This window comes from Aegilops tauschii, chromosome 3, assembly GCF_002575655.3.
Source record: "Aegilops tauschii subsp. strangulata cultivar AL8/78 chromosome 3, Aet v6.0, whole genome shotgun sequence".
Classification (NCBI taxonomy): Eukaryota; Viridiplantae; Streptophyta; class Magnoliopsida; order Poales; family Poaceae; genus Aegilops; species Aegilops tauschii.
In genome coordinates this window covers 367034682-367106770 of record NC_053037.3, presented here as the reverse complement: position 1 = coordinate 367106770, position 72089 = coordinate 367034682, and the positions used below count along the sequence as shown (strand labels likewise).

At 44.6% G+C, this 72089-nt stretch overlaps 3 protein-coding genes across 3 annotated transcripts; 2 read left to right on the top strand and 1 right to left on the bottom strand.

The window, feature by feature from the left end:
* Positions 1–24084: 24084 nt before the first annotated feature.
* Positions 24085–25411, top strand: LOC109785311 (uncharacterized). The gene is made up of 2 exons (XM_020343908.4): positions 24085–24275; positions 24798–25411. The coding sequence occupies exons 1-2, from the start codon at positions 24117–24119 to the stop codon at positions 25371–25373; spliced, it is 735 nt and encodes a 244-aa protein (XP_020199497.3). The 5' UTR covers positions 24085–24116; the 3' UTR covers positions 25374–25411.
* A 1653-nt stretch (positions 25412–27064) lies between these two features.
* On the bottom strand, positions 27065–30315 carry LOC123497616 (uncharacterized). Its single transcript, XM_073495939.1, has 2 exons — positions 27752–30315; positions 27065–27631 (listed from the first exon to the last, which is right to left on the bottom strand). The coding sequence occupies exon 1, from the start codon at positions 29606–29608 to the stop codon at positions 28001–28003; it is 1608 nt and encodes a 535-aa protein (XP_073352040.1). The 5' UTR covers positions 29609–30315; the 3' UTR covers positions 27065–27631; positions 27752–28000.
* Positions 30316–41248: 10933 nt separating this feature from the next.
* On the top strand, positions 41249–44455 carry LOC109785309 (E3 ubiquitin-protein ligase At4g11680). The gene is made up of 3 exons (XM_020343906.4): positions 41249–41737; positions 41834–42188; positions 42654–44455. Exons 1-3 carry the CDS (start codon positions 41319–41321, stop codon positions 42795–42797), a joined length of 918 nt encoding a protein of 305 aa, XP_020199495.1. The 5' UTR covers positions 41249–41318; the 3' UTR covers positions 42798–44455.
* The last annotated feature ends 27634 nt before the right edge of the window (positions 44456–72089 follow it).

Genomic DNA, 72089 nt, shown 5'->3' with positions numbered 1-72089 from the left:
ACCCCCCACCGGGAACTGTTCATCCAAACCCCCCAGCAACGCTCACTGTTCGTCCAGAGGCAGCATCGATCGGCTTCAGTTAGCAGCAGTAGCGAAGGAATCGCTCGATCGGGTTCAGTTAACAGCCATCGATCGACCGCTCGGGTTCAGTACCGCGTAGCCTGCAGTGCAATCGCTCGGGTTCAGTTAGAGCCCAACGCCTCGCTCGGGTTCAGTTAGATCCCAATGCACCCACGCGCGTGCGTGTACGAGAGAAACGCGCATCGCTCGGCCTCGACCACCCACCGTAACCGGGAACACCCCGATATTTTCCTCGCCCTCGCTTCTACCATGGTTTTTTCCGTCATGGACAGCCCAAAGAATGTCATGCAGCAGCGTCTTCGGCCCGCCTAGGACGAAAAGCCCATTTTCTGTCATGATTTTTTGTCATAGAAGTAGGAGCCCACCACATCTATGATGATACCGGGTTTTGTCACAATTATCGTCATAGAAGTGTCATAAGTATGACAGAAAAAAAATTCATTCGGCCCAAAATGTCACGGATGTGTCTTTTTTTTGTAGTGCGAGCTGAACGTGTGTAGAACTTGGAGTTGTCGTACGTTCGGTGCTTGATCGGTTGGATCTAGAAGAAGTTCGACTACATCAACCGCATTGTCAAACGCTTCCGATTTAGGTGTACGAGGGTACGTGGACACACTCTCCCCCTCTCGTTGCTATGCATCTCCTAGATAGATCTTGTGTGAGCGTAGGAATTTTTCTGAAATTGCATACTACGTTTCCCAACAGTGGTATCAGAGCCAGGTCTATGCATAGATGATATGCACGAGTAGAACACAAAGAGTTGTGGGCGGTGATCGTCATACTGCTTACCACCAATGTCTTATTTTGATCGGCGGTATTGTTGGATGAAGCGGCCCGGACCAACCTTACATGACCACGTTCATGAGACTGGTTCCACCGACAAACATGCAATTAGTTTTGCATAAAGGTGGCTGGCGGGTGTCTGTTTCTCCAACTTTAGTTGAATCGAATTTGACCGCGGTCGGTCCTTGTTGAAGGTTAAAACAACAAACTTGATAAATCACCGTTGTGGTTTTGATGTGTAGGTGAGAACGGTTCTTGCTAGAAGCCCGTAGCAGCCACGTAAAACTTGCAACAACAAAGTAGAGGACGTCTAACTTGTTTTTGCAGGGAATGTTGTGATGTGATATGGTCAAGACATGATGTGATATACGTTATTGTATGAGATGATCTTGTTTTGTAAAAGTTACTGGCAACCGGCAGGAGCCTTATGGTTGTCTCTTTATTGTATGCAATGCAAACGCCATGTAATTGCTTTACTTTATCACTATGCGTTAGCGATAGTTGTAGAAGCAATAGTTGGTGAGATGACCATGACGCTACGATGGAGATCAAGGTGTCAAGCCAGTGACGATGGAGATCATGACGATGCTTTGGAGATGGAGATCAAAAGCACAAGATGATGATGGCCATATCATGTCACATATTTTGATTGCATGTGATGTTTATCTTTTTATGCATCTTGTTTTGCTTACTACAGCGGTAGCATTATAAGATTATCCCTTAACTAAATTTCAAGGTATAAGTGGTCTCCCTGAGTATGCACCGTTGCGACAGTTCGTCGTGTTGAGACACCACGTGATGATCGGGTGTGATAGACTCTACGTTCACATACAACGTGTGCAAGACAGTTTTGCACATGCGGAATACTCAGGTTAAACTTGACGAGCCTGGCATGTACAGACATGGCCTCGTAACACTGGAGACCGAAAGGTCGAACATGAATCATATAGTAGATATGATCAACATAGAGATGTTCACCATTGATTACTACTCCATCTCACGTGATGATCGGACATGGTTTAGTTGATTTGGATCACGTATCATTTAGATGACTTGAGGGATGTCTATCTAAGTGGGAGTTCTTAAGTAATTTGATTAATTGAACTTAATTTATCATGAACTTAGTCCTGATAGTATTTGCAAACTATGTTTTAGATCAATAGCTCGTGTTGTAGCTCCCTATGTTTTTGATATGTTCCTAGAAAACAAAGTTGAAAGATGATAGTAGCAATGATGCGGACTAGGTCCGTGATCTGAGGATTATCCTCATTGCTGCACAGAAGAATTATGTCCTTGATGCACCGCTAGATGACAGACCTATTGCAGGAGCAGATGCAGATGTTATGAACGTTTGATAAGCTCGGTATGATGACTACTTAATAGTTTAGTGCACCATGCTTTACGGCTTAGAATCGGGGCTTCAAAGACGTTTTGAACGACACGAAGCATATGAGATGTTCCAATAGCTGAAATTGGTATTTCAGACTCATGCCTGTGTCAAGAGGTATTAGACCTCTGACAAGTACTTTGCCTACAAGATGGAGGAGAATAGCTCAGCTAGTGAGCATGTGCTCAGAATGTCTGGGCACTACAATCACTTGAATCAAGTGGGACTTAATCTTCCAGATAAGATAGTGATTGACAGAGTTCTCTAGTCACTATCACCAAGCTATTAGAACTTCGTGATGAACTATAATGTGCAAGGGATAATGAAGGAGATTCCCGAGCTCTTCGCGTTGCTGAAATCGGCAAAGTTAGAAATCAAGAAAGAACATCAAGTGTTGATGGTTAACAAGACCACTAGTTTCAAGAAAAAGGGCAAAGGAAAAGAAAGGGAACTTCAAGAAGAATGACAAGCAAGTTGCCACTCCCGTGAAGAAGCCCAAAGCCAGACCTAAGCCTGAAACTGAGTGCTTCTACTACAAAGGGAATGGTCACTGGAAGCGGAACTACCCCGAATACTTGGCGGATAAGAAGGATGGCAAAGTGAACAGAGGTATATTTGATATACATGTTCATAGTAACCCCTGGGTATTTGATACCGGTTCAGTTGCTAAGATTAGTAACTCGAAATAGGAGTTGCAAAATGAATATAGAGTAGTTAAGGGCGAGGTGATGATGTGTGTTGGAAGTGATTCCAAGGTTGATAAGATCACCATCGGACACTCCCTCTACCTTCGGGATTAGTGTTGGACCTAAATAAATGTTATTTGGTGTTTGTGTTGAGCATGAATATGATCTGATCATGTTTATTGCGATACAGTTATTCATTTAAGTCAGAGAATAATCGTTGTTCTGTTTACATGAATAAAACCTTCTATGGTCATACACCCAATGTAAATGGTTTATTGAATCTCAACCGTAGTAATACACTTATTCATAATATTGATGCCAAAAGATGCAAAGTTGATAATGATAGTGCAACATATTTGTGGCACTGCCGTTTAGGTCATATTGGTGTAAAGCACATGAAGAAACTCCATACAGATGGACTTTTGGAATCACTTGATTACGAATCATTTGATACTTGTGAACCATGCCTCATGGGCAAGATGACTAAAACTCCGTTCTCCGGAACAATGGAGCGAGCCAATGACTTATTGGAAATAATACATACCGATGTATGCGGTCCGATGACTGTTGAGGCACGTGGCATGTATGGTTATTTTCTGACCTTCACACATGATTTAAGCAGATATGGGTATATCTACTTACTGAAACACAAGTCTGAAACATTTGAAAAGTTCAAAGAATTTCAGAGTGAAGTGGAGAATCATCGTAACAAGAAGATAAAGTTTCTAAGATCAGATCACGGAGGCGAATATTTGAGTTACGAGTTTGGCCTTCATGTAAAACAATGTGGAATAGTTTCACAACTCACGCCACCTGGAACACCACAGCGTAATGGTGTGTCCGAACGATGTAACCATACTTTATTAGATATGGTGCAATCTATGATGTCTCTTGCCGATTTACCTTTATCGTTTTGGGGTTCTGCATTAGAGACAGCTGCATTCACGTTAAATAGGGCACCGTCTAAATCCGTTGAGACGACACTCTATGAACTGTGGTTTGGCAAGAAACCTAAGATGCCATTTCTTAAAGTTTGGGGTTGCGACACTTATGTCAAAAGGCTTCAGCCTGATAAGCTCAAACCCAAACCAGAGAAGTGCGTCTTCATAGGATACCCTAAGGAAACAATTGGCTACACCTTCTACCACAGATCCGAAGGCAAGATCTTTGTTGCCAAGAATGGAAACATTCTAGAGAAGGAGTTTCTCTCTAAAGTAGTGAGTGGGAGGAAAGTAGAACTTGATGAGGTAATTGTACCTTCTCTCGAATTGGAAAGTAGCTCATCACAGAAAACCATTCCCGTGATGCCTACACCAACTAGAGAGGAAGCTAATGATCATGATCATGAAACTTCAGATCAAGTTATTACCGAACCTCATAGGTCAACCAGAGCATGTTTCGCACCAGAGTGGTACGGTAATCCTGTTCTGGAAGTCATGTTACTAGACCATGATGAACCTATGAACTATGAAGAAGCTATGATGAGCCCAGATTCCGATAAATGGCTTGAGGCCATGAAATCTGAGATAGAATCCATGTATGAGAACAAAGTATGGACTTTGGTTGACTTGCCCGATGATCGGCGAGCCATAGAGAATAAATGGATCTTCAAGAAGAAGACTGACGCTGATGGTAATGTTACTATCTACAAAGCTCGACTTGTCGCAAAAGGTTTTCGACAAGTTCAAGGAGTTGACTACGATGAGACTTTCTCACCCGTAGCGATGCTTAAGTATGTCCGAATCATGTTAGCAATTGCCGCGTTTTATGAAATCTGGCAAATGGATGTCAAAACTGCATTCCTTAATTGATATCTAAAAGAAGAGTTGTATATGATGCAACCAGAAGGTTTTTTCAATCCTAAAGGTGCTAACAAAGTGTGCAAACTCCAGCGATCCATCTATGGACTGGTGCAAGCATCTCGGAGTTGGAATATACGCTTTGATGTGGTGATCAAAGCATATGGTTTTATACAGACTTATGGTGAAGCCTGTATTTACAAGAAAGTGAGTGGGAGCTCTGTAGCATTTCTGATATTATATGTGGATGACATATTGTTGATCGGGAATGATATAGAATTTCTGGATAGCATAAAAGGATACTTGAATAAGATTTTTCAATGGAAGACCTCAGTGAAGCTGCTTATATATTGAGCATCAAGATCTATAGAGATAGATCAAGACGCTTGATAGGACTTTCACAAAGCACATACCTTGGCAAGGTTTTGAAGGAGTTCAAAATGGATCAGTCAAAGAAGGAGTTCTTGCCTGAGTTGTAAGGTATGAAGTTGAGTAAGACTCAAAGCCCGACCATGGCAGAAAAATAAAGAGAGAATGAAAGTCATTCCTATGCCTCAGCCATAGGTTCTATAAAGCATGCCATGCTGTGTACTAGACCAAATGTGTGCCTTGCCACATGTCTGGCAAGGGGGTACAATAGTGATCCAAGAGTAGATCACTAGACATCGGTCAAAAATTATCCTTCGAGGAATAAGGAAATGTTTCTTGATTATGGAGGTGATTAAGAGTTCATCGTAAAGGGTTACGTCAATGCAAGCTTTGACACCGATCTAGATGACTCTAAGTCTCAATCTGGATACATATTCAAAGTGGGAGCAATTAGCTAGAGTAGCTCCATGCAGAGCATTGTAGAGCAAAATACATACAGATCTGAATGTGGCAGACCCGTTGACTAAACTTATCTCACAAGCAAAACATGATCACACCTTAGTACTCTTTGGGTGTTAATCACATAGCGATGTGAACTAGATTATTGACTCTAGTAAACCCATTGGGTGTTGGTCACATGGCGATGTAAACTATGGGTGTTAATCACATAAAGATGTGAACTATTGGTGTTAAATCACATGGCGATGTGAACTAGATTATTGACTCTAGTGCAAGTGGGAGATTGAAGTAAATATGCCCTAGAGGCAATAATAAAGTTGTTATTTTATATTTCCTTATATCATGATAAATGTTTATTATTCATGCTAGAATTGTATTAACCGGAAACTTGATACATGTGTCGATACATAGACAAAACACCGTGTCCCTAGTAAGCCTCTACTAGACTAGCTCGTTAATCAAAGATGGTTGAGTTTCCTAACCATAGACATGTGTTGTCATTTGATGAAGGGGGTCACATCATTAGGAGAATGATGTGATGGACAAGACCCATCCGTTAGCTTAGCATATTGATCATTCAGTTTTATTGCTACTGCTTTCTTCATGTCAAATACATATTCCTTTGACTATGAGATTATGCAACTCCCGGACACCGGAGGAATACCATGTGTGCTATCAAACGTCACAACATAATTGGGTGATTATAAAGATGCTCTACAGGTATCTCCGAAGGTGTTTGTTGGGTTAGCATAGATCGAGATTAGGATTTGTCACTCCGAGTATCGGAGAGGTATCTTTGGGCCCTCACGGTAATGCACAAAGAAGCCTTGCAAGCAAAGTGCCTAATGAGTTAGTTACAAGATGATGTATTACGGAACGAGTAAAGAGACTTGCCGATAACGAGATTGAACTAGGTATGAAGATACCGACGATCGAATATCGGGCAAGTAACATACCGATGACGAAGGGAATAGCGTATGTTGTCATAACGGTTCAACCGATAAAGGTCTTCGTAGAATATGTAGGAGCCAATATGAGCATCCAGGTTCCGCTATTGGTTATTGACCAGATAGGTGTCTCGGTCATGTCTACATAGTTCTCGAACCCATAGGGTCCGCACGCTTAACGTTCAATGACGATATAGTATTATATGAGTTTTGTGATTTGGTGACCGATTGTTGTTCGGAGTCCCGGATGAGATCACAGACATGATGAGGAGTCTCGAAATGGTCGAGAGGTAAATATTGATATATAGGACGATGGTATTAGGACACTGGAAGTGTTTCGGAGGGTATCGGGTACTTTTCCGGTCACCGGAAGGTGTTTCGGGTACCCCCGGCAATCCTATGGGCCATATGGGCCTTGTGAAGGAACAAACCAACCCACAAGGGTCTTGTGCGCCCTATAAGTCTATAGGAGGAGGAGAAGGAAAGGGGAAGGGAAAGGAAAGTGTGGATTAGGATTCCCACTTCCTTCCCTCACCCCCCTCTTTACTTCCCCTACATGCATACATGGAAAGGGGCGCAGGGCTAGGCAGGGCCCCTAAGGGGCGGCGGCCAACCCTAGGGCACTCCTGGCTGACTCTCCCCCTCTCCCACCTATATATATGTGGGGAGGGGGCGCCAAGAACACACAGCAACAATTGTTAGCCGTGTGCGGCGCCCCCCTCCACAGTTTACGCCTCCGGTCATATCTTCGGAGTGCTTAGGCGAAGCCCTGCGCGGTCACTTCACCATCACCGTCACTACGCCGTCGTGCTGACGGAACTCATCATCTTCCTCGACACCTTTGCTAGATCAAGAGGACGAGGGACGTCATCGAGCTGAACGTGTGCAGAACTCGAAGGTGTCGTACGTTCGTTGCTTGATTGGTCGGATCTAGAAGAAGTTCGACTACATCAACCGTGTTGTCAAACGCTTCCGCTTTTGGTGTACGAGGGTACGTGGACACACTCTCCCCCTCTCGTTGCTATGCATCTCCTAGATAGATCTTGCGAGAATTTTTTTGAAATTGCATGCTGTGTTTTCCAACACCTCTTCGATCAATAACCAATAGCGGAACCTGGATGCTCATATTGGCTCCAACATATTCTACGAAGATCTTTATTGGTCGAACCGTTATGACAACATACGCTATTCCCTTCTACATCGGTATGTTACTTTCCCGAGATTCGATCATCGGTATCTTCATACCTAGTTCAATCTCGTTACCGGCATGTCTCTTTACCCGTTCCATAATACATCATCTTGTAACTTACTCATTAGTCACTTTGCTTGCAAGGCTTCTTATGATGCGCATTACCGAGAGGGCCCAGAGATACCTCTCCGGTACTCGGAGTGACAAATCCTAATCTCGATCTATGCCAACCCAACAAACACCTTCGGAGATACCTGTAGAGCATCTTATAATCACCCAGTTACGTTGTGATATTTGATAGCACACAAGGTATTCCTCCGGTGTCCGGGAGTTGCATAATCTCATAGTCAAAGGAATATGTATTTGACATGAAGAAAGCAGTAGCAATAAAACAGAACGATCAATATGCTAAGCTAACGGATGGGTCTTGTCCATCACATCATTCTCCTAATGATGTGATCCCATTCATCAAATGACAACACATGTCTATGGTTAGGAAACTTTACCATCTTTGATTAACGAGCTAGTCTAGTAGAGGCTTACTAGGGACACGGTGTTTTGTCTATGTATCCACACATGTATCAAGTTTTCGGTTAATACAGTTCTAGCATGAATAATAAAAATTTATCATGATATAAGGAAATATAAAATAACAAATTTATTATTGCCTCTTGGGCATATTTCCTTCACTTTGAACGTTGATGACGATCCCGCGAACCGCCCTAGAATGATCCCTCGAACCGAAGACCGAAAGCACAGCCTCTCTACTTGGTTGCAAGCATAGGATCTTCACGGTCCGGCAGCGCTTCGCCATCCAGAGCTAGTCATTGTCGGAGAATTAGAGGGAGGATATTAGAACCACATGAGGCTTCTAATTATGAGGATTAGAGGTGGCTAGGGCTAGCTCTAATTAGTCAACTAGGACCAACAAGAACTAGAACTAGATAAACTAGAGGAGGCTCCAAAACTTGTGTTTTTGGGGCTAGCCCTGCTCCTCTATTTATATGTTGAGCCCTGGGGTAGTAACTTGGGGAGAGGGCCTCCCCAAAATCGGTTTGGAACGCAAGTAAGAGTCCTTCTCAGATTTCAGCACCAGACGCCACAGTCCTCGGCATCTAGCCCAGTGCCAGGGTCCCTGGCGTCTGGTCCCTGACCTCCATAAAACTTCCTTTGGCACCGACCTAAAACCCCATGGGCCTTACCCCTTGGCCCAGCCAAAGTGTCTTCGCAACAGAATATTTCTGGAAACATCCGAAACCCTTTCGGTGACCCCGAAACACTTCCGGAACCTCTCGGAACTATTCTGGATATTAATGAAATAATTCCAAAAATGTATTCTCATCACTCCCGTCCTACTAACACTCAGCAGATTGTGATTACCTTAAGCTTGTGACATCGTAGGTTCAGTAAACCATAGACATGAACGAAAACCCCTTCGCTTAATGATCGATAGCGGAGCCGTGGACATCCATATCGGTCCCTATGATTACATGAATGATATTCACGTGAACCTTTGGTTATCATGTGATGTATCCTTTGCTTCACGATACTTTACAAAACCCAGTGTGCATCGGGTATCCTCCTGAGTCATCACCATGCTCATTATACCGTTGCTCCCATTACGGTTTTTGTTCTTCTTTCTCGTTTATGTGTTCCGGTATCCCCGTGATGTACTCACCTGTGTCTGGCCAGACGATGATGGATGCCGTCACACCGAGAGGGACCTAAGAATATCTCTCCATCGTCGAAGGAGAAAATCTCACTCTTGAGCCGTCGGGTCACTTGTCCAACTTTTCGGTAAGCCTGAAAGTTGTCGTTATGATCACCTTGTTACAGATGACGTTTGAGCAAACCCAAAGCCCACCGTCCAGTAGGAAGTGACCGAGACACTCTCATGGTCTGGGGAACTAAAACACATGCTAACACTTCGTGTTATAACAGATGATTTTAGACAATGTAATCACATAGTATAACAGACAAGTATTGGGTCGATTCAATATGATCGTTCTTCTAATGTCATATGTTTTAGGACTATCGTTACACTTAACAATACCCTAAGATCCAGAAAACGTGATCACCACAACACTTGAGCCAGTTTTAGAGGCGAGACCGGGAACCTATTGTTTACTGTTTATCATTCCACACATGTATATGTGTTTTCCACTGAATCGCATATTCCAGGATCATAGCAGTTATAACATGGAATATAAACTCTTAACTATGAATAATGGAAATATAATAATACAATATTATTGCCTTTAGGGCATATTTCCAACAGTCTCCCACTTGCACTAGAGTCAATAATCTAGTTAGCACTTTTAACTTTTATACCAATGGCACTCCAGTGTCAGTCCATGCTTTGCTTGTGGTGTAGACTTCGTCCTATCGAATCCGACAACTTCAGATCCGCGTGTATCATTTGCATTTCTATGCATCTATAATGCTTTCACAAGAATTCATAATTTGTGTGAAACCGGCTTTGCATATGTATATTGAATCACTGGTAGAACCTTTGATTCCTTAGACTGGGTTATGGAACCACTATTAAGAATAGTATTCCAATGATACAATCATCAAGAAACCATACCAAGCTCATGAATGAACTTTCGATTCTTCTCCCTTCATTTTTGCTTCTGAAGCAATAATATACTTAGCCTTTTGTTATAGAATTCACCACAATAATTTTTGGGACCAATTTCAACTTACTCTGCCACCATAAATCACTTTTAATTTGAAATCGAAAAATCGCTTGGAGCATAGATGTAGATTTTATCAATGTACTACTTACAATGAGCCTTCATTGATGTAACTCCTTACAACAAGCTCTTCATTTTCTCCGCGTGTGAGAAACATGTCGTTAATCCTTAATGGCATATTTCATTGGTGTCCTATGATCAACAATTTGACCATATTAGTAACTTTTACTTACAACTAACTTGGAGTATTGGAAATATCTGGTTGTTTACATACCATGGAATACAAGTGTGGTTGAAATCATATTTCCCTCATCAGCATTCAGGATACTGACTCCCTCCATGTGACATGACAAGAAAATCTTCTTGACATTTTACATACTAAACTGCTTTAGTATTATGTCAATATGTATTTTGGCTAAGTCTGATTAGACACTATTATCTCCATAGATCATTATGTCTAATACCAAGACTATTCATTGCCTAAGTATTTTACTGAAAAACTAGTTCCAATAAAGTCTTAATCTGTGTCAAGAAATTTACATAACTTCCAATCAACAATACGTCATGTACACATAGTGTTTAGAAATATTATCATGCTCCCACTTACTTTCTTGTAAATACAAGCATCTTCGCTTTACTCGATGAAATCAATTTATTTGACCATTTCATCAGTACGAAGATTCCAACTCCACTATGCTTGCTTCAGATCATTGTAGGATCTCTTGAAGTTTGCATACTTACTAGCATCCTCTGGATCGACAAAATTACCTTTGGATCATATCAAACATACAACATTGGTTCTATTTCCATCTCATGGGATCATTTTGACATCCATCTGTTTTATCTCATAATTGAAATATTTAATAATTGCTAGTTTAACCCAAATTGAATTTAAGTATTGCTATGATGAGACAACCTCGTCATAGTCAATTCTTTGATCTTGTCATAAACTATTTGTAACAAGTCAAGCATTATAAAACATTTTTATCTTTGTCAGTTTATAGATCAATTACTATTTTTAGACTCTAAGTCTTTCGAAAGGGTTCATCAAGTTATAAGCTTGAATTATGTGAGTGGATACTATCTCGGATTATGTTGGCCTATAGCCAATTTCCGGAGTCAAGGCCCATCAACGCTTCTTTGTGATTTATAGGTTCATTGTTTTCCCAACAATATTTCGTCTGCATACCACAAAGGTCTGCATGAATTTTCCCAACCTATATAGTTCAGCTGCAAGTTCGACCATAGTCTCTATATCTTATGTATTAGACGGTCTATTACAATGCTAAAAAAGAACCTTCAGCCAAGGCCGCTGCTTGTGCTAAAACGATATTACTCTAATTTTGCACCGAAAATTGAAAAAAGATTGCTCCAAGAAAATCCAATGGAATCCTAAAGTCCCCCGCGCCTCCAATGCTCGTTATAGGGCTTTTTCGCAAAAAACAAAGCATGGGTGTGAATTGAACCCGCGACCTGCTTGTCTAATTTTAGCTATATGGTAGCCAACAAGGCAACCCACTTGATGTGATTTGTTAGATCCTTTTTTGGCGGTGGCTCACTAGGTCATTCTTCGAATGGACCAAGTGCAAGAAAGGAGGCAATTGACGTTGGAGGAACTTTGGCTTCGTCGAACGCTGAAACTGGCTCTTCTAGGTCTGGCATCTCTCGAGAGAACTATACAACATCAACGCTCGCGGATCCGGTGGTTGAAGGCCGGCGACGCCAATTCCAAGCTCTTTCAAGCTGTAGCTAATGGGAGGAGGGTCAAGAACTTCATACCTCGTGTCAAGTTCCAGGAGGAGATCGTCACTGACCAAGAGCGTATACAGGAAATTTTCACAGGGTCCTTCGAGGGTTTGATGGGGGGAGCGCAGGCACGCGAGACCACCTTGGACCTTGATTACTTGGACATGGAGCTTGTGGATCTTCGGGAGCTGGATTGTCTATTCTCTGACGAGGAGGTTTGGCGCGTCATCAAGGAGATGCCTCCGGACAGAGCGCCGGGCCCCGACGGGTTCACCGGTGCTTTCTACCAGCTAGCTTGGCCAGTTATCAAGGCGGATATCATGGCCGCTCTGCACAAGCTATAAGTTGGAGACGGACAAGGTTTCGGGAAGCTCAATAAAGCGCTCATAGTGCTCATTCCAAAGAAATCGGCCGCGGAGGAAACCGGGGACTATCGCCCATCATCCTGCCTCACAGCTTCTCGAAGCTTTTCGCCAAGATTCTCGCTAACAGAGCGCGGCCACGCATGAAAGAAATCGTCTCGGCAAATCAGTTGGCCTTCATCATGGGGAGGAATATACATGACAATTATCTCCTGGTTAGGCAAGTGGCGCGGAAAATATTCAAAGGAAGGAGAAGGGCGTTTTCCTGAAACTTGACATCACCCGTGCCTTTGATTCACTCTCCTGGCCTTTTCTCTTTGAGGTCCTGCAGAAAAAGGGGTTCTGCAGTACTTGTATTATATGGATTGCCATCCTGTTACAATCGGCCACGACAAAGGTGATTGTCAATGGAGTTCAAGGTCGCAGCTTTGCTCACGCACAAGGGCTTCGCCAAGGGGACACAGTTTCTCCCCTCCTGTTCGTTGTGGCAATGGAGGCTTTGTCGGCAATCTTCAACAAGCAGAGCACGAGGGTGCGATTAGCTCCTTTACTGGTGTCTCGGCCTTGCAGCGGCTCTTGATCTACGCGGACGATGTTGCCCTCTTTGTCAAGCCAACCACCAGGGACCTGAACTTTGTGAGAGCCGCGCTTGACATCTTTGGAGAAGCATCGGGACTCAGGATCAACTATAGGAAATCTGATGCGATCATTATTCGAGGTTCAGAAGTGGACAGCAACAGGGTAACCGGAATACTCAAGTGCACCATGGGATCTTTCCCTTGCAAATACATTGGAATCCAACTCGCCATCTCGAAGCTCACCAAGCCGGATTGGCAACCACTTCTCGATCAGGTGAGACACATGGTTCCTTCTTGGCAGCGAGGGCTCATCCAGAGACCGGGGAGATTAATTCTTGTCAAATCTGTCATCGCGGCTAGGTCGATCCACCAACTGTTGATTCTGGATGCACCGCAGTGGGTGTTCGACGACATTAATTCCTGGCTTCAATCATTCTTCTGGGCCGGCAAGGATAAGAGTAATGGAGGGCAGTGCCTTGTATCCTGGAACACCATCTGCCTCCCCCACTGCTATGGAGGACTGGGGGTCAAGAATCTCAAGTTGCAAGCGCTCTCTCTTCGGGTACGTTGGGAATGGCTTAGGCGGACGGACGACGAGTGGCCATGGCAGGGTCTGAAGCTTGTGCCCGACATCGAGGCTAGAGAGGTGTTCAACAGCCTTGTCTCCATCTCGGTTGGCGATGGGAAGAAAAAGCTCTTTTGGCGTGACCATTGGATCAACGGACGTGCGGTGGCTGACATAGCCCTGTCCATCTTGGCGATTGTGCCTACTCGTACACAGAACATGCGAATGGTGCACCAGGCCTTCGGGAGCAGAAGATGGGAGAGAGATGTCCCGGAGGAGCTAAACTTCACTATGCACATGCAGCTCTACCCCCTCCAGCAGGCCATCTCCCTTGTTGAAGTACAAGATTTTTATGCGGTTGGCCTCGCAGTAGAGAGTTTGGACCTCGGACTGCCGGGCACGCCATGGATTGCAGGACAAGACCTCTCCCTGTTTCACTTGTCTTCAACAGGAGGATAAAGTGGACCACATCTTAATCCAATGCCCGTATGCAAGAGAGGTGTGGTATTTGGTCCTGGGACATTATAGATTGAACATCGCTCCACCATCAGTTACCTGCACCCCAATACAATGGTGGGTGGAAGCCAGAAACGCAATCCCAAGGAGCGAAAGGAAGGGCTTCGACTCCTTGTTCATGTTGACATCCTGGGCTGTTTGGAAGCAACGGAACGCACAGGTCTTTGGCAAGGTTAATCAGCAACTGCAGCTGGTGCAATTGATGGGGCAGATCATCGACGAAGCTAAGGAGTGGAGGGCCGCTGGAGCAGGAGGTTTCAACAATTTAGCGAGAGAGTAGTTTCAGAGTTTTTGTAGGTGTGGGTGTTCGATCGAAGCCTGTTCGCAGTGTCTTCGATCCTCTTGTAAATTGTTTTGCCCCCTTCTATAAAAATACGATACGCCTTTGGCGTACTCTCGAAAAAAAAGTTAGATCATTTTTTCTCTTTTGTTCCTACTTTCCTTTTTTCTTCTTTTCTTTTTCCCTTTTCCCTTTTTCCTAATTCTTTTATCCTCTTTTTCTTGTTCCTTTTTTGTTAAAATGAGTGAACTTTTTTGTCAAAATCGATGAATTTTTCCCAAAATCCGGTGAACTTCTTTTCGGATTTGTAAACTTTTTCCCAAAATTGATGAACTTTTTTTAATTCGTGAATTATTTTTTGAAAATTTGTGAACTTTTTTAAATCCAGTTAACTTTTTTCAGATTCGTGACTTTTTTTTCAAAATTGATGAACTTTTTCTCAAAATACGGCACCTTCTTAAAATTCGCGAACTTTTTTCAAACATGACGAATTTTTTCGATTTGTGAACATATTTTTGAAAATCCATGATTTCTTTTCCAAAATCGATGAACTTCTTTAGAATTCATGAATTCCTTTTTAAATTTACGTTTTCTCTTTTCGAATAATTTATAATGGGGCAGAAACAAGGGTCGAATAGAGCTATTTTCGGATAAATCACGTCAATGTCATCGCGGTGTATTGGTTGTTGTGCCAAGTCCGACGATGTAGGCATGTTGGTCCGAACCCCACATCTCACAGATAACGTTGTAGATTTGTCTTTCTTGCTGGATGCGAGCGATGCTAGGCAGGCCCAATACCGCTCGCCTTCGAGCGGCAACTGAGAGGCGCCGAAGAGGACCAACCAAATCCTATATGACGCTTCAAGTGTCAAACTTTCGACCAAATGCACAGACGAGACAGAGGTAGTGATATAAACTGGTCGGTTCATTTAGAATACACCGCATTCGGTTCAGGTCCTTTCATTTTTTTTATTGGTATTCTTTGGTTTCTTCTTCCTATTATTTGAAAAAAAAACTATTTTTCACAAAAAATCAAAAATTGTTCAAAATTTCAAAAATGTTCTCCTTTTTTAAATCTTATTTAGACTTTCAGAAAATGTTATTATTTTCCGAAAAAATCTGGAATTTCAAGTAAAAAACTACATTTCAAATTTGTTCACAAATTTAAAATATATTATTGTTTTAAAAATTTGTTCAGGACTTAAAAAATATTGAAAAATGTTTCTGTATTCATAATTTGTTCACAAATTCGAAAAGTGTACATCACTTTTCAAAAAATGTTCAGAATTTCAAAAAACATTCCTCGGTTTCTCAAAAATATTCAGATATTACAAAAAGTGTTCACGCTTTCACTAAATATATACTTTTATTAAAATATATTCATGATTTAGAAAACTTTGAATTAAAAATACTAATGATAATTTCTTGCCAGAATACTAGGTTGCTAAGCATAGCACGCTGCACTACCCGGTGTAAGGTTCAGGTTGCTAAATTGCATCGACCGTTACAGTGCCATTAAATGGCCCGTCCCAGCCATGGCTCTCCTGTACGTCGGCTGCCATCTCGCACGGCGACTATTTATCGCCTTAAGCGAGACAAGCACCAACCTCGCAACGTATTCTCCCCTCGCGACGTATTGGGTCGGCCCATTTACATGCGCGTATATTCGTAAAAGGGAAATGCGAGAAGGGGGTATCGACTTAGCGCGTAACCCCCTCGAGAGCGCTGGAGTTTTCTGGGCCACCCATTGACGGGATTCACCAATCACCGGTTTTGGGAAGGTTCCAGAAGCTTCCCTGAAATATTTTTTCTTTTTCTTTTTTGTTCATTTCCCTCTTTTCCATCCGATTTTTATTTTATTTTTCCTCTTTTTCAGTTTTATTCTTGTTTTTCAAATTTCCGAAAAACTTTAAAATTTAAAATTTATTAATTTCTCTTTTGTTTTCCCTTTTCGATTCAAATTTCTTATTTTTTTTCAAATTGATGAATTTTTTTTGAAATTGTGAGCAGATTTTTGAAGTCATGAATAGTTTTCCATATACATGAACATTTTTTAGCCTTCGTACTTTTTAAATTTTCAGTGTTTTGCGACTTTTTTAAATTCGTGAACATTTTATTGTTCATTAAATTCAAAAAATGTTTATCAAATTTAAAATTAATGTTCGACAATTGAATACATGTTCATCAAATTCATTTTTTGTTCATCGGACTGAAAATTTTCTCATCAAATTGCAAACATTTTCATGAAGTTTCAAATTTGTTCATAGATTTTCGGAAAATGATCATCAAATTCAAAATTGTTCATTCAAATAACAATTTCTTTTTTGAATTTTTTTTCATAAATTTCTAAAACTTCTTATTGAATTCAAATTGTGTTCATGAAATATAAAAAATTTCCATCACTATTAAAATTCGGAAAATGTTAATTATTTCGAATTGCAAACATTTTTAATTTCGAGAACGATTTTCAGAATTCACAATTCATTGTTTTTTCAATTTTAGAACCAAACCCGTATTATTTTAATATATAATAAAACAAAAGCAGAAAATATAAAAAAGGTAAAAAACTAAATAAAAAAAGAGGTCACCCACCCCGCGCATGGGCCGGCCAACAGAGCTCGCAGGGGGCCGCGAGGGTACGCGCTCCCGCGACCGGGGGCGCCCCACATGCGATATAGGAGCTCCCATAATCGATAACTAGTCTTCAGGTTGGACGCACACTAAACTAGGCACTTTGCCCAACCTCCTACGTGGTAAGAACAAGGGGCGCCACCTACATGGGGCTACTCGAGCCGTTTTCTTCGAGGTTTTTTCCTTCTATTTCATTTAATTTATTTCTTTTCTTTTTTCTTTTCCGTTTTTCTTTGGTTTTCCTTATTCTCCTTTTTCTTTCTTTTCTTTTGATTCCTTTTTATTTTTCTTCTTCATTTTGCGTTTTGTTTCTTGGTTTTTTATTCTATTTTTCCTTTGGTTTATTTTTTTTTTCTATTTACGGTTTTCTTTGCTCTTCTGATTATTATTCTACATTTTTAGTACATGTCAACAATATTTTCTAAATACACGTCTAACATTTATTTTTTTTGTTTCTCCTTATGTTTGGCTAGGTAAACGCCCCGTAGTAAGAGGGGTTTTGTTTTTGTTTTCACTCTACGTTTTCGTAAATGTCGAAAACATTTTTAAATAAGTAATCAACATATTTTGTATACACGTTCAACATTGTCTGAACGCTTTATTCTATATTTTTAAAATAGTTTTTCAACATTTTTCAAATACTCTACAACATTTTTAATATCTATTCAATATTTTCAAAAACTTGTTCAACATTTCAAATACTTGTTGAACATTTTTCAAATACTCGTTCAATAATTTTGAATACTTATTAAAAAAACAATTAATTGTTTAATATTTTTAATACTTACTCAACATTTTCAAATAATTTTTTAATAGTCTTAATACTTATTAAATATTTTTGAAATACTTCTTCAACATGTCGGCCGTTTCCTATTTTGCGCCTATTATAGTAATAATGGTACAGGGCGCTCATATGTAAGCCGGCCCATAGAAATAGAAAGTGTTACTCATGAAAGTGTTATTCGAGCAGGGAAGCTGGCTCCCGGGTTGGTTTTTTGCTTTTCTGCTTTTGTGAAGCTTCTAGTAGCTTCCAGCCTGGTTTTTCCCTACTGGTTTTATGGGTTTGTTTGGTCGTTTTTCTCAGTTTTTTTCCTTATTTATTTGTATTCTTCTTAATTATTGTTTATCAAATTCTTAAACTTTTTCAGATTTCATTAACTTATTCATATCCATGAAGTAAACTTGCAAATTTGTGAACTTTTTTCAAATTTGTGAACTTTTTCTAAATCCATGAACTTTTTTGAATGTGTGAAATTCTGTTCGAATTTGTGTGTATTAGCTCATGAACTTTTTGTCAAATACGTGAACCTTTTTCCAATCTAAGTAAACTTTTTAAAAATTTCATAAAGTTTTTCATATTCATGTGTCTTAACTTTTCAAATTCATGAACTTTTCTACAATCTTAGTGCGATTTTTTCAAACATCATGATCTTTTTTAAATTTCACAAACCTTTTTCAATTTTGTGAACTTTTCAAACTCATAAAATCTTTGCAAGCTTGGGATTTCTTTTCAAAACCTGTGAATTTCATACAAATTTGTGAACTTTAGTCAAAATAGATGAAAATATTAAAATCCAGGGATTTTTACCAATTCGCTAACATTTCTTAAATCTGTTGAACTTTTTTTGAACTCATGAACTTTTTGAGCACACGAACTTTTTTGAACTCATGAGCGTTTTCAGTACATGAAGGTTTTTCAAATACCGCGATTTGTTTTGAACTCATGAACGTTTTTGAGTTTGCAAATGTTTTTAAAATCCTATGAATGTTTTTGAACTCATGAACTTTTTTGAGTTCGGCAAGTTTTTAAAATCTGTCAATTATTTCAAATCCCACAAGAACTTTTTTGTGTTCACAAACTATTCTCAAATCCCATGCACTTTTTTTAACTTGTGAACATTTTCGAGTTCGAGAACTTTTTTCAAATCCCGTGAACTTCTTTTGAACTTGTGACCGTTTCTCAAATCCCTGCATACTTTTTTGAAATCCACAAAGAAATACAAGTTCATGAACCTTTTTACAATTCAAATAATGTCGACAATATTGAAAGAAAGTTTACCAATTCAAATACTTGCTCCCTAATTCACCTGAATGAAAATAGTCAACTAAAGAAACTGTGAATGAAATAATCTACCTAACGTAACAATAACTGAAGAAATCTGAATGAGTGAGCATAAGAAACGGACTCCTAGCGAACTTGGAACTCGGAATAGTAGTGAGTGCTGCTGACAAGTGGGCTTCTGGAAGGCAGCCCACTTGGAATCGTAGCGAGCGCCTGGTCGACTAATCGTCGCACAAGGGCGTCGATTAGGAGGACTCGCCATCTGGACGCTTAGCGACACATTACGTGGGATCTATATCTCGCTCTACGCGAGGTGGAAGGAGCTCTTGCTATATGATGATTTCCCTGGGTGCCACAGTACTAGGCAAGCCCATTCGTTCGCTCGCTCGTGGTTATTTCGCTGGGTCATTTTGATTTCCTTTCATTTATATTTCTATTTCTACATTGGTTTTCTTTGATTTTTTTTCCTTTGGTACACTTCAGTTCTCTTTCTTTTCTTCAGTCCTTTTGTGTTTTTATTCGCTATCCTTCTGGTTATTTTTGTTTTTTCTTGGCTTTCTTCTGTTTTTTTCTTAGTTTTTAATATTAATTCATTTTCTTTATTTTTTGGTTCTTCGGGTTTTTTCAAAACAAGTCTGTAACTTTTGTATACATTACGAACATTTCTTATACCCGTTTAATATATTTTGAATACATGATTACAATTTTTAAAAATACATGTTTTGATGTCTACAACCTCCATGCGGAAATACTCATCGCTCAAACGGATTTATCTTGCATTTTCTTGGTAGATACATCCGTTCGAGTGACATATACTTTTCATAAACATTACATTTTTATATGCATGTAAACATGTTTTATATATGATTTACATATTTTCAATATATGATTATCATTTTTCCATTATATGATTAACATTATCAAAACATATTTTTGATGTGTACTATGTTGCATACACCTTGTACATTTTTTGTATACATCAAGAAAATGTTTTATACATGTTTAACATTTCATAAATACATGATTATTATTTTTCTAAAATACACTTTTTGATGTCTATATTTTTCTTAGACATTGTATGTTTTTGGTACATAATTTTTTAAGAGATGATTAACATATTTTTAAAATGCATGTTTTGATGTATATCTTTTTCATACGCTTTGTACATTTTTACATACATATATAAAAAAAATTATACACATTTAACTTTTTTTAAAGATGTTATTAACATTTTTCAAAACATATTTTTTTTATGTCTACTTTTTTCATACACCTTGTGCATTGTGTTATACACATTTAACGTTTTTCAAATACATGATTAACATTTTAAAAGAATACATGTTTTGATGTCTATCTTCTTCATACCTATTGTATTTTTTTATATACATAATACTAGAACAATGCCTGTGCATTGCAACATGATATAAATATTCTAGTATGTTAGCTTCTGATTTACCTGTAAATAATTATGCGATTGTGTAAATAGATGTTCATCAAATTCTGCCAGTGAATTATCTTGTATTTTGATTAAAATTTTGGTAAGCAAATTAAAGTGGAATTAGTTCAAAAGGTAAGTATATTAACATAATTGATTATCATATTTTAGGTTGGACGAAGGCGTGGTAGGAAGAAAGGTGAAATGGGAACCTTACGTTCTTTTTAAGTAGTAGAGATAACACTTTATATACTCGTTTAATTTTTTCCAATATATAATTAACATTTTTCAAAACATATTTTTAGATGTCAACTTTTTCCATGCACCTTGTACATTTTTTGTATAAATCAGGAACATTTTGTTAAACATGTTTGACATTTCCTAAGTGCATGATTAACATTTTAACAAACAATTATGTTAATTTTTTTAATATATATGTTTAAAACATTTCTGCAATATAAACAAAAATAGAAAAGAAACCAACAATGTAAAAAGGGAAGGAAAAAAAACAGTGCTTAAGGCCCCCGCGCTGGGCCGGCCCATTGGTGCAGGCGTTTCAGGCAAGAGCTTGTACGGTCTCGCGTTGTGCAAGGTATTAGTCGCGCCCGACACATTAAGCATCAAATCCCTAGTTAATGTGGCACCCCTTGCAAAGGCCACCCCAACCTTCTCGGATGCTAACAAGTGGTGTTACTTGTGGCAGCCTGATTATTTTTCCCTTTTTTTGTAGATTTGCTTCTTCAAAGCATTCTATCTCTTAAATTGTGCATTCAAATTCTAAACCATCTTCACCATTGGATTTGTCTCATGAACAAACTTTTCGTCTCATGTTAATAGGGTTCTACGAACTGTTTTACAAAAAGAAAATCAAAAACAGGAAATAAAACCAAAAACTAAAAACAAATCCAAAAAACCCTCCGAAAAACCGGTTCACGCAAAAAAAAAAGGAATACAAAAAACGGAAGAAAAAACATGAAGCCTGGAGCACCGGGCCTTGGTTGGCCTAGTAGCTCGGAAGCGCTTTCCTGCTGGATTTTGTCGGTGCGAGCTTTTTACTTTTCTTTTGTGGCAGTTTTAGGGGATTTGTGTTTTATGTTTAGTTTCACGTCTCTCCTTGTTTTTCTCTGTTTATGTTCCATTTCTTTTCGTATTTATTTTTTTCTTTTAATTGCATTTTCCTTTTCTATAAGAAATGTAAACACAAACATTGCTTTAGAACACAAACATTTGTTAAAATCACATGAACATTTTTTTTTGCGGGCTCAAACTTTGTATTACTCAATCAAAGTCTCATTACAATCCTCAGCAACTATCTCCAACACCTCGGGAGGACCTGACCCTACCCAGGTCATAGTCCTTTTATTAATACTACCAAAAGCAGCTAACTTGTCGCTCGCTTTATTCTGCGAACGAGCGACACGAGTAATACAAGTTTGATGAGAATCAACTAACCCTCTAATCTCATTAACTAACGACGAGTAGACCGAACGATCAGTGTTTTCACATGTGATCATGAACATTTTGTCTTATGTATAGAACACATATTGAGAATACGTGAACACTGTTCTAAAATACATAAATATTCTTATAAAGTGATAAAAGACTATGTAATACTTTTTTGTACTTGGATTTTTTTCTTTTTTTATATGTGCGAAATTTCTGACGCCACATGATTTTTTTACCTTTTTTATTATTTAAATTGACAATAAGTAAACTTGTTAGCTAATTGGTTCTAGATTTATGAGAACATGATAGAAGAAATTACCTTTTTCTAAGTATTTTGCACTGATTGCGGCCATTTATCAGCAGTTATGAGCGATGTGCGTTGTCCCGCCTGCAGCGGACATCCACATGGGCTTTCCCAATAGACCATAACATGGATTGGCTGCTATATACGAAATTATCAGTTAAGGGGTACCCTCCTCAAAGGCTACTGACACTTTCTCTGATAGTGAAAAGTTGTGCACTACACTTGTCGCAACCTAAAAGTTTTGAGTTTTTTTCTTGTAATTCTTTTTTTAAAATGTTTTAGTTCTTGAACCGTGCGTCCAGAAAAAAAAAGCCAGAAACTGAGAAGCGCAACCGTGCTTCATATATTTTTGAGAAGCATATTTTTTTCACGCTCAAGCACACACAAATGTACTTTTTTACTTTTTGGGATGTATAACTGATGTGCTTCACCGTGAAGCACAACTACGCTTTTCACTTGTGCCTTTCACTTTTTGAAAGCACTGTTGTGCATCACTGTGAAGCATAACTATGATTTTCACACGTGTGCTTCACGCTCGGGTAACTCTTCTCAGACCTGGAAGTCCATTGTTCACGATCTTGAGCTCCATAAGAAAGGCTTAGCATGGCGAATCGGGGACGGTGCATCTATCCGCATATGGCATTATCAATGGTCCCCCAACCCCAGCGCAAGAAAACTGATACCCCCCAAGGCCGCTGCAGCCTCCGCCATGTTAGCGAGCTCCTAGATGAGCGTGGCAATTGGAGCATGCTGCTTGTTAACCGACATGTCATGCCGATGGATGTCGCGGAAATCATGAAGATCAAGGTTTCTTCTTGGCTCGGCAACGACGCCATTGCATGGGCGCCAGAACGCAATGGATCGTTTACGGTCCGGAGCGCCTATCACCTTGCCTACGACAAATCCCATTGCCATACTACAGTCGCAATGAGCAGGGCACCAGATGAGCAACGTGTCATCTAGGAACTTATATTGAGGTGTCCTGCTCCGCCAAAGGTACGTATTTTTGCGTGGCGGTTGGCTTCAAACTCTCTTGCCACTTGGATGAACAAATATTCGCATAAGATTGAGTTAACTAATCTTTGTTGTTGTGTGCAACGGGGCCGCAGGACAGGTTCCACACTTGATGTAGGTGTCCATGGGACGTTTCCCTACGGCAGGCCATGGCAGAACATTGGTTGTTGCCGGATATAAGAGCTGTGAACAAGATATACCTGAAGTGGCTCTTCGGCCTGCTATACAATCTAAATGAAGTGAGTGAATTGCAAAAAACCACCACATTCGAAGTTGAAGCATCCAAATGCCACAACATTTCCAGCACGTCCCAAAAATCCACCACTTTACTTGTAAATTTTCTCAATAAAAACAAATGACCGGTTTGCCGCAGTTAACCCGATTTCTGACAGGGCTGGCCCACCCGTCAGGTGCTACGTGGGCGAGGCCAGACGGCGAGTGGGTTGACGGCCGTTACGGCTGTCGGTAGAAAACAGAGCCCCCACTCCCCGCCGCTCCACTCCACTCGCTCACTCGCTCACTCTCTCACTCTCACTCCTCTGCTCTGTCCCCTGTTGCCGCCGCCGGAGGCACGGTTCCCTCCCCGCCGTAGAAGATGCCGTCGTGGAAGGATGGAGAGGAGAGCAGCGACGAGGAGGAGCTGGTCGGCATGGATCTGGAGTAGCACTGGGTAAGATATCTGCTTTGCACCTAGGGTTAGGGTTAGTGTTCAAGTGTTCTTCGATTTGAGACCATGTTTGGAGCAGTTGCTATCTTTTGTGCGGTTCACTAGTGTGCTACAATGCAGGCGAACCCTGACACCACTATAGATCCATCCTTCTGTGGTAGAGCTGCAGATGCAAGCATCACATGTAGACTGCACTTGGCCCCATGCATGAAATATGTTGCATTTGAAGGAAAGGACACTGGGAGGAGGTTCTATGGATGTGCTGTTCCTCAGGTCAGTGTTATCAAACTAGGGTTTGTGTTGGTGGTAGTTTGTTTGCAGATGTTTGGAATTGCTGTCAGTAAATTCAGTTAATGAAACATGATTTGGACTGTCTGCAGATGCAAGAATCAAATTATGTCAGTAAATTCAGTTAATGAAACATGATTTGTACTGTCTGTAGATGGATTGATTAATTTCTGTCAGTAAATGAAACATGTTTGCAGATGCAAGCATCAATTTATGTCAGTAAATTAAGCAAATGAAACATGTTTTGGACTGTTCTAGAGCTGCAGATGCAAGCATCAATTTCTGTCAGTAAATTGAGGGGATTATCACAATTTGGACTGTGGTACTGAATGAACTAATGTAGTTTGTTGCAGTGACCAAACTTGTTTTTAACAATTCAGTTAATTGTAGTATTGCTCTTGTCATATAAGCTTAGCTTGAACTTCAAGTTTCCTCAATGTCTGTATCTCCAAGTTGCAGTGACCAAACATACATGTCAGTAAATTAAGTAAATGAAACTTGATGCAGGATGGTATTGACTGTGGAGTTGCTCAGTGGGTTGATGCCCCATGGCCTTCTATTATGCAAAGATGTTTGGAGAAGATATGGGAGATGTTTCATGAGGAGAATCATGGCAGAATGATTGACCATGAGAAGTATAAGAAAGAGTTGGACAAGGTCAACAAGCAGTTGGATACACTTGGGGATCAGTACAGTCAGCTGGTTGAGGAAGTCACCAAGATGTTTGATTGGGCAGATCAGAACAACAGGGTCATGAGTGATGAAGAGTTCAAGCAGAAGCAGATGGATGTGGACAAGGACATGGAGAAGCTAGCTATCAGCAAGGAGAAGCAGAGTGTTGACTTTGGCAAGATGAAGGAGATGGAGAAGCTGGCTCAGGAGCTGAAGGAGATGAAGTGCATTCTTAGGTCTCAGGGGGAGATCATTAGGAACACAAGGAAGGAGAGGGATGAGATGAAGAAAGAGAGGGACAGGCTGGTAGAGGAGAAGAAGAAGCTGGAGTTTCTGGTGGGTGATCTTATGAAAGCTGGTCATGGCAACAAGGACAAGCTTGCCAAGATCAAGTCAATCCTTGATGAGTGAACAATGATGTTCATCACCTCAGTTATGTTAAGCTAATATGTGGCATTGGAACAATATAGCTGGCCTTGGGGTTGTATATTTTGGGAATCCCCTAGTTATGTAATGTATGTAATGACTAGCTACAAAACTACCTCCAGTTAAGTTATGTAATGTATGTAATGACTAGCTACAAAACTACCTCCAGTTAAGTTATGTAATGTATGTAATGACTAGCTGCAAAACTACCCCAGTTATGTAATTGTTTCTGGCCATGTTAACTGCCATGTTTCTGGCCATGTTAACTGCCATGTTTCTGGCATGTTTGTACTGCCATGTTTCTGGCCATGTTTTTACTGCCATGTTTTTCAACTTCTTACTGCCATGTTTTTCAACCAAAAGCACAAGGCTATAGTAACTGGCCATTTTACAACCAAAAGCATAAAGAAATAGTAGCTGCCATGCTGCCATGTTACATCCAAGGTGGCCAAAATCTTTTAGAATAGAAAATCAAACAAGGCTTGGGCTAAAGGTGGCCAAAATCAAACAAGTAAATTGTTGTTGACACAAACATGTTCTCAACCATAAAAGTTCTCATCCATAACAGTTCTCAAACTTAGCATGGTAACACAAACAAGTTCTGAAGCTAAATACTGATTACACATAGCAGTTCACACATAGCAGTTCTCAGGCATAGTTTATGATATTTAGAAATACTTAAGGCAGGCAGTTCAAAAGACAACGGCCAAATTGTGCACTGACTAGTTGCCACTGGCATAAAAGTAACCCCTCATCCTGGTGTTCTGGAACCTCTTCCTTTTAGACCCTACTGTTGCTCCCTCTGTTGTAGTTGCAGCCCTAGGTGCCATGTAGGGCCTTCCACCTCTCCTGCTGGCTGCATTGCTTGAACCTGAAGCTCTTGTGGCAGCTTGGGAAGTAGTAGAAGCATCAATGGTGATGCTTGCCCTTGTAGAAGTAGCAGTTGTTCTTCTTGGCCTTGTAGAAGCAGCAGGCTGGGCAGGACCAGTAGAAGCAGCAGTTGATTTTCTTCCCCTGGTAGATGTAGCAGGCTGGGAATGACCAGTAGCAGTTGTTCTTCTAACCCTAGTAGTTGCAGCAGGTGGTGCACTGGTTGCAGGCTGTGCAGTAGCAGTAGAACTTCCCCCAGCTCCATGGTAGTGAGTTCTGGTTGTCTAAGAAAGCACACATCATAGCCCAACAATTAGGATGAATCAAATGATTAAAACAATGAAAACTGGTGAGGCTTGTTGTTTGTGCCAGTTTCATGGTAATAAGTTGAAAACAGTGACAACAGTGTGCATATTCCATACCTTGTGCTTGTCCTTTCTTGCCTGCAGATGAGGCTTCAGGGGCTGAGGGCAGTAGGTGTACCTATGTTTCTGCATCTTGTAGTTGCTACAGGTGATAGTTGCCATCCTTGATGTATGCTTCTTTGTTGGGACCTCAAATTGCCCCTTCCTCCTAGCTGTTTGCTTTCTGCCCTTCTTCTCTTTGAACACTGGTGGATCTATGTCAGCAGTTGGTGTCCTAGGCCAACAGTCAGGCCCTGGTACAGGGTAGATGATGTGCTTGTATGTTTCCTTATACAATGGTTTTTTGAAGAACTCATGCACATAGTCTTCAGGCTGCCCCTTCACTCTTGTAATGGCAGAAACTGCATGGTTACATGGCCAACCACATAGGTCCCACTTCTTGCAGTCACAGGTCCACTTATCAAGGTTCACACAGTAGGTAGACTCCCCACTAGTGACTTGCCAAATACCAGGACCTGCCATGTATGCAGTGCATTGCCTTGAGTACTTCTTTGACTCCTCCAACTTCTCCATATAAGTGGGTGTTATCTCCCACTTACTCTTCTCTGTCTTCTCTCTAACTGCTTGGTACTTAACCATCAACTTAGTTCTGAATCCATCTACACAGCTCCTTATTGGCTTGTTCCTCACATCTAGTATCATCTTGTTAAACACTTCACTAAGATTGTTAACTACTAGGTCTGTCTTGCATGTGTGATCCATAGCATGCCTTGCCCAAGTCTCTTTAGGGGTATCACAAAGCCACTTCCAAGCATCTTCATCCTCCTTTCTCAGTTCATTCATTGCAACCTCAAAACCATTCTTGGTGTATGAATATGCAGCATTGTCCATATGCTTCTTCAACTCCTCACTCCTGAAGCCAGCTGACTGGAAATTTGCATAGATATGTCTAAGACAATATCTTTGAGGTGAGTGTGGGAACACAGCTTGAATTGCATTCAACAGCCCCTGTTTAAGTCATTATATAGATGGCAGCAAGTATTAATCATATAACTTCATAATGGCAGCAAGTATAACAAATTATTATTTCTAGAAATAGCTCATTCAATTGTGAAATGAAAAATATACCTTCTGTCTATCAGAGATGATTGTGTATGTGCCCCACTTGTTCCCCTCTCCAATGCAAGCTCTTAATTGGCTAAGAAACCAAGTCCAACTTTCCTTGTCCTCCTTATCAACAATACCAATTGCAATAGGGAATATGTTGTTATTCCCATCCCTACCAGTGGCAGCAAGTATCTGTTGCCCAGTAGAAAGCTTGATAAAGCAACCATCTAAACTTGTATTAAAGCATTGGGTAGTGAAATGAGTGCATTATTAAGTACAAGATATGGGCAATGAATTGGAGTAATTTAGAATGCATATAATACCTATAAAGGGCCTACACCCATTCAAGAAACCTTCTTTTGAAGCATTCAGACAGTAGAACATGTAGTGGAACCTAGGATTTGGGCTAGGATGGAGCTCAAGCTCTCTGGTAGTCACAATGCATCTGCTCCCAGGGTTGGTATCAAGCACAGCTTGAAGATAATCCCTAAACCTTGTGTATTGTCCCTTCATGTCACCTTCCACCACTTCAATGGCCAATGACCTTGCCCTGTAGGCCTTGGTCTTTGGCACTTCCAGCCCATACTTAGTCTTTGCTCTTTTTAAAATTGCATCAACACCAGCCCTTGGATTATCTCTCAGTTGCTGCTCACATGTTCTGGCCATCCAGTCAACTGTCACTTTGGTTTTTTCTCCATGTGCACCACAAGTGTGCAACAACTTCATCTTCTTGATGCAGAATGTCTTCTGATGAGCAATTGTGGATGCAGTCATGAAAAAAGGACACCCATTGTCCCTTTCTTTGCAATGCACAATGATCCTATCCTTGCAGTTCCTATGGTACTGGAAATTTCTAAGGATTCTGATATGAAAATTCCTAAGTGCTCTTCTAAACTGATACACATCAGTGAAGCACATACTCAAGCAAAGTTGGTCATGAGCATCTGGCTTGGTCTCATCATACCAGATCCTAGTCCTGGCCCTCTTGGCTTGACTCTTCCTTCCACAGGGCAGTGGTAGACCTGACTCATCATCTGAATCACTAATGCCATAGTCCCCAGGGAAACAAGCAGAATCATCAGATGGAATGAAATCAGGAATTACCTCAATGTCAGCTTCATGGTGTGATCTTGTAGTGGGGCCTGCTTTGCCTACTTTCTTGAATGTTTGAGGAAGAGGTGTCTCAGGTTCTGTGTCTGAGTCCTCTGCCTCTGGACACATCTCTTCCACTTCTGTGTCTCCTTCAAAGTGATGCATAGGATCCTCTCTCTGTTTCCTTTTCTGCTTCAGCTTCTCAATGATTTCATCTTCCTCCTCATTACCTATGTCATGCTCTTCCTCCTCAATGATTTCATCTTCCTTCTCAATGATTTCATCTTCCTCCTCAGAGCAGTCCTCACAGCAGTTCAAATCAACAAACACTTCATCATCAGAGGGGCCAACATCTTCCTGTAATTTCTCTTTGCCCTTTGCTTTCTTCAAATTCATGCTCTGTTGCGTGTTAATATATGCAGACTCTTCACCTGGCTCTACAACAGCAATAGGCACAGCATAGAGCTCTTCAACTGTGTCTTCAACAACAATAGGGAACAATACTCCTGCCTCATCTATAGAAATAATGTTGGAATCCCCCACATTACTTATAGGCACTTGTTCCTCCACAATATTTGACCTGTTAAACTCTCCTGGATTAGGCTCATTAGCCTTAATTACAGTTATGTTGAGCACCTTCTGCTCAGCATAATAGTCTAGCATCTCTTCCACACTATCTTCACTGTCAATAACCTGCATTCCTGCTGCCCCCTTTCCTTCTTCTTTCATATAGAACATGTAGTCAGCTTCAGTATATCCCTCTTCAGTCTCTAGCAGTGCTAACATGTTTATATAAGTAATTTCTGACAGAGAAATGGTCCTCTCCAAGTTGTCTCTCCCTTGAAAATGGTACCTTATTTCCCATATCTCATCATCCAAACTACAGAAAATTGAGGAGAATTAGTGCTTCATTGATTCTGTTTTAATAATGTAACATGTTATTCAGACAAGATATTAGCACTATCTTCACTGTCAATAAGGACTAAACAAAGCATTCATGCATAAAACCATAAACCCAGAGCTATATTTCCTACTGAAACATGTTGTACGGAAAAGATATTAACTATATCAGCTACAACACTTGAGTAAACAAACAATAATCTTCAGTAAACAAAGCACTAAAATCAAACTGCCCTAAAATCTCCTAAAATCTAACAACCCTAAAATTTCCTAAAATCTAACAGCCCATTAACAACCGTACTGTAACATGATAGGTTTATATGCAATCTAACAACCCTAAAATTTCCAGTGAATCCAATGAAGAGAGGGGTGGAGGGGGAAGAAATCTTACCACACGCCGCCGAACCCTGAAGCCCACTGATGGCCTTCTCCCATGCCTGAAGCCCTGATCTTGCGTGCTAGGGCCGCCGCCGCACGGCGCTCTATGTCCCACTCCGGCGGCGAGGGGGGCGAAGGGGATCGCTCCGGTGAAGGAGCCCGCTGCGTCGGCAAGCTACTGCTGCCGAACCAGTTGTCCACCTCCGAGAACCCATCACCATCGCCTCCAGTTCCTCCGCCGCCTGCTGACTCGCCGCCGCCGCCGGTAGGTTTAGCCGCCGCCGCCATCGCAGGACAGAGAGAGAGACGGGGGGAAGAGGGGAGAATGGACAGAGAGAGGCAATAATAAATGGTTATTATTATATTTCTTTGTTCATGATAATAGTCTATTATTCATGCTATAATTGTATTGTCCGAAAATCGTAATACATGTGTGAATACATAGACCACAACGTGTCCCTAGTAAGCCTCTAGTTGACTAGCTCGTTGATCAACAGATAGTCATGGTTTCCTGACTATGGACATTAGATGTCATTGATAACGGGATCACATCATTAGGAGAATGATGTGATGGACAAGACCCAATCATAAGCATAGCATAAAAGATCGTGTAGTTTCGTTTGCTAGAGCTTTTCCAATGTCAAGTATCTTTTCCTTAGACCATGAGATCGTGCAACTCCCGGATACCGTAGGAGTGCTTTGGGTGTGCCAAACGTCACAACGTAACTGGGTGACTATAAAGGTGCACTACGGGTATCTCCGAAAGTGTCTGTTGGGTTGGCACGGATCGAGACTGGGATTTGTCACTCCGTGTGACGGAGAGGTATCTCTGGGCCCACTCGGTAATGCATCATCATAATGAGCTCAATGTGACTAAGGCGTTAGTCACGGGATCATGCATTACGGTACGAGTAAAGAGACTTGCCGGTAACGAGATTGAACAAGGTATTGGGATACCGACGATCGAATCTCGGGCAAGTAACATACCGATTGACAAAGGGAATTGCATATGGATTGATTGAATCCTCGACACCGTGGTTCATCCGATGAGATCATCGTGGAACATGTGGGAGCCAACATGGGTATCCAGATCCCGCTGTTGGTTATTGACCGGAGAGGCGTCTCGGTCATGTCTGCATGTCTCCCGAACCCGTAGGGTCTACACACTTAAGGTCCGGTGACGCTAGGGTTGTAGAGATATATGTATGCGGAAACCCGAAAGTTGTTCGGAGTCCCGGATGAGATCCCGGACGTCACGAGAGGTTCCGGAATGGTCCGGAGGTGAAGAATTATATATAGGAAGTCCAGTTTCGGCCACCGGGAAAGTTTCGGGGGTTACCGGTATTGTACCGGGACCACCGGAAGGGTCCCGGGGGTCCACCGGGTGGGGCCACCTATCCCGGAGGGCCTCGTGGGCTGAAAGTGGAAGGGAACCAGCCCTTAGTGGGCTGGGGCGCCCCCCTTGGGCCTCCCCCCATGCGCCTAGGGTTGGGAACCCTAGGGGGGAGCTTCCCCCTTGCCTTGGGGGGCAAGGCACCCCTTCCCCCCCACTTGGCCGCCGCCCCCCTTTGGATCTGATCTCCAGGGCCGGCGCCCCCCCAGGGGGCCTATATAAAGGAGGGGGGAGGGAGGGCAGCACACAACAGCCTTGGGCGCCTCCCTCCTCCCCTGCAACACCTCTCTCTCTCTCGCAGAAGCTCGGCGTAGCCCTGCCGGGAGAACCGCTACATCCACCACCATGCCGTCGTGCTACTGGATCTCCATCAACCTCTGCTTCCCCCTTGCTGGATCAAGAAGGAGGAGACGTCGCTGCACCGTACGTGTGTTGAACGCGGAGGTGCCGTCCGTTCGGCACTCGGTCATCGGTGATTTGGATCACGGCGAGTACGACTCCGTCATCCACGTTCATTGGAACGCTTCCGCTCGCAATCTACAAGGGTATGTAGATGCACTCCTTTCCCCTCGTTGCTAGTAGACTCCATAGATGCATCTTGGTGAGCGTAGGAAAATTTTAAATTATGCTACGATTCCCAACAGTGGCATCATGAGCCAGGCCTATGCGTAGTTACTATGCACGAGTAGAACACAAAGCAGTTGTGGGCATTGAGTTTGCCAATTCTTCTTGCCGCTACTAGTCGTTTCTTGTTTCGGCGGCATTGTAGGATGAAGCGTCCCGGACCGACCTTACACGTATGCTTACGTGAGACAGGTTCCACCGACTGACATGCACTAGTTGCATAAGGTGGCTAGCGGGTGTCTGTCTCTCCTACTTTAGTCGGAACGGATTCGATGAAAAGGGTCCTTATGAAGGGTAAATAGAAATTGGCAAATCACGTTGTGGTCATACGTAGGGAAGAAATCGTTCTTGCTAGAAACCTACAAACCACGTAAAACTTGCAACAACAATTAGAGGACGTCTAACTTGTTTTTGCAGCAAGTGCTATGTGATGTGATATGGCCAGAAGATGTGATGAACGATATATGTGATGTATGAGATTGATCATATTCTTGTAATAGGAATCACGACTTGCATGTCGATGAGTATGACAACCGGCAGGAGCCATAGGAGTTGTCTTTATTATTTTGCATGACCTGCGTGTCATTGAATAACGCCATGTAATTTACTTTACTTTGTTGCTAAACGCGTTAGCCATACAAGTAGAAGTAATCGTTGGCGTGACGACTTCATGAAGACACAATGATGGAGATCATGATGATGGAGATCATGGTGTCATGCCGGTGACGAAGATGATCATGGTGCCCCGAAGATGGAGATCAAAGGAGCATAATGATATTGGCCATATCATGTCACTATTTGATTGCATGTGATGTTTATCATGTTTTTGCATCTTATTTGCTTAGAACGACGGTAGTAAGTAAGATGATCCCTTATAATAATTTCAAGAAAGTGTTCACCCTAACTGTGCACCGTTGCGAAGGTTCGTTGTTTCGAAGCACCACGTGATGATCGGGTGTGATAGATTCTAATGTTCGAATACAACGGGTGTTGACGAGCCTAGCATGTACAGACATGGCCTCGGAACACACGCAATACACTTAGGTTGACTTGACGAGCCTAGCATGTACAGACATGGCCTCGGAACACGGAGGACCGAAAGGTCGAGCATGAGTCGTATAGAAGATACGATCAACATGGAGATGTTCACCGATCTTGACTAGTCCGTCTCACGTGATGATCGGACACAGCCTAGTTGAATTCGGATCATGTTTCACTTAGATGACTAGAGGGATGTCTATCTGAGTGGGAGTTCATTAAAAATTTGATTAGATGAACTTAATTATCATGAACTTAGTCTAAAATCTTTACACTATGTATTGTAGATCAAATGGCCCACGTTGTCCTCAATTTCAACGCGTTCCTAGAGAAAACCAAGCTGAAAGATGATGGCAGCAACTATACGGACTGGGTCCGGAACCTGAGGATCATCCTCATAGCAGCCAAGAAAGATTATGTCTTAGAAGCACCGCTAGGTGAAGCACCAATCCCAGAGAACCAAGACGTTATGAACGCTTGGCAGCAGCGTGCTGATGATTACTCCCTCGTTCAGTGCGGCATGCTTTACAGCCTAGAACCGGGTCTCCAAAAGCGTTTTGAGAGACATGGAGCATATGAGATGTTCGAGGAGCTGAAATTAGTTTTTCAAGCTCATGCCCGGGTCGAGAGATATGATGTCTTCGACAAGTTCTTCAGCTGTAAAATGGAGGAGAACAGTTCTGTTAGTGAGCACATACTCAAAATGTCTGGGTTGCACAACCGCTTGTCTCAGCTGGGAGTTAATCTCCCGGATGACGCGGTCATTGACAGAATCCTCCGGTCGCTTCCACCAAGCTACAAGAGCTTTGTGATGAACTACAATATGCAGGGGATGGAAAAGACCATTCCCGAGGTATATTCAATGCTGAAATCAGCGGAAGGGGAGATCAGAAAAGAACATCAAGTGTTGATGGTGAATAAAACCACTAAGTTCAAGAAGGGCAAGGGTAAGAAGAACTTCAAGAAGGACGGCAAGGGAGTTGCCGCGCCCGGTAAACCAGTTACTGGGAAGAAGTCGAAGAATGGACCCAAGCCTGAAACTGAGTGCTTTTATTGCAAGGGAAGTGGTCACTGGAAGCGGAACTGCCCCAAATATTTAGCGGACAAGAAGAAGGCCGGCAACACCCAAGGTATATGTGATATACAAGTAATTGATGTGTACCTTACCAGTACTCGTAGTAGCTCCTGGGTATTTGATACCGATGCGGTTGCTCATATTTGTAACTCAAAACAGGAACTACGGAATAAACGGAGACTGGCAAAGGACGAGGTGACGATGCGCGTCGGGAATGGTTCCAAGGTCGATGTGATCGCCGTCGGCACGCTACCTCTGCATCTCCCTACGGGATTAGTTTTAAACCTCAATAATTGTTATTTAGTGCCAGCTTTGAGCATGAACATTGTATCTGGATCTCGTTTAATTCGAGATGGCTACTCATTTAAATCCGAGAATAATGGTTGTTCTATTTATTTGAGAGATATGTTTTATGGTCATGCCCCGCTGGTCAATGGTTTATTTTTGATGAATCTCGAACGTGATGTTACACATGTTCATAGTGTGAATACCAAAAGATGTAAAGTTGATAACGATAGTCCCACATACTTGTGGCACTGCCGCCTTGGTCACATTGGTGTCAAGCGCATGAAGAAACTCCATGCATATGGACTTTTGGAGTCTCTTGATTACGAATCATTTGACACGTGCGAACCATGCCTCATGGGTAAGATGACCAAGACTCCGTTCTCCGGAACAATGGAGCGAGCAACCAACTTATTGGAAATCATACATACCGATGTGTGTGGTCCAATGAGTGTTGAGGCTCGCGGAGGATATCGTTATGTTCTCACTCTCACTGATGATTTAAGTAGATATGGGTATGTCTACCTAATGAAACACAAGTCTGAAACCTTTGAAAAGTTCAAGGAATTTCAGAGTGAAGTTGAGAATCAACGTGACAGAAAAATAAAATTCTTACGATCAGATCGTGGTGGAGAATATTTAAGTCACGAGTTTGGTGCACACTTAAGGAAATGTGGAATAGTTTCACAGCTCACGCCGCCTGGAACACCTCAGAGAAATGGTGTGTCCGAACGTCGTAATCGCACTCTATTGGATATGGTGCGATCTATGATGTCTCTTACCGATTTACCGCTCTCATTTTGGGGCTATGCTTTAGAGACTGCCGCATTCACTTTAAATAGGGCTCCGTCGAAATCCGTTGAGACGACACCGTATGAATTATGGTTTGGGAAGAAACCTAAGCTGTCGTTTCTAAAAGTTTGGGGATGCGATGCTTATGTCAAGAAACTTCAACCTGAAAAGCTCGAACCCAAATCGGAAAAATGCGTCTTCATAGGATGCCCTAAGGAAACTATTGGGTACACCTTCTACCTCAGATCCGAAGGCAAGATCTTCGTTGCCAAGAACGGGTCCTTTCTAGAGAAGGAGTTTCTCTCGAAAGAATTGAGTGGGAGGAAAGTGGAACTTGATGAGGTGATAGTCACCCCTTCCGAACCGGAAAGTAGCACAGCGCGGGAAAATGTTCCTGTGGTGCCTACACCGTCTAGGGAGGAAGTTAATGATGATGATCATGAAGCTTCGGATCAAGTTACTGAACTTCGTAGGTCCACAAGGACACGTTCCGCACCAGAGTGGTACGGCAACCCTGTCCTGGAAATCATGTTGTTAGACAACGGTGAACCTTCGAACTATGAAGAAGCGATGGCAGGCCCGGATTCCGACAAATGGCTAGAAGCCATGAAATCCGAGATAGAATCCATGTATGAAAATAAAGTATGGACTTTGACTGACTTGCCCGATGAGCGGCGAGCCATAGAAAACAAATGGATCTTTAAGAAAAAGACGGACACAGATGGTAATGTGACCATCTACAAAGCTCGACTTGTCGCTAAGGGTTATCGACAAGTTCAAGGGGTTGACTACGATGAGACTTTCTCACCCGTAGCGAAGCTGAAGTCCGTCCGAATCATGTTAGCAATTGCCGCATACTATGATTATGAGATATGGCAGATGGACGTCAAAACGGCATTCCTTAACGGCTTCCTTAAGGAAGAGTTGTATATGATGCAGCCGGAAGGTTTTGTCGATCCTAAGAATGCTAAAAAAGTATGCAAGCTCCAGCGCTCAATTTATGGGCTGGTGCAAGCATCTCGGAGTTGGAACATTCTCTTTGATGAGATGATCAACGCGTTTGGGTTTACACAGACTTATGGAGAAGCCTGTGTTTACAAGAAAGTGAGTGGGAGCTCTGTAGCATTTCTCATATTATATGTGGATGACATACTATTGATGGGAAATGATATAGAATTCTTGGAAAGTATAAAGGCCTATTTGAATAAGTGTTTTTCAATGAAGGACCTTGGAGAAGCTGCTTATATATTAGGCATCAAGATCTATAGAGATAGATCAAGACGCCTCATTGGTCTTTCACAAAGTACATACCTTGACAAGATATTGAAGAAGTTCAATATGGATCAGTCCAAGAAGGGGTTCTTGCCTGTATTGCAAGGTGTGCAATTGAGCACGGCTCAATGCCCGACCACGGCAGAAGATATAGAAGAGATGAGTGTCATCCCCTATTCCTCGGCCATAGGGTCTATTATGTATGCCATGCTGTGTACCAGACCTGATGTAAACCTTGCCGTAAGTTTGGTAGGAAGGTACCAAAGTAATCCCGGCAAGGAACACTGGACAGCGGTCAAGAATATCCTGAAGTACCTGAAGAGGACTAAGGATATGTTTCTTGTTTATGGAGGTGACGAAGAGCTCGTCGTAAAGGGTTACGTCGACGCTAGCTTCGACACAGATCTGGATGACTCGAAGTCACAAACCGGATACGTGTATATTTTGAATGGAGGAGCAGTAAGCTGGTGCAGTTGCAAGCAAAGCGTCGTGGCGGGATCTACATGTGAAGCGGAGTACATGGCAGCCTCGGAGGCAGCACAGGAAGCAGTCTGGATGAAGGAGTTCATTACCGACCTAGGGGTGATTCCCAATGCGTCGGGCCCGATGACTCTCTTCTGTGACAACACTAGAGCTATTGCCCTTGCGAAGGAGCCCAGGTTTCACAGGAAGACCAGGCATATCAAGCGTCGCTTCAACTCCATTCGTGAAAGTGTTCAAAATGGAGACATAGATATTTGTAAAGTACATACGGACCTGAATGTAGCAGATCCGTTGACTAAACCTCTCCCTAGGGCAAAACATGATCAACACCAGGACGCAACGGGTGTTTGATTCATCACAATGTAACTAGATTATTGACTCTAGTGCAAGTGGGAGACTGTTGGAAATATGCCCTAGAGGCAATAATAAATGGTTATTATTATATTTCTTTGTTCATGATAATAGTCTATTATTCATGCTATAATTGTATTGTCCGGAAATCGTAATACATGTGTGAATACATAGACCACAACGTGTCCCTAGTAAGCCTCTAGTTGACTAGCTCGTTGATCAACAGATAGTCATGGTTCCTGACTATGGACATTAGATGTCATTGATAACGGGATCACATCATTAGGAGAATGATGTGATGGACAAGACCCAATCATAAGCATAGCATAAAAGATCGTGTAGTTTCGTTTGCTAGAGCTTTTCCAATGTCAAGTATCTTTTCCTTAGACCATGAGATCGTGCAACTCCCGGATACCGTAGGAGTGCTTTGGGTGTGCCAAACGTCACAACGTAACTGGGTGACTATAAAGGTGCACTACGGGTATCTCCGAAAGTGTCTGTTGGGTTGGCACGGATCGAGACTGGGATTTGTCACTCCGTGTGACGGAGAGATATCTCTGGGCCCACTGGGTAATGCATCATCATAATGAGCTCAATGTGACTAAGGCGTTAGTCACGGGATCATGCATTACGGTACGAGTAAAGAGACTTGCCGGTAACGAGATTGAACAAGGTATTGGGATACCGACGATCGAATCTCGGGCAAGTAACATACCGATTGACAAAGGGAATTGCATACGGATTGATTGAATCCTCGACACCGTGGTTCATCCGATGAGATCATCGTGGAACATGTGGGAGCCAACATGGGTATCCAGATCCCGCTGTTGGTTATTGACCGGAGAGGCGTCTCGGTCATGTCTGCATGTCTCCCGAACCCGTAGGGTCTACACACTTAAGGTCCGGTGACGCTAGGGTTGTAGAGATATATGTATGCGGAAACCCGAAAGTTGTTCGGAGTCCCGGATGAGATCCCGGACGTCACGAGAGGTTCCGGAATGGTCCGGAGGTGAAGAATTATATATAGGAAGTCCAGTTTCGGCCACCGGGAAAGTTTCGGGGGTTACCGGTATTGTACCGGGACCACCGGAAGGGTCCCGGGGGTCCACCGGGTGGGGCCACCTATCCCGGAGGGCCTCGTGGGCTGAAAGTGGAAGGGAACCAGCCCTTAGTGGGCTGGGGCGCCCCCCTTGGGCCTCCCCCCATGCGCCTAGGGTTGGGAACCCTAGGGGGGAGCTTCCCCCTTGCCTTGGGGGGCAAGGCACCCCTTCCCCCCACTTGGCCGCCGCCGCCCCCCTTTGGATCTGATCTCCAGGGCCGGCGCCCCCCCAGGGGGCCTATATAAAGGGGGGAGGGAGGGCAGCACACAACAGCCTTGGGCGCCTCTCTCCTCCCCTGCAACACCTCTCTCTCTCGCAGAAGCTCGGCGTAGCCCTGCCGGGAGAACCGCTACATCCACCACCATGCCGTCGTGCTGCTGGATCTCCATCAACCTCTCCTTCCCCCTTGCTGGATCAAGAAGGAGGAGACGTCGCTGCACCGTACGTGTGTTGAACGCGGAGGTGCCGTCCGTTCGGCACTCGGTCATCGATGATTTGGATCACGGCGAGTACGACTCCGTCATCCACGTTCATTGGAACGCTTCCGCTCGCAATCTACAAGGGTATGTAGATGCACTCCTTTCCCCTCGTTGCTAGTAGACTCCATAGATGCATCTTGGTGAGCGTAGGAAAAATTTAAATTATGCTACGATTCCCAACAGAGAGAGCCGCGACCGCTTTGATTACGCGCGTGCCGTAACGGCCGTCAACCCACTCGCCGTCTGGCCTCGCCCACGTGGCACCTGACGGGTGGGCCAGCCCTGTCAGAAATCGGGTTAACTGCGGCAAACCGGTCATTTGTTTTTATTGAGAAAATTTACAAGTAAAGTGGTGGATTTTTGGGACGCGCTAGAAATGTGGTGACAGTTGGATGCTTTAACTTCAAATGTGGTGTTTTTTGCAATTCACTCAAATGAAGTGGATCGCATGCGTGTGGTTACAGTGTTTTATGGTGGAGCTGGCATGTCCGGAACAAGATCGTTCACGACAAACAACCCCCCATGGTGGAAGCGTCCCAACGTCTTGTCATCAGCTATGATGATGCACTTTGGTGTATACGACTCTTCCCTATGAGCGATACGGTGAAAGGAAAGATGTACTACCGCGTGCGGGGTACATCTCTCCATGCTTGATTGCTCCATCGACGCAACCCCCAAGTGTCACCCTCGTCGACTGGTCGTGTTAATTTAAATGTAGATGGCTCATTTGTTGAAGCTAATGGCGGAGCGGCAGGAGCAGGCATGATTCTTTGTGATAGTGATGGCAACATCATTTTCTCTGCCTGCCGCTCCATCTTGTTCTGCGATGGGACACCGCAAGATGAACTTTTAGCTTGCCATGAGGGTCTAAACGTCGCCCTTCAGTTGTCTACACTCCCGGTAGATGTTGAGATGGATTGCATGGACACAGTCAAGCTAATCCGGTCGTCGACTCTCGATAGATCGCCACACGCGATGATAATACAAGAAGTTAAAAGGCTCTTTGGTGATAGGGATGTCAGTATTGTTCATGTTAGTAGGAATCAGAATGTTGTTAGTCACTCTCTCGCCCTTTGGGTTGAACAGAAGGCCGAACAACGTCGTGGTTGCACTCTGGGTGTGCAGATGTTCCTCTGCTTTGTAGGAACGAACTCATTATTCTTTGAGCAATGAAATTCCTTTTAACCCTGCAAAAAGAAAAGTACACGTGAAGCACGCAAAGGGGGAAGTGAGCCAAAGGCTCCTATATGCGAGGGAAACATACGCTTTGTGGTTTTCTCTGGTTTTCTCTTTTCTTTTTGGTTTTCTTATGTGCTTCCCATTACAGATGTTTGTACTACACAGTGTAGGCAGATTCACTGAAAGGCGCGAGTAAGTGTGTTGCACAACCTGCGAAAATGTGTTGTGCATTAAGGCTGGTCACAATAAGAGTATCATAGCTAGTATCACGCATGCCAACTAGACATTTACGTTGAGGTGACACATAATTTAGTGAGAGGAGAGAGGATTGAGTATCATGATATGATACCGTATCATATTAAATGATGTAGTAGTATATGTCTTGCATGGCGATAAATGATCCAATATGATACCAAACTATTATATTATGCATTATAGAGGTAATATTATACACTAGTATCATATGCATGGTCCTAGTATATGATACTTCCCATTGTGACTAGTCTAACTAAGGTGTGTTGCATGACGCGTAAAGATGTGATGCGCGACACATGAAGGTGTGTTGCGCTGCGCACCGCTTACGTGAAGTTATGTTGTGTAACGCATGCAAGGTGTGTTGTGCGGCGCGTAAAGGTGTATTGCATGACGAAGCACAAGCACACCACCAACAGGGAGCATAAGTAAAAAAAATTGATGATGTGTGAGCACAAGTTTGTTATATTTGGTAGCACAAGTTACGTCCAAAAATAGTTTGTCGAAACTTATCAACACGAAATCTAGTTTCAAATATCTCAACACTAAGATAGCTTAGTATCCCAAAACATTAACTAGAAGTTGATCTTGGTCGAGAGGGAGCCAAGTCATCTACCCACTGTAACCAGATGGATCTCCTTGCTTCCCACCTACACAACACCAGACACAAGCCAGAGCCAGAGGAGCCAAGAGGAAGCACACGGCGGGAAGGAGACGGTTAGGCCAACCGTTTTTGCCCCTTCGTTCACCCCTCCACTCTTGGCGCCAAAGCAAAGCCGTTAGATTATTGGTCACCATCTCAAACCCAACTCGCCTCTTCCCTCCCACCCATTTATCCCTCGAGGCGCGAAGCCAACCATGCCAATGCCCCTCGTCCCCACCACCGACCACCATAATGCCGGCCGCTTCGTCGTCGGCCGCGGCAACGCCGGCAACCAGCCGCGGCGGCGGTCGGGTCTCCGCTTTCACGATGCGCGCGGTGGCACGCATGTCGAGGGCGCGATGGTTCATCTTCCTGAGGCGGGTATACCAGTACCAGAACGGCCCGAGGTCCGACCTGGGCTCCAACCCTTTCAACTCGTCCGGCTGGCTCGCTCTCGAGCTCGGCGTGATCGTCGCGCAGATGGTCATCACCACCACCGTCGTGGCCACCTCCCCAAAGGAACGCCCCGCGTGGCCGCTTCGGCTCTGGGTGTGCGCGTACAACGTCGGCAACGTGCTCAGCCTCCCACTCCTCTACTGGCGCCACCGACATTCATCGGCCGCCGGACGAGGCGACGACCCGGAGATGCACGGCGCCGGTGACGCTCTAAGGTTCAAGCTTGATACCTTAATGTTGCGCGGAACGTACAAATTGAACATTTTACATGCTTAAGTTTCTTGACGAAATTCTTTGTGTACTAATTTCAGGAACAGCTCGTATCTGATGAACAAGGCTCGGGCGTTCCTGGAGCTCTTCTTCGCGATGTGGTTTGTGATGGGCAACGTGTGGGTGTTCGACGCGCGGCTCGGATCGTTCCACCGCGCGCCGCGGCTGTACGCGCTCTGCATCGGCCTGCTCGCCTGGAATGCCGTCGTCTACTCGCTCCCCTTCCTCCTCTTCCTCCTGCTCTGCTGCTTCGTCCCGGTCGTCGGGTACGCGCTCGGGTACAACATGAACTCGGCCTCCGTCGGCCGGGGCGCCTCCGACGAGCAGCTGGACGCGCTGCCGCGATGGCGGTTCAAGGAGCCCGACGTGCCGAGAGACCGCGAGAAAGACGATGAAGTAAGTACTTGCCGATTTCACCCGCATTTCTCTGCATATTTTCAGGCACAGGTCCTGGTCTGGATAAGTAGAAGCAAAGATAGCAGCATTTTCTTTTAGGTGAGGTCAGAAAATGGAGTACCAAAGAGGACGGATTCACCAAACATTGGCGACCTAAACTTTTAAACGTGCGCGAGCAACTCGAACATGATCCCTTTTTGGGCGATACTAAGATAAGAAGCACTAACTTTGCCTTTTGGGACGGTGCCTAAGCTCACAAGCATCTCCTTGCAATTTAGCAACATGGCAAAACATGGCCTGTTCCTTTTCTCTCTCGTTGAAACATGAACTGGTGCTATTAGTTATGGTGAACATTTGGCATGCGTGTTTAGTCCATGGATGAAAATATTGTGTAATCAACTTGCTTCAGTTCGCAACAAAAGATAGTTTTTTTTCTCTCTGAAATTGTTTCGCGTGTAAACGCAGGAGTGCTGCATATGCCTGGCGCAGTACAGGGAGAAAGAGGAGGTGAGGCAGCTGCCCTGCACACACATGTTCCACCTGAAATGCGTGGACAGGTGGCTGAGGATCATCTCCTCTTGCCCTCTCTGCAAGCAAGAGCTCAGCTGACCGATGGCTGCACATATACGGCGCAACGGTGATTGATCAGTGGAGCTTGCATTCCAAGCCAGAGATGCGTCGATCGGATGGCGCGGCGCGCTCCGACGCATGCAGCGCACCTCACTGACCTCTTTCGCCAACCCTCTACTAACCTAGACACTGACCAGCGATGGAGACACCTCTGTTGCAGCTCGAGATAGATTAATTTACCAGCTTGGGCAGGTGGGAAATGTGTAAAGAAATTGTTGTAGCCATGAGCAGGCGGCCTACAATACAAGTACTGTTTGTTCTCCGCTTAGCTCATTAATTGTACCATGCCAACAGCCAAGAACTGCCAGATGCTGTTGTTCTTGCGAAAGCACATCTCAACAATTACAAGAACATGCATAGATGGACACAAAAACAAGGGGAAATAAGAAATAGGCCATTGCAATTCTTTTATCAATAATCTCGTAGCAAGAAAGCAAATACATGTGTATATGTATAAGCTCTGTTTTTTTAGCAAAATGTATACGCTCCCTTCGGAACATAATTAATAAATACCGAGGATCACACTTAGCCCGACAAAGTGCCTGAGCATCTCCAACAACCTTTGCATATTGGATCGCTAAAGACCGATGATAGAAAGAGAAGAGAGAAGGTTTAGCAATCCAATATGGTTTTTTTCTTTTGCTTTGGTATCCTTTGTATATTGGATTGCTATATTTACACAAAACACACAATAACATGTGGAGATAGTTTGTCATGGACGCATGGCACACTAGCATATGCACATTTATACATATACTGGCAAAACTCTCGTACACGTACACACATGCGTACATGTACATGTACACGTACACACGCGTACCCGTACATGTACACACCCTAGTACGCGTACAACACACATGCACACAACACACTAGTACACACACTCACACGTGCATAACACACGCGTACACAGTACATGAAAAAAAACACGTACACACCACACACGCGTATACAACACACAAATAATACACTAGTACACGGGCCCATCTGTCAGATTTGCTAAGCATTGTAAAAAAAATTGATGGGTACCACTTATACAAAAGCTGTTGGAGGAGGTCTTTTGGCCAAAATTACCAAAATAGCAATTGAGCGCAAATATACAGAGGCTGTTAGAGATGCCCTAACAGTTATCAAGATTAGACCAAGTCAATACAAGTCAAGCCCTTAATTATGGTCAACAAGTCATCAACAAAGAAAAAAAAGACAAAGCCAAAGAGGTTTTTTTTACTTAGAATAAAACAATGCCCGTGCGTTGCAACGGAATATAAATATTCTAGTACATTACCTTGTGATTTACCTGTCAATAATAATGCGATTGTGCAGATAAATGTTCATCAAATTCTGATCGTGAATTACCTTATATTTTGATTAGAAATTTGGTAAGTAAATTAAAGTCAAATTGGTTCAGAAGTTAAGTAAATCAAGATGATTGATTATCATATACATAAAAGGATGGGCGAAGGGGTGGTGGTAACAAAGGTGAAACTTTAAGGACGCGGCTAATCTGCTCCCGAGCTCAAATGAGCTCAGGTGAACAGTAAAATCAAAACTAAATCAAAAAAAAATTCAAAAAATTCCAATTTTTTTTTGAGAGAAACATTGACAAAAGTTCTAAGTGCCTGCAAAAATTCGTCATGAAATCACATTCCTAGAAGGCGTGGCAAAAAAAAAACAAAAACAGTACTCTGAAAAAGCTACTTTCAAACGCATTTTGAAGCACTGAATTTGTTTTTTTTTTTGCCACGCCTTACAGGAATGTGATTTCATGATGAATTTTTGCAGGCACTTAGAACTTTTGTCAATGTTTCTCTCAAAAAAATTGGAATTTTTTGAATTTTTTTCGATTTTTTTTCGATTTTACTGTTCATGCGGGAGCATATGAGCTCGGGCTCAAAAGATGACTTTCGAAACTTTAAGTTCTTTTTATGTAGAAGAAGAGTCTAAGCCAAAGAGGTGGGGGAAAGCAAACAAGCCGAAGTAAAGAATTGAGCCCAGGAAGGGAAGCCTGCCATGTTGGAGGGGTGAAGTGGAATGGTCTACCATTACCACAGACTTCCGCGAATGCTATGTCTCGCTCATAGCTCATGCGTCTAGCTGTAGCTTTACTCCACGGCGCGCGCATTGGATCGGCCCAATAGCATGTTATTCGTTTCGTTCATTAGCTGATGTGTTTTTTTGGTTTTCTCTTTCTTTTTGTTTTATTTTTCTTTTTTGTTAGGTTTTCTCATTTCTTCTCTGGTTTTCTTTGGTTTCCATTTTTTGCCATTATACTTCTTTTTTTTTCTTTTTTTTATGGATTTCATCGTTTTTTCTTTTTTCTTCTCATGTTCCTTTTTTTTCCTTTTTTTTTGTTCTTTCTTGGTTTCCAAAGTTTTTTTATTTTTCTTTGTTCTTTATCGGTTTTCACTATTTTTCCTTCTTTGCACTTGTTTCTTTGATTTTATTTTTTCTTTCCTTTTTCTTTAGTTTTTTATTTTCATTTTTCTTTGTTTCTGTTGGTTCTCATTGTACATTTTATGTATACGTCAAGTACATTTTTGTAATACACGTTTAATATTTTTCAAATACAAGTTAAAAAAATTAATACATGGTCAATATTTTTTCTATACATAACATTTTTCAAATACAAGCTTTACATTTGTTGAGTACATGCTCAACATACAAGATTAATATTTTTTAATACATGATCAACATTTTTCTGTACCCATTTTCAAATGGTTGATTACATTTTTCAAATACAAGATTAACATTTTTTAATACATGGTCAATGTTTTTATGCACATTAAAAAACTTCCAGATGCTTTATTAGCATTTTTTCAAATACTTCTCTAACATTTATTCAAATGCTTGGTTAACAATTGCTAAATGTGTGATCAACTTTTTCGCACACATTGTATATTTTTTGTATACATTTCTCGTATACATGAGAAACATTTTCTGTATACACATTTAACATTTTTCAAATGCTTGGTTAATATTTTTTGAATACATGGTCAACATTTTTCTATACACATTTCAATATTTTTAATACAATATTAACATTTTTTAATACATGCTCAACATTTTTCCTATACACATTTTGACATTTTCAAATGCTTCATTAACATTTTTCAAACACAAGTTTGACATTTTTTAATACATGGCAACATTTTTTCTATACACATTTAACATTTTTCACATGCTTTATTAATATTTTTCAAATACTTATTTAACATTTTTTTCATGTGTTTGATTAACATCTTTAAATACATGATCAACTGTTTTCACATATATTGTATATTTTGTGCACACATTTTTTGTATACATGAGAAGCATTTCTTTATACACATTTTACTTTTTCAAATTTTTTATTGATAGTGATTTTTGTAAGATATATATTTGAATGTTTGAAAGTATAAAGGAGATTAAAAGAAAGAAAGAAAAATAAAAACATAAAAAACGAGGCTGTGGCCTCACACGCGCTTGGTTCGGCCCATTTAGGAGGCACCTGACGCGAGAGCACGCTGAGTCTCACTATAAGCGAGACATAGCACTGCTCATTGACTCGTCCCCTCTTCGTTCACCATGGATCAATGGCTTAAGAATTGCCTCCACTACATTTTCCACCGATCATCACAAGGAATTAATTCCCCTAAAAACACAAGGAGCTGGTCATTTTTCAATGCCCCTAGCCTATATAGGCCCCACGCGGGCATGTAGTTCATTTACACTCATTTGAGCAAACTCAAGGTAAGGAAGTAGAGTTTCAAGACTCGTTAGGGGATCTCTAGGGTCAAGTTGAGGGTTCTCGTATGACTCGGACCGATGTCGAGAAAGAGGAGTTTGGATATGGTGACAAAGAGTCTCAAACGACTCGGGCCTATGAGAGAACTGATACGTCTCCAACGTATCTATAATTTTTTATTGTTTCATGCTATTATATTATCCATCTAGGATGTCTTATATGCATTTATATGCTATTTTATATGATTTTTGGGACTAACCTATTAACCTAGAGCCCAGTGCCAGTTTCTGTTTTTTTCCATGTTTTTGAGTATCGCAGAAAAGGAAAACCAAATGGAGTCCAATTGCCTGAAATTTCACGGAGATTATTTTTGGACCAGAAGAAGCCCACGGAGTATCGGAGATGGGCCAGAGAGTCCCGAGGCACCCACGAGGGTGGGGGCGCGCCCTACCCCCCTGGGCGCGCCCCCCTACCTCGTGGCCGCCTCGGAGACCCCCTGACTTGTTCCCGACGCCAAAACCTCTTATATATACCCAAACTTCCAGAACATAACTTAGATCGGGAGTTCCACTGCCGCAAGCCTCTGTAGCCACCAAAAACCAATTGGGACCCTATTCCGACACCCTGCCCGAGGGGGGATCCATCACCGGTGGGAATCTTCATCATCCCGGCGCTCTCCATGACGAGGAGGGAGTAGTTCACCCTCGGGGTTGAGGGTATGTACCAGTAGCTATGTGTTTGATCTCTCTCTCTCTCTCTCTCTCTCGTGTTCTTGATTTGGCACGATCTTGATGTATCACGAGCTTTGCTATTATAGTTGGATTTTATGATGTTTCTCCCCCTCTACTCTCTTGTAATGGATTGAGTTTTCCCTTTTAAGTTATCTTATCGGATTGAGTCTTTAAGGATTTGAGAACACTTGATGTATGTCTTGCGTGGGATACCCGTGGTGACAATGGGGTATTCTATTGATTCACTTGATGTATGTTTTGGTGATCAACTTGCGCGTTTCGTGACCTTGGGAATCTATGCATAAGGATTGGCACATGTTTTCGTCTTGACTCTCCGGCAGAAACTTTGGGGCACTCTTTGAAGTTCTTCGTGTTGGTTGAATAGATGAATCTGAGATTGTGTGATGCATATCGTATAATCATACCCGCGAATACTTGTGGTGACATTGGAGTATCTATGTGACATTAGGGTTTTGGTTGATTTGTATCTTAAGGTGTTATTCCAGTACGAACTCTAGGATAGATCGAACGAAAAGAATAGCTTCGTGTTATTTTACTACGGACTCTTGAATAGATCGATCAGAAAGAATAACTTTGAGGTGGTTTCGTACCCTATCATAATCTCTTTGTTTGTTCTCCGCTATTAGTGACTTTGGAGTGACTCTTTGTTGCATGTTGAGGGATAGTTATATGATCCAATTATGTTATTATTGTTGAGAGAACCTGCACTAGTGAAAGTATGAACCCTAGGCCTTGTTTCCTAGCATTGCAATACCGTTTACGCTCACTTTTATCGCTTGCTACCTTGCTGTTTTTATATTTTCAGATTACAAAAACCTATATCTACCATCCATATTGCACTTGTATCACCATCTCTTCGCTGAACTAGTGCACCTATACAATTTACCATTGTATTGGGTGTGTTGGGACACAAGAGACTCTTTGTTATTTGGTTGCAGGGTTGTTTGAGAGAGACCATCTTCATCCTACGCCTCCCACGGATTGATAAACCTTAGGTCATCCACTTGAGGGAAATTTGCTACTGTCCTACAAACCTCTACACTTGGAGGCCCAACAACGTCTACAAGAAGAAGGTTGAGTAGTAGACATCAAGAACCTCTCTCGGCGCCACCCTGACATATGACTAAGTCACACTCCATCGAGGCGATTGAACTGTTAAAAAAACATCGACTTGCTAATCTTGCCCATGTACGAAGATCTTCGCCATAAAGCGGTCGTGCAGCCCCAATTAAATATTTGATGTGGTCAAATTACAAACGACATCATCGGTATCTATTTTGCGACTACATTGCTAAGGACACCCATAATCAAATGTTGTTTTTACTACAACAACAAGCTCAAAAAATATAATCATACAAAGATATGGTTTTGTATGATGTGCTGGAATTATGCCCTATAGGAAATATGAAGTGTTAAATTAATCCGGCACTACAAGTGGGCAATCTTTAAGTAATTTTTGTTTGTATCTTCTTATCATTTCTTGCTTTGCATATATAGTTTCTAAGCAAAAGTTCATTGGTAGGCAGTCTATATCAAGTTCAGTTTGCTCTCCCCTTAGAGCATCTCTTGTGAAAGTCCAATAATTCTCTAACTCCAAAAAAAATGGTTTTGGGGCTTAACGCCACCTAACCCATCCCAAAATTATATATAACTCCCAAAAGTTTTTTGGGTTGGCTAAAATAAAAACCACACTTAGGTTGTCTTCACATCCCCTCCCAAGAACCATAGTACGCGCTAGATGAACTTTACTCCTCCCAGCGACCATTTCCACCCGCGAGTTCACCACCACCAGCCACCGCCAACCCACCATGTTAACCTCCGTTGGCCTTATCACACCTCGTCCCTGGATCCCTACCATAGCCATCATTCCACGCAATTTCGTCAGCGATTGTCAACTCTAGGTGCGACAGTCAGACACCATCGTGCCTCGCCTCCAATTGACCTCCACACGCAGGTACTGTTTTGTCCCCGATTGTGGGCAGAAGGAGATGGTTGGAAAAAATGATGACATCTGCAATATCGAGGCAGGCTATCTCTCCAGTTGGCAAGGTGGACGACGGTGGCCTGTGGGAAAAGGTAATCTCGATCAGGTAATACTGGAGAAACTTGCCTTTGGCAGAAGTGGACGAGTTCCCAAACTTCAGACCCCAAAATTTGGCAATATTACCGAATTTGACAGTATTGATATAAAGCATGAGCATTGCAGCATCGCCTGGGCCACATTGTGTTAGCAGTGATGCAACTAACACTGGGAGTAGGTTTATGACTTGTCCTTGGATGGATTTAAAACTTGCAAATATGTGAAATGGGTTGATGATGAATGGGAAGTCTAGGGAAAAGATATCATCCAGGATCTTGCGATGGCGGACAACAACCTTGAGAGGAGAATAGATGAACTTAAGGTTGAAAGGCGGCAACAAGATTGGACAATGAGGTCAAAATGCACAAGAGAAGCTGAATTCGGGTGATGGAATGCTTGAATTTTGTGTTTTATTATATTTTGGGTTGTTTTCCATCTTGCTTGTTGTGACTGTAATAAACAGTGTATGTTTGTAATATGGATGTGATGGAAATATGCCCTAGAGGCAATAATAAAGTTGTTATTATTATATTTCCTTATTCATGGTAAAGGTTTATTATTCATGCTAGAATTGTATTGATCGGAAACTTAAATACATGTGTGGATACATAAACAAAATACCGTGTCCCTAGTGAGCCTCTACTAGACTAGCTCGTTGATCAAAGATGGTTAAGGTTTCCTAACCATAGTCATGTGTTGTCACTTGATAACGGGATCACATTATTAGGAGAATGATGTGATGGACAAGACCCATCCGTTAGCTTAGCATATCATCGTTCAGTTTATTGCTATTGATTTCTTAAATGTCAAATACATATTCCTTCGACTATGAGATTATGCAACTCCCGGATAACGGAGGAATACCTTGTGTGCCTTGGCGGCCTCCCCTCCCACACACAAGGCCATGACATCTCTTAGCTGTGTGCACCGCCCCTCTCCACAGTTTAGTCCTCCCTCCAGTTTTTCTGCAGTGCACAGCGAAGCCCTGCGTGAACAAGTTCACCATCACCGTCACCACGCCATCGTGTTGCCGGAACTCATCTACTACTTCGCCCGTCTTGCTCGATCAAGAAGGCGAGGACGTCACCGAGCTGAACGTGTGCTGAACGCGGAGGTGGTGTACGTTCGATACTTGATCGGTTGGATGGCGAAGGTGTTCGACTACATCAACCGCGTTCAGCACCGATGCAACGTTCCCCAACAGTGGCATCTAAGCCAGGTCTATGCGTAGATGATATTCATGAGTAGAACACAAAGAAGTTGTGGGCAGGGATGGTCATATTGCTTACCACCAACGTCTTAGTTTGATTCGGTGGCATTGTGGGATGAAGCGGGCCAGACCAACCTTACATGTCCACGCACATGAGACCGGTTCCATCGACTGGCATGCAACTTGTTTTGCATAAAGGTGGCTGGCGGGTGTCTGTTTCTCCTACTTTAGTTGAATCAAATTTGACTACGGTCAGTCCTTGAAGAAGGTTAAAACAGCAAACTTGATAATCATCGTTGTGGTTTTGCATAGGTAAGAACGGTTCTTGCTAGAAGCCCGTAGCAGCCACGTAAAACTTGCAACAACAAAGTAGAGGACGTCTAACTTGTTTTTGCGGGGCATGTTGTTATGTGATATGGTCAAGATATGATGTGATATACATTGTTGTAGAGATGATCATGTTATGTAATATCGACAACCCGCAGGAGCCTTAGGGTTGTCTCTTAATTATTGTATGAAATGCAAGCGCCATGTAATTGCTTTACTTTATCGCTATGCGTTAGCAATAGTTGTAGAATCAATAGTTGGCGAGACGACCCCGATGCAACGATGGAGATCAAGGGATCGAGCCGGTGACGATGGAGATCATGACGATTCTTTGGAGATGGAGATCAAAAGCACAAGATGATGATGGCCATATCATGTCACATATTTTGATTGCATGTGATGTTTATCCTTTATGCATCCTATTTTGCTTACTTTATAAGATGATCCCTTCACTAAATTTCAAGATAAAAGTGTTCTCCCCGAGTATGCACCATTGCGAAAGTTCATCGTTTTGAAGCATCTCGTGATGATCGGGTGTGATAGACTCTATGTTCACATACAACTAGTGTAAGAAAGTTTTGCACATGCAGAATACTTGGGTTAAACTTGACGAGCCTAGCATGTACACAGTCTCGAAACACTGGAGACCGAAAGTGTCGGTGTACAAAAGTAGGGGCACTCCTTTGTACCCCTTTACTAGTGCACGAACAGTCAGAGCCGCGGCTACGGCCACGCTAAGCAGGGCAGAGGAGGCAAACTAGAAAGAAGCCAAAGCACAAGACAGCCAAGGCAACGCCAAGACCAGGAACACAAGAGGGCAAGAAGGCAAGGTAGACTCCCTCGGCAAGGTTCTTGCCGAGGCAGCCTCCGCAGCCCCGACAAGGGCCTTGCCGGGGCAGCCTGCCCGATGCCAACAGAGCGAGCCTCCCTTGAGCCCACGGTTTCCAACCCCACCAACTACATTGGAACCAGGGCTCGGGAGGCACCTCCGTGGTGGCATGCAGATCTTTGTCAAGATCATAAACACACAAGATCAGATGAGGATCAGAAGACGACGACCCTCGGCGGGATCCTCGCCAAGGAAATCCACAAGACCCCTAGCAAACGTCTTGCCGGCGACGACTGCAACGCCACGGCAAGACCCTTGCCGGGCCCCCGGCAAGGCCCTTGCCGAGGGCGCCAGCAGGGCCACTGCCTGGCCCGCATCAGCCAAGGCTCCGCCACCATTCGCATGCAGCTGCCAGCCCAACCAGCTGGGCGGGCACCTGCGTGGCAACACGCGGCTTCCAGACCAACTCAGCAAGCACCTGCGTGGTGGCATGCAGATCTTCGTGAAGACCCTGCCACCGCGCCACCTCAGCAGCCTGCCTGCCTACATGGCACTGCACGCATCACTGGTCTGGGCGCGTGTCGAAGCGAGACGGAGCGGCGACGGACGGGACGGGCCTCGTTCCCGTCCCCGATAAAGCTAATGGACACCTAAGTAGCGCATTTAATGCACTTTGTCCCGTAATGCCAGGCGATAGGCTCGTGCACTGTACACCTTTCCACCTCCTATGTGCCACTGTGGCAACCCCTTTTCGACTATAAAAGGAGGCCCGAGGCATACTGGAGGGGGATTCGGCTCTTTGGAAATACGCAGCCACCGTAGCTAGTTCAAAAGCTCAAGAACACTCAATACATCCACCAAAGCAGGACTAGGGTATTACGCATCCTCGCGGCCCGAACCTGGGTAAACGATCTTTGTGCTAGCTCCGGGACCTGCTCTTCTCACAACCCCGCGCCCGCCAACTGTAGAAGGGATTCCAGTGATCCCATAGGTGTCGTTCCCACCGACATCTTTGGTGCGCCAGGTAGGGGGCGCAGTCGGAGAACCTGGTTTACTAGCCAGCTTAGCAGTTTCTCGTGGCCACGGCTTCCAAAGAAGAAGACGGCCAAGAGGAAGCCGCCGCCTGCAAGTGCGAAGGACGCCAGTGCGGCGACAGGAAAGCTAAGTCATGCCGAACTTTAAATATTCCCTTTTTATATAAGGCTATTCCCTCGGTGATCTCGTTCTTTGTATGGGAAACCTGCACGCAATGGGGCCATTCCACTATTGGCAACGCCCTTACTCTGTTTAGCGTCCGCTCAACAGCTTAAGCGGCCGCGTCGAGAACGGCACGGTAGCCTTCCGCAATTGGCAACGCTCTCGATTCTGACTCGAGTCAAGCTCGACAGTTCGAGCGGCCGCGTTGAGAGTGGTAAGGTGGTTTGCCTGGCAGCAAGCACGCCCGAAAGGCTATCGAGGATCCGTCCTCGAGGCGCCGTGCCTTGGGTTACGCACCAGCGAGCCTACCCGATTAACGTAGGGTGGACATACAGAGAGAAAGATTGAACATGAGAATAATGTGCATCATATCAGAAGTACTGCAGAGTTATATTACACCAATTGTTGCTACGGTTCTAACTAAGGATAAAAACTATCTTGGTCATGAACCTGCAGCGGCAGTGGCAGACGGGGTGCCTAATCTGGGCACTGGCCCTCTATCCTCTCGATTCCACCGATGCGGCTGATGATGGGCTTGATACGCTCCTTGAGAGCCGCGAGGTCCACACCCTCCAGCAAGCTGTCCAGCGCGGCGTCGAAGTCGAGGTTGGGGTTCCATTACGCCATCTTGGTGAGGACCTTGGTCATGGCACCCTGGCAAAGCCTCCGGGCCTCATCGGCCAGCGAGGCCGCCCAGTTGGAATGGAGCCACTCCAAGGCATCGATAACCCTCTCGAAGAACAGGGTCAGGCTGCAGTTGGCGCTCAAGTTCGGCTCCGGGGCGTACCTCACATCCGGCATCCCCATGGTAGCCAGCTGCATGGTGGCCTGGTCGGCAACGGCGGCGAGGCGATTGAGCCAGCGGTTCTCGCCCTCCACGTGCTCGTTGTGGGTGAGGGCGTTGTTCTTCCGCAGCCGCTTCTCGGTCTCCAGATTCTTGGTCAGGGTCCCCTCCCGGGCCTTGGCCTCCGATAGCATCCCCTCGAGACCCTCCAGCTTCAGCTTGAGGTCTCTTATGGAGTTGCTGGCCTCGGAAAGCTGCCCGACCTTGCTGAGGATAGCGCCCTGCGCCTCCGTCAGAGCGCTGTTGAGCGTGTCCTTCTCCTTGGACAGCGTCAGGACCTGGTTTTTCAGCCCGTCCCGCTCCACCTCCAGCTCCTTCATCTTGTCGGCGTGAACCTGAGCCTGGGCATTGAGCGCCTCCCTGTGCCTCTGCTCCAGCTCCTGGGTCCGCTGCATGATGTCTACTACGCAACCTTCTTCTTGTAGACGTTGTTGGGCCTCCAAGTGCAGAGGTTTGTAGGACAGTAGCAAATTTCCCTCAAGTGGATGACCTAAGGTTTATCAATCCGTGGGAGGCGTAGGATGAAGATGGTCTCTCTCAAACAACCCTGCAACCAAATAACAAAGAGTCTCTTGTGTCCCCAACACACCCAATACAATGGTAGATTGTATAGGTGCACTAGTTCGGCGAAGAGATGGTGATACAAGTGCAATATGGATGGTAGATATAGGTTTTTGTAATATGAAAATATAAAAACAGCAAGGCAACTAATGATAAAAGTGAGCGTAAACGATATTGCAATGCGTTCAAACAAGGCCTAGGGTTCATACTTTCACTAGTGCAAGTTCTCTCAACAATAATAACATAATTAGATCATATAACTATCCCTCAACATGCAACAAAGAGTCACTCCAAAGTCACTAATAGCGGAGAACAAACAAAGAGATTATGGTAGGGTACAAAACCACCTCAAAGTTATCCTTTCTGATCGATCTATTCAAGAGTCTGTAGTAAAATAACACGTAGCTATTCTTTCCGTTCGATCTATCATAGAGTTCGTACTAGAATAACACCTTAAGACACAAATCAACCAAAACCCTAATGTCACCTAGATACTCCAATGTCACCTCAAGTATCCGTGGGTATGATTATACGATATGCATCACACAATCTCAGATTCATCTATTCAAACCAACACAAAGTACTTCAAAGAGTGCCCCAAAGTTTCTACCAGAGAGTCAAGACGAAAACGTGTGCCAACCCCTATGCATAAGTTCACGAGGTCACGGAACCCGCAAGTTGATCACCAAAACATACATCAAGTAGATCACGTGATATCCCATTGTCACCACAGATAAGCACATGCAAGACATACATCAAGTGTTCTCAAATCCTTAAAGACTCAATCCGATAAGATAACTTCAAAGGGAAAACTCAATCCATTACAAGAGAGTAGAGGGGGAGAAACATCATAAGATCCAACTATAATAGCAAAGCTCGCGATACATCAAGATCGTACCACCTCAAGAACACGAGAGAGAGAGAGAGATCAAACACATAGCTACTGGTACATACCCTCAGCCCCGAGGGTGAACTACTCCCTCCTTGTCATGGAGAGCGTCGGGATGATGAAGATGGCCACCGGTGAGGGATCCCCCCTCCGGCAGGGTGCCGGAACAGGGTCCCGATTGGTTTTTGGTGGCTACAGAGGCTTGCAGCGGCGGAACTCCCGATCTATTGTGCTCCTTGATGTTTTTAGGGTATATGTACATATATAGGCGAAAGAAGTCGGTCAGGGGAGCCACGAGGGGCCCACGAGGGTGGGGGCGCGCCCAGGGGGCAGGCGCGCCTCCCTGCCTCATGGCCACCTCGAAGCTTCCCTGACTTCAACTCCAAGTCTCCTGGATCACGTTTGTTCCAAAAATCACGCTCCCGAAGGTTTCATTCCGTTTGGACTCCGTTTGATATTCCTTTTCTTCGAAACACTGAAATAGGCAAGAAAACAACAATTTGGGCCGGGCCTCCGGTTAATAGGTTAGTCCCAAAAATAATATAAAAGTGTATAATAAAGCCTATAAACATCCAAAACGGGTAATATAATAGCATGGAACAATCAAAAATTATAGATACGTTGGAGACGTATCAGCATCCGCAAGCTTAATTCCTGCTCGTCCTCGAGTAGGTAAATGATAAAAACAGAATTTTTGATGTGGAATGCCACCTAACATATTTATCAATGTAATCTTCTTTATTGTGGCATGAATGTTCAGATCCGAAAGATTCAAAACAAAAGTTTAAGATTGACATGAAAACAATAATACTTCAAGCATACTAACAAAGCAATCATGTCTTCTCAAAATAACATGGCCAAAGCAAGCTATCCCTACAAAATCATATGGTCTGGCTATGCTCTATCTTCATCACACAAAATATTTAAATCATGCACAACCCCGATGACAAGCCAAGCAATTGTTTCATACTTTTGATGTTCTCAAACTTTTTTCAATCTTCACGCAATACATGAGCGTGAGCCATGAACATAGTACTATAGGTGGAATAGAATGGTGGATGTGGAGAAGACAAAAAAGGAGAAGATAGTCTCACATCAACTAGGCGTATCAACGGGCTATGGAAATGCCCATTAATAGATATCAATGTGAGTGAGTAGGGATTGCCATGCAACGGATGCACTAGAGCTATAAGTGTATGAAAGCTCAACAATGGAAACTAAGTGGGTGTGCATCCAACTTGCTTGCTCATGAAGACCTAGGGCAATTTGAGGAAGCCCGTCCTTGGAATATACAAGCCAAGTTCTATAATGAAAAATTCCCACTAGTATATGAAAGTGATATCATAGGAGACTCTCTATCAATGAAGATCATGGTGCTACTTTGAAGCACAAGTGTGGAAAAAGGATAGTAGCATTGTCCCTTCTCTCTTTTCTCACGTCATTTTTTTGGTTGGGCCTTTTCTCTTTTTTTATGGCCTATTTTTTATTTTATTTTTATTTTTCGTCCGGAGTCTCATCCCGACTTATGGGGGAATCATAGTCTCCATCATCCTTTCCTCACTTGGGACAATGCTCTAATAATGACGATCATCACACTTTTATTTACTTACAACTCAATACTTAGAACAAGTATGACTCTATATGAATGCCTCCGGCGGTGTACCGGGATGTGCAATGAATCAAGAGTGACATGCATGAAATAATTATAGAGGTGGCTTTGCCACAAATACGATGTCAACTACATGATCATGCAAAGCAATATGACAATGATGAAATGTGTCATAACAAACGGAACAGTGGTAAGTTGCATGGCAATATATCTCGGAATGGCTATGGAAATGTCATAATAGGTAGGTATGGTGGCTGTTTTGAGGAAGGTATATGGTGGGTGTATGATACCGGCGAAAGGTGTGCGGTATTAGAGAGGCTAGCAATGATGGAAGGGTGAGAGTGCATATAATCCATGGACTCAACATTAGTCATAAAGAACTCACATACTTATTGTAAAAATCTATTAGTTATCGAAACGAAGTACTAGGCGCATGCTCCTAGGGGGATAGATTGGTAGGAAAAGACCATCGCTCGTCCCCGACCGCCACTCATAAGGAAAACAATCAATAAATAAATCATGCTCCGACTTCATCACATAACGGTTCACCATACGTGCATGCTACGGGAATCACAAACTTTAACACAAGTATTTCTCAAATTCACAACTACTCCACTAGCATGACTCTAATATCACCATCTTCATATCTCAAAACAATCATCAAGTATCAAACTTCTCATAGTATTCAATGCACTTTATATGAAAGTTTTTATTATACCCATCTTGGATGCCCATCATATTAGGACTAAATTCATAACCAAAGCAAATTACCATGCTGTTCTAAAGACTCTCAAAATAATATAAGTGAAGCATAAGAGTTCGTCTATTTCTTCAAAATAAATCCACCGCCGTGCTCTAAGAGGATATAAGTGAAGCACTAGAGCAAAAGACAAACTACTCCGAAAGATATAAGTGAAGATCAATGAGTAGTTGAATAATTATGTAACTATGTGAAGCCTCTCTAACATTTAAGAATTTTAGATCTTGGTATTTTATTCAAACAGCAAGCAAAACAAAAGAAAATAAAATGACGCTCCAAGCAAAACACATATCATGTGGTGAATAAAAATATAGCTCCAAGTAAAGTTACCGATGAACGAAGACGAAAGAGGGGATGCCTTCCGGGGCATCCCCAAGCTTAGGCTCTTGGTCGTCCTTGAATATTGCCTTGGGGTGCCTTGGGCATCCCCAAGCTTAGGCTCTTGCCACTCCTTATTCCATAGTCCATTGAATCTTTACTCAAAACTTGAAAACTTCACAACACAAAACTCAACAGAAAACTCGTAAGCTCCGTTAGTATAAGACAGTAAATCACCACTTAGGTACTGTTGTGAACTCATTCTAAATTCATATTGGTGTAATATCTAATGTATTCCAACTTATCTATGGTTCATACCCTCCGATACTACACATAGATTCATCAAAATAAGCAAACAACACATAGAAAACAGAATCTGTCAAAAACAGAACAGTCTGTAGTAATCTGCATCAAACGCAAACTTCTGGAACTCAAAAAAATCTGCCAAACTAGGACGACCTAGATAATTTGATTATTTATCTACTGCAATTGGAATCAGTATTTTAGCACTTTCTGGTGATTTTTAACAATTTTTTTCGTGAGCAGAAAGTTTCTGTCTTTTTTCAGCAAGATCAAATAATTATCATCCAAGAAGATCCTATAGGTCTTACTTGGCACAAACACTAATTAAAACATAAAACCATATCTAACCAGAGGCTATATGATTTATTTATTACTAAACCAGAACAAAAAGCAAGAAACAAAAATAAAATTGGGTTGCCTCCCAATAAGCGCTAACGTTTAACGCCCCTAGCTAGGCATGATGATTTCAATGATGCTCACATAAGAGATAAGAATTGAAACATAAAGAGAGCATCATGAAACACATGGCAATCACATTTAAGTCTAACCCACTTCCTATGCATAGGGATTTTGTGAGCAAACAACTTATGGGAACAATAATCAACTAGCATAGGAAGGCAAAACAAGCATAACTTCAAGATTTTCAACACATAGAGAGGAAACTTGATATTATTGCAATTCCTAAAAGCATATATTCCTCCCTCATAATAATTTTCAGTAGCATCATGAATGAATCCAACAATATAACCATCACATAAAGTATTCTTTTCATGATCTACTTGCATAAAAATATTACTACTCTCCACATAAGCAAAATTCTTCTCATTCGGAATAGTGGGAGTAAACTCAACAAAATAACTATCATGTGATTGAAAATTAAGATGACAAGTTTCATGGTTATCATTATTCTTTATAGCATATGTGTCATCACAATAATCATCATAGATAGGAGGCATGCTTTCATCATAATAAATTTGCACATCAAAACTTGGGGGACTAAAAATATTATATTAATCAAACATAGCATCCCCAAGCTTGTGGCTTTGCATATCATTAGCATCATGGGTATTCAAAGAATTCATACTAACAACATTGCAATCATGCTCATCATTCAAAGATTTAGTGCCAAACATTTTAATGCATTCTTCCTCTAGCAATTGAGCACAATTATCGGAATCCTTATTTTCACGGAAGACATTAAAAAGATGAAGCATATGAGGCACCCTTCATTCCATTTTTTGTAGTTTTCTTTTATAGACTAAACTAGTGATAAAACAAGAAACAAAAAGATTCGATTGCAAGATCTAAAGATATACCTTCAAGCACTCACCTCCCCAGCAACGGCGCCAGAAAAGAGCTTGATGTCTACTACGCAACCTTCTTCTTGTAGACGTTGTTGGGCCTCCAAGTGCAGAGGTTTGTAGGACAGTAGAAAATTTCCCTCAAGTGGATGACCTAAGGTTTATCAATCCGTGGGAGGCGTAGGATGAAGATGGTCTCTCTCAAACAACCCTGCAACTAAATAACAAAGAGTCTCTTGTGTCCCCAACACACCCAATACAATGGTAGATTGTATAGGTGCACTAGTTCGGCGAAGAGATGGTGATACAAGTGCAATATGGATGGTAGATATAGGTTTTTGTAATCTGAAAATATAAAAACAGCAAGGCAACTAATGATAAAAGTGAGCGTAAACGGTATTGCAATGCATTCAAACAAGGCCTAGGGTTCATACTTTCACTAGTGCAAGTTCTCTCAACAATAATAACATAATTAGATCATATAACTATCCCTCAACATGCAACAAAGAGTCACTCCAAAGTCACTAATAGCGGAGAACAAACAAAGAGATTATGGTAGGGTACGAAACCACCTCAAAGTTATCCTTTCTGATCGATCTATTCAAGAGTCTGTAGTAAAATAACACGTAGCTATTCTTTCCGTTCGATCTATCATAGAGTTCGTACTAGAATAACACCTTAAGACACAAATCAACCAAAACCCTAATGTCACCTAGATACTCCAATGTCACCTCAAGTATCCGTGGGTATGATTATACGATATGCATCACACAATCTCAGATTCATCTATTCAAACCAACACAAAGTACTTCAAAGAGCGCCCCAAAGTTTCTACCAGAGAGTCAAGACGAAAACGTGTGCCAACCCCTATGCATAAGTTCACGAGGTCACGGAACCCGCAAGTTGATCACCAAAACATACATCAAGTAGATCACGTGATATCCCATTGTCACCACAGATAAGCACATGCAAGACATACATCAAGTGTTCTCAAATCCTTAAAGACTCAATCCGATAAGATAACTTCAAAGGGAAAACTCAATCCATTACAAGAGAGTAGAGGGGGAGAAACATCATAAGATCCAACTATAATAGCAAAGCTCGCGATACATCAAGATCGTACCACCTCAAGAACACGAGAGAGAGAGAGAGAGAGATCAAACACATAGCTACTGGTACATACCCTCAGCCCCGAGGGTGAACTACTCCCTCCTTGTCATGGAGAGCGTCGGGATGATGAAGATGGCCACCGGTGAGGGATCCCCCCTCCGGCAGGGTGCCGGAACAGGGTCCCGATTGGTTTTTGGTGGCTACAGAGGCTTGCGGCGGCGTAACTCCCGATCTATTGTGCTCCTCGATGTTTTTAGGGTATATGGACATATATAGGCGAAAGAAGTCGGTCAGGGGAGCCACGAGGGTGGGGGCGCGCCCAGGGGGGCAAGAGCGCCTCCCTGCCTCGTGGCCACCTCGAAGCTTCCCTGACTTCAACTCCAAGTCTCCTGGATCACGTTCGTTCCAAAAATCACGCTCCCGAAGGTTTCATTCCGTTTGGACTCCGTTTGATATTCCTTTTCATCGAAACACTGAAATAGGCAAGAAAACAACAATTTGGGCTGGGCCTCCGGTTAATAGGTTAGTCCCAGAAATAATATAAAAGTGTATAATAAAGCCTATAAACATCCAAAACGGGTAATATAATAGCATGGAACAATAAAAAATTATAGATACGTTGGAGACGTATCACTGCACGACGAGCTTCTCCACCTCCTCATCCTTGCCGCGGAGCATTGCGGCAAGCTTCTCCTCATGCAAGGCAAGGTCCTCCTCCTGGGAGTTCAGCGCGGCCTGGTGCTGGGTCCGAGCGGCCTCGGCTGCGGCGGCCAGGCTCTCCGCTGTCTCCTGGGCCTTCTCGATGTCGGCCCGCTTCATGGTGAGCTCCACGTCATGCTTGGCCAACTCACCCTGGGCGGCCTTCAGCTCCTCACAAGCCTGGCGGAACCAAGTCTGCGTCTCGGCGACGCATACCTTGAGGTCCGCCTCCGCCTTGTCCACGGTTGCCATCCTGGACTTGGCCTTGTCCAGGCGGGCGTGGTGGAGCGCCTGGAGCTTCCGAAAATTGGCGCCCATGGCCTGGAGAAGCCGCTCCTCCTGAGAACCGTTGCCGTCGGCGCTCGGCTCATCAACAACCTCGAGCCCGCCGGCAGCAAGCACCTCCTCGTCGAACACCTCTCCCTCGATGGGAGCCCTGGAGCTCGACGACCCTGGGAGGTGGACGAAAAGGTCATCACTCACCCTCAGGTATTTGCCGGAGCTAGAGGCAGCGGAGGAGGAAGGCTGGTCGTCAACCACCTCCTCCTCGGCAGTGGCCTTGCCGGCCTCCCCGGCAGGCCCCTTGCCGGCCTCCTTGGCAGTAGCCTTGCCGGGCTCCCCGACGGGCCCCTTGGTGGCGTCTTCAGCAGCGCCCCTGGCGGCCTCCTCGGCGGCGATCTTGTCGGCCTCCGCCACGGCATCCTTGGCAACGTCCTCGATGACGGTGTCTATGTCCTCCGGATCCACCGAAGAAGGGTCTGGATACTGAAAAGGGGATAAGGCGAAGCCAAGAACAGAAAAAGAAAAGACAGGGACGGAAGGCAAGTGGCTTACCCGTGCCGGGCTAGGAAGCAGAAGTCCCCTCCCTGCCAACATTTGGTGCCGAGGCGAAGCCACCAGCGCCCGAGTTCTCCTCCTCCTCCTCCGTGTGCATGGGCTTGGTGCTTGGCGCCCTTGCCAGGGACGCCCCTCGGGGCGGCGTGGTCGATTGGGGCGGCGTGTTGGGGGTAGCCCTCTGCGGCTCATCCTGCTGCTGGCCTCCTCCTGCAATCACGGCAAGGTCAGCACCAAGGGATCGTGCCCCCAACACACGTCGACGGGGAGTAAGTGGCAAACTTACGCTGGGGGCTGCGCCGAGGGCTGTTGTCCGGGCTGCTCACCACCACCAGCGGTGCCTTCGAGGTGCCCGCCGGGGGCTGGCCGCCCACCGAAGACCTGGCCCTCTTCACCCTCTGGGCTAGCGTCTCCACTTCCCTGCAAAAATGAAAACAATTCAAGATAAGCAGCGCAATTGAGGAGACGAAGATGACAGGAAGGGGGAAGGGAACAAGAAGCTTACTCCTCCTCCTCCTCTGCTGCCTTCCTCTTCCTCCTTGGGCTGAGGGACCCGAAGTCAAAGGTGACCTCCGCGTCAACGCCTGCCGGAGGAGGGGAAGGAGGTGGCGTCTGAGCGCGCTTAGACGAAGAAGAGGCAGATGCTTTCTTCTTCGCCACCGCGGCCTTCACCACTTTCTTCGCCGCCGTGGCCCTCGTTTGGCGCGCGGACGTCTCCTGGGCATGCCGGGGTTGCACGGCCCTACCAGGCCGAACCGGCTCGCCAGAGCTGGCCCGCCGCAGGACTCGCCCTCTCCCCGTGGCTGGAGGGTGGACGGCCTCAGCCTCCTCCTCCGACGACGACGACGATGACTCGTCGGGCGCGTCCTCAATGAGAGGAGCCCCGGTGCCGGCAATGGTGGCCTATCTAGCGGATTCTGCCCACTGGGCGAGCTCCTTTTCCTCCGCCTCCGCCGCGGCCTTGTCCTCCACGCCGCCGGCGCTTTCCGGCCTCCCTGGCGAGCTCCGCCTCCGCCGCCCTGGCGGCGATGTAGTCCAGCTCCTCCTGGGTGGTGTCCTGGACGAGCCGTGGCTCGGTGCTGACGTACTTCTCCTCCAGGGTGTCAAAAAACTCCTGCACCTGATCCTCCGGCGGCTCGACCCAAGTTGGGACGAGGCCATGCGCGTTGAACTCCGGCATCATGGCGATGATGTCATTTCGATGCAAGTTGTTGCTCAGCGGGACCACCCTCGTCGGCAACTTAAACAAGGGCCCCTTGATGGCCTTGCCGGCCATCGCGGCGGCCTTCATAGCCTTGCCGGACCGCTCGAGCTCGCCGTCGTGGTTCACATCGAGCTGGAAGAGCCACTGGCAGAAGTGGGTGTGCCCCATCACCGTGAGGTTGTGGTCCAAGCTGGGGCGGAGCCTCATGATGTCAGCGGCGTTCGTAAAGAGCCAGGCCGGCCTCCCCTTGTTGTGCAGCGGAGCGATTTGGCGGCGGATGAAATCCGCCCCGATCAACTCGAGGGTGAGCCCAGCCTCGGTTAGACGTAGAATCCTAGTGGTGGCGACCGTGAGCTTCTCGTCGTTGACGTCGACATCGCTCCGTCGCTCCTGCGGACCGGCGACACGTGGCGGACCCGGCAAAAGCCCGACGGATCCTTCTCTTCAATCCAGCACCACCGGCCCCGCCACTCCTCCCACCTCTCCTTCTGGGCGCCGTCCGGATATGTCCTCTTCTCCTGGGTCCTTGGTATCTAGGCGACACAACCGGAAATAGCGCCCCCTTTTGGATACGAGGGAAGAAGTAGTGGCGGAAGAGCGCCGTGTTGGGATGCACTCCGGCGAAGCCCTCGCAGAGATGAGTGAAAAGGGCCATGCATGCCACAGCGCTCGGAGTAAAATCCAGAAGGTGGAAACCATAGGTGTGCATGATGTCGCTGAAGAAATCAGAGAAGGGGGGCAAAGGCCGCAAGAAAAGTAGTCGACGAAGAATGGGTACCGATCCGGGCCAGCTTCGGTGAAGGCGGCGGGGATGACGCGCGTGGCCGGATGCCCCGTCGTCTCACTTCCCGTCTTGCACCCCCACAGGTGCTTGAAGTAGTTCTGGAGCTCGAGCGCGTCGACCGTCGACGGGAAGTAGGCGTGCTGCATCCGCCGCACCGCCAACTCACTCTCCGGCGGCTCCTTTGCCCCGGCGTCCTTGGCCACTCCCTTGCCTCTGCTGGTCTTGGGTGCCATGGCGGCTGCGGGGAGCGGGGAATGGAGGATGGCGGAGATGCGGCGGTGACGAGCGAAGGCGAAAGCTTGCGAAGGAAGGAGAAGGGGACGGCGGTTCCGAGATTGGGGAAAGCACGGAGGATAAATGAGCGCGCCCGCGGTTATTCCTTTTTACAGGGAAGGCGCGGGCTGCCTCTTTTCCCGTTAACTGCGACGTGACGCATGCATGCGGGAACCGCCCCACGCATGACCCCCATGTCACACTCAACCCTCCACGTCGCGCGTTCAACGCGGGTCGTGGGGAAGCGCAGCGGACGAAAAATTATTGCGGTAAAATCCCGCCCCGACTGCCTGCGCACCGTTTTGGGCCTGGCCCAACAACGTGTCGCGCTTATGTGTGGCCCAGGCCCGGGGGCTTCTGTCGGTGTACAAAAGTAGGGCCACTCCTTTGTACCCCTTTACTTGTGCACGGACAGTCAGAGCCGCGGCCCCGGCCACGCTAAGCAGGGCAGAGGAGGGAAACCAGAAAGAAGCCAAAGCACAAGACAGCTAAGGCAACGCCAAGACCAGGAACACAAGAGGGCAAGAAGGCGAGTTAGACTCCCTCAGCAAGGTTCTTACCGAGGCAGCCTCCACAACCCCGGCAAGGGCCTTGCCGGGGCAGCCTGCCCGATGCCAACAGAGCGAGCCTCCCTTGAGCCCACGGTTTCCAACCCCACCAACTACATTGGAACCAGGGCTCGGGAGGCACCTCCGTGGTGGCATGCAGATCTTTGTCAAGATCATAAATACACAAGATCAGATGAGGATCAGAAGACGACGACCCTCGGCGGGATCCTCGCCAAGAATCCACAAGACCCCCGGCAAGCGTCTTGCCGGGGACGACTGCGACGCCACGGCAAGACCCTTGCCGGGCCCCCGGCAAGGCCCTTGCCGAGGGCACCAGCAGGGCCACTGCCAGGCCCGCACCAGCCAAGGCTCCGCTGCCATTCGCATGCAGCTGCCGGCCCAACCAGCTGGGCAGGCACCTGCGTGGCAACACGCGGCTTCCAGACCAACTCAGCAAGCACCTGCGAGGCGGCATGCAGATCTTCGTGAAGACCCTGCCACCGCGCCACCTCAGCAGCCTGCCTGCCTACATGGCACTGCACGCATCGCTGGCCTGGGCGCGTGTCGAAGCGAGACGGAGCAGCGACGGACGGGACGGGCCTCGTTCCCCTCCCTGATAAAGCTAATGGACACCTAAGTAGCGCATTTAATGCACTTTGTCCCGTAATGCCGGGCGATAAGCTCGCGCACTATACACCTTTCCACCCCCTGTGTGCCACTGTGGCAACCCCTTTTCAACTATAAAAGGAGGCCCGAGGCATACTGGAGGGGGATTCGACTCTTTGGAACTATGCAGCCACTGTAGCTAGTTTGAAAGCTCAAGAACACTCAATACATCCACCAAAGCAGGACTAGGGTATTACGCATCCTTGTGGCCCGAACCTGGGTAAACGATCTTTGTGCTAGCTCCTGGACCTGCTCTTCTCACAACCCCGCGCCCGCCGACCATAGAAGGGACTCCAGTGATCCCATAGGTGTCGTTCCCACCAACAGAAAGGTCGAACGTGAGTCATATAGTAGATATGATCAACATAGAGATGTTCACCATTGATGACTACTCCATCTCACGTGATGATCGGACATGGGTTAGTTGATTTGGATCATGTATCACTTAGACAACTTGAGGGATGTTGATTTAACTAGGAGTTCATTAGTAATTTGATTATTTGAACTCAAAATTTTATCATGAACTTAGTCTTAATAGTTTTTGCATATCTATGTTGTAGATCAATGGCCCGTGCTTCCATTCCCTTGAATTTTAATGCGTTCCTAGAGAAAGCTAAGTTAAAAAATGATGGTAGAAACTACACGGACTAGGTCCGTAACTTGAGGACTATCCTCATTGCTGCATAGAAGAATTATGTCCTTGATGCACCGCTAGATGTCAGACCTGCTGCAGGAGCTACTGCAGATGTTATGAACTTCTAGCACGCTCGATCTGATGACTACTCAATAGTTTAGTGTGCCATGCTTTACGGCTTAGAATTGGGACTTGAAAGATGTTTTGAATGTCACGGAGCATATGATATGTTCCAAGAGCTGAAGTTGATATTTCAAGCTAATGCCCGGGTTGAGAGATATGAAGTCTTCAACAAGTTATTCAGCTGTAAGATGGAGGAGAACAGTTCTATCAGTGAACACATACTCAAAATGTCTAGGTATCATAACCACTTGACTCAGCTGGGAATTGATCTTCTAGTTGAGAGTGTTATTGACAGAGTTCTTTATTCACTACCACCAAGCTACAAAGGCTTCGTGATGAACTATAATATGCAAAGGATGACGAAAACGATTCCCGAGCTCTTCGCAATGCTTAAGGCCGCGGAGGTAGAAATCAAGAAGGAGCATCAAGTGTTGATGGTTAATAAGACCACTAGTGTGACGCCCCCGATTTGACTGTACACTAATCATGCACGCAAATGTGTACGATCAAGATCAGGGACTCACGGGAAGATATCACAACACAACTCTAAAACATAAATAAGTCATACAAGCAACATAATACAAGCCAGGGGCCTCGAGGGCTCGAATACAAGTGCTCGATCATAGACGAGTCAGCAGAAGCAACAATATCTGAGTACAGACATAAGTTAAACAAGTTTGCCTTAAGAAGGCTAGCACAAAAGTAGCAACAATCGAAGAGGCAAGCCCTCCTGCCTGGGACCTCCTAACTACTCCTCGAAGCCGAACTCCATGTAGAATCATCCTCGGGATCTCTAGCTCCTGGACTCCAGCATCTGGTTGCGACAATTCGGTATAGAAAGGGGAAAAGAGGGAGAAAAGCAACCGTGAGTACTCATCCAAAGTACTCGCAAGCAAGGAGCTACACTACATATGCATGGGTATATGTGTAAAGGGCCATATCAGTGGACTGAACTGCAGAATACCAGAATAAGAGGGGGATAGCTAATCCTGTCGAAGACTACGCTTCAGGCCACCTCCATCTTGCAGCATGTAGAAGAGAGTAGATGGTAAGTTCACCAAGTAGCATCGCATAGCATAAACCTACCCGGCAATCCCCTCCTCGTCGCCCTGTTAGAGAGCGATCACCGGGTTGTATCTGGCACTTGGAAGGGTGTGTTTTATTGAGTATCCGGTTCTAGTTGTCATAAAGGTCAAGGTACAACTCCGGGTCGTCCTTTTACCGAGGGACACGGCTATTCGAATAGATAAACTTCCCTGCAGGGGTGCACCACATAACCCAACACGCTCGATCCCATTTGGCCGGACACACTTTTCTGGGTCATGCCCGGCCTCGTAAGATCAACACGTCGCAGCCCCACCTAGGCTCAACAGAGAGGTCAACATGCCGGTCTAAATCCAATGCGCGCAGGGGTCTGGGCCCATCGCCCATTGCACACCTGCACGTTGCGAGGGCGGCCGGAAGCAGACCTAGCCTAGCAGGCGTTCCAGTCCAATCCGGCGCGCGCCGCTCCATAGCTGACGTCAAGAAGAGCTTCGGCTGATACCACGACGTCGAGTGCCCATAACTGTTCCCGCATAGCTGGTTAGTGCGTATAGACCAAATGGCCAGACTCAGATCAAATACCAAGATCTCGTTAAGCGTGTTAAGTATCCGCGAACGCCGACCAGGGCCAGGCCCACCTCTCTCCTAGGTGGTCTCAACCTGCCCTGTCGCTCCGCCATAAGTAATAGTCGGGGGCCGTCAGGAACCCAAGCCCACCTCTACCGGGATGGAGCCACCTGTCCTTTCAGCCCCCTCATCAGAATCACTTGCGGGTACTCAACAAGCCGACCCGACTTTAGTCACCACATGTGTCATGTATATAAAGTATATAGTATATACCCGTGATCACCTCCCGAAGTGATCACGGCCCAGTAGTATAGCATGGCAGACGAACAAGAGTGTAGGGCCACTGATGGAACACTAGCATCCTATACTAAGCAGTAGGATAGCAGGTAAGGGTAACAACTGTAGCAACAATGACAGGCTATGCATCAGGATAGGGTTAACGGAAAGCAGTAACATGCTGCACTACTCTAATGCAAGCAGTATAGAGAAGAATAGGCGATATCTGGTGATCAAGGGGGGGCTTGCCTGGTTGCTCTGGCAAGTAGGAGGGGTCGTCAACTCCGTAGTCGAACTGGGCAGCAGCAGCGTCGGTCTCGTAGTCTACCGGAGAGAAGAGGGGGGAAGAAACAGTAAATACAATGCAAACATAAGCATGACGATGCGTGACATGACAATGAGCGGTGCTAGGTGTGCCCTAACGCGGCAGTAGGTGGTACCGGCGAAGGGGGGGAACATCCGGGAAAGTATTCCTGATGTTTCGCATTTTCGGACAGATGAACCGGAGGGGGAAAGTTGTGAGTTCGATATGTTAGGGATGTGTGGCGGACGAACGGGATGCGTATCCGGATTCGTCTCGTCGTTCTGAGCAACCTTCATGTAGAAAGTATTTTCATCCGAGTTACGGATTATTTTATATGATTTTCTAAAGATTTAATCATTTTTTGAATTTTAATTAATTATTTAATTCAACATTATCCAAAACAGTGTTGCAATGACATCAACATGACATCATGCTGACGTCAGCAGTCATCTGACACGTGGGTCCCACATGTCATAGACTGATTAGGGTAATTAGGGTTAACTAATTAATTAACTATTAATTAAACTAATTAATTAAATTAGATTAATCTAAACAGGGTTAATTAACTAATTAATTAATTATTTTTATTTTTATTTTATTTATTTATTTATATATCATTATTCTTTTTAATTCCCTTTTTTCTTTTTCTTTTTTTTAATTACGTTCTGGGCGCGGGACCCACCTGTCTGTGGCCCATAGGGGGTTCGGGCCCAGGGGCAGTGGCTCAGGGGCGCGGGGCCCCACCTGGCAGTGGCCCAGGGGGCCGACCGGGGCGGGCGCGTGGAAACGGGCGTGGGCGCCCGTCGGGGCTGACCCTAGCGCGGCGGGCAGAGCCCCGGGGCGCCGGATCGGGGCGCCGACCGGCCGGGGCCGCGGTTGGCGGCGACGGCGAGCGAACGGCGGGCGTGCGGGCGAGGCCAGGGAGGACGGCCAAGGGCGCGGTCGGTGGCCACGGCTGGCCGGGAAGGCACGACGGGGCGGAGGAGACGGGGCGACGGTGAGTGCGCAACGGGCACGGCCGAAGCGCGTCGACCGCGCGTGGGGGGGTGGTGACCGTGGCGACCCAGGAAGAAAGGGGGCGAAGGGGGACGGTGGCGCTCACTTGCGAGCAGGGAAGGGGGGGCGACGGGGCGCGTTGGCGTCGGTGAGGGAGAGGCGATGGGGCGACGCCAACGAGGTGGCGGAGCACGGCAGCAACGAGGCGGCGCCGGGGATGGGCGCCGACGTCGGAGGCGCAGGGTGGCGCGGGATCGAGTCCCTCCCCGATCCAGAACCAGTCGAGTGGGAGGGGTCCGGGGAGGAGGACGAGTCGTCGGGCGAGAGGGGGGGTTCTCCGGCGAGGTGCGCCGCGGGGCGCCGGCGTCGAAGATCAGCGGCGGGGTCGAGGGGCGAGCACGATGGGGTCGTGCCCTCGATCCAGATCATGGGAGGGAGTGGGAACAGGGGGAGTGGGGGATCGGGGGGCTCTCGCTCCTCTCTGCTCTCTTTCTGGCGGCGCGAGGAGGGACGAGGGGATCGATCGGGTCAAGTGGGGGGTTAGGGTTTCGGTCGGGCAGACCAGGGGTATGTAGGCGCGGCTAGGCCAACTGGGCCAAGGCCCAGTTGGGGGGGGGGTTCTTTTATTTCTTTTTTTCCTTTTCTACAGTTTTTATTTTATTTTTGCTCTGGTTTGTTAATTGCTTAACCACCAAAGGACTTTTGTAAATCATGTAGCTTGTCACATGAACATCATTGCATTATATAGCAATGCCACAAAAAGCTGAAGGTCTTTCGAAAAGGTTTAATTATTTTAGAAATCGAAAAGGCCAAGTGATGTGCCGTTGGTCCACTGTTTTAATTTCTAGGGGCATTTTTGGAGTTTCTAAATTGTTGGTTTTATTTTTATAACAGCTTTGGTAATTTTTGCAATATTGTGAACATTTTAGTTTTTAGTGTTTGAAAACTTTTGTTGTTTGTTTTTATTTTAAATTTGAATTTGAATTGTTTTGAACTAACGCTAGTTTATCAACAGTAACCTAGGTGACGTGCCATCATTAGCAGAGGTTTACCTTAGCCTAAATATCCGGGCGTCACAACTAGTTTCAAGAAAAAGGGCAAGGGAAAGAAAGGGAACTTCAAGAAGAATGGAAAGCAAGTTTCCGCTCCCGTGAAGAAGCCCAAAGGTGGACCCAAGTCTGAAACTGAGTGCTTCTACTTCAAAGGGAATGGTCACTGGAAGCGGAACTGCCCCAAATACATGGCGGATAAGAAGGATGGCAAAGTGAACAAAGGTATATTTGATATACATGTTATTGATGTATACCTTACTAATGCTCGTAATAGTGCCTAGGTATTTGATACTGGTTTGGTTGCTCATGTTTGTAACTCGAAATAGGAGCTGCAGAATAAACGAACATTGGCTAAGGATGAGGTGACGATGCGCGTCGGGAATGGTTCCAAGGTCGATGTGATCGCCGTCGGCACGCTACCTTTACATCTACCTTCGGGATTAGTTTTAGACCTCAATAATTGTTATTTGGTGCGAGCGTTGAGCATGAACATTATATCTGGATCTTGTTTATTGTGAGACGGTTATTCATTTAAGTCAAAGAATAATGGTTGTTCTATTTATATGAGTAATATCTTTTATGGTCATGCACCCTTGATGAATGGTCTATTCTTGTTGAATCGGGACCCTGTTCTGGCACCCTGCCGGAGGGGGAAATCATCACCAGAGGCCATCTCCATCATCCCGACGGCCACCATAATGAGGAGGGAGTAGTTCACCCTCAGGGCTGAGGGTATGTACTAGTAGCTATGTTTGATCTCTCTCTCTCTCTATCTCTATCTCTCTCTCGTGTTGTTGATTTGGCACGATCTTGATGTACCGCGGGCTTTGTTAATATAGTTGGATCATATAGTGTTTCTCCCTCTCTATCTCGTCGTGATGAATTGAGTTTTACCTTTGAGGTTTCACTTTTATCGGATTGAATACTTCTATGGATTTGAGTAACACTTGATGTATCTCTTGCGTATGAATACCCGTGGTGACAATGGGGTATCATATTGATTCACTTGATGTATGTTTTGGCACTCAACTCGCGGATTCCCGAGGTGACAATGGGGTAATCTATGCATAGGGGTTGTTGCACGTTTTCATCCTTGTTTCTTCGATAGAAATCTTGGGGCACTCTTTGAGGTTCTTTGTGTTGGATTGAATATTATGAATCTGAAGTTGTTTGATGCATATCGTATAATTGACCCATGGATACTTGTGGTGACGTTGGAGTATCTAGGTGACATTAGGGTTGATTGATGTGTTTTCATATGGTGTTATGTTAGTACGAACTCTAGGGCTGTTTGTGACACTTATAGGAATAGCTCAAAAGATTGATCGGAAATAATAACTTTGAGGTGGTTTCGTACCCTACAAACAATTTCTTCTTACGTTCTCCGCTAGATAAGAAATCTGGAGTGACTCTTTGTCGCACGTTGAGGGATTGCCATATGATTTAATTATGT

Bases quoted from the DNA above. Each gene is read 5' to 3' on its own strand.
- LOC109785309 (XM_020343906.4), top strand. From the start codon at position 41,319: ATGCCGGCCGCTTCGTCGTCGGCCGCGGCAACGCCGGCAACCAGCCGC. The intron at 41,738-41,833 runs GTTCAAGCTTGA...TACTAATTTCAG, and splicing joins GGCGCCGGTGACGCTCTAAG to GAACAGCTCGTATCTGATGA. The intron at 42,189-42,653 runs GTAAGTACTTGC...GTGTAAACGCAG, and splicing joins ACCGCGAGAAAGACGATGAA to GAGTGCTGCATATGCCTGGC.
- LOC109785311 (XM_020343908.4), top strand. From the start codon at position 24,117: ATGCAGGCGAACCCTGACACCACTATAGATCCATCCTTCTGTGGTAGA. The intron at 24,276-24,797 runs GTCAGTGTTATC...AACTTGATGCAG, and splicing joins ATGGATGTGCTGTTCCTCAG to GATGGTATTGACTGTGGAGT.
- LOC123497616 (XM_073495939.1), bottom strand. From the start codon at position 29,608: ATGTTAGCACTGCTAGAGACTGAAGAGGGATATACTGAAGCTGACTAC.